The sequence below is a fragment of the Lolium rigidum genome, chromosome 2 (genome assembly GCF_022539505.1).
Source record: "Lolium rigidum isolate FL_2022 chromosome 2, APGP_CSIRO_Lrig_0.1, whole genome shotgun sequence".
NCBI lineage: Eukaryota > Viridiplantae > Streptophyta > Magnoliopsida > Poales > Poaceae > Lolium > Lolium rigidum.
This window is the reverse complement of record NC_061509.1, coordinates 18,729,032-18,801,120: the sequence shown is the minus strand read 5'-3', so window position 1 is coordinate 18,801,120 and position 72,089 is coordinate 18,729,032. Positions and strand designations below refer to the sequence as shown.

Sequence of the window (72,089 nt, the reverse complement as noted above, 5' to 3'; positions counted from 1 at the left end):
TCTCTATCGGGGACATCCGCCATGTTTGCAAACCTGTTTCCGAGATTATCCGGCAGCAACATGTCATCTGCGTACTTTATGTACTCCTGCATCCGAAGGATGGCGTACCACGCGTCCATCCCATTGTCGGGCGTCGATCGCCCGAGGCAGGGGAAGTTGGTTGTGTGGGTTAAGACGAAGCCTCCTCGGGATTTCCTCTCTACTTTGAGGGGGCCTGCCTTGTTGGCGAAGCCGGTGAGAGCATCATTGAGAAGGGCCCCGATGTGGGAGTAGTCTTTCTTGCGGTCCCTACCCGAGTCGAGATAGACCGCATGCGAGTGTTGCGGGTGCACGACGATGAGGGTGCGGAACTTGTCTCTGCGGAAAACACACGGATTAACCTTTGGAAATGCAAATGGAGATATAGGATAGAATGGTGATGGGGGACTAGCGAGTGATTACTTACTCGGGGAAGTAAGGGATGAGAATGGCGCCCTTCTTAATGTTCGCCAACATGAAATCCTCGACCTGCTTGGGTGGCAATCGCGCGATCCCCGGGGTTGCGGATGATGCTCTCCCGCATATAGAAGGGGTCCATGATCGCGATGGTCGGCGTCCCCTCCTTAACAATCTGGGAAGACATGCTAAGAGCAACTAGGCGAACCACACTAAAGTGGAGCGCTTGCATGCGATAGATGCTGAAGATGTCGTTGAACCGGATGAAGCACAAGTCCGCGGGGTACTTCTCGACGAAGTTCATGCCGCTTGGCACCTTCGCCACGAAGAGAGGGTAACCAGGATCTTTTGATTTGAGAAGAAGGTTCTCCACATGCAAGACGAGTCTCATGCAAGCTCCTCATATCCGGGGTGAGTTTCTTCACGACATGCTCCGGCAGCATCGGTTGACCCAAGTGATGCGAGAGGTCGCCAATTGTTTGGCAACTTGTCAAGGAGTGGGACCTTGTCCTTGGATTTGGCCGCCGCCGCCTTGTCTTGGGCGTCCTTCTTATTTGCCCTCTTCCTCTTCTTGGGTTGTAGTGCTGGACCATCCATCGCCGTAGTGGCCGTAGCACGGAGTGTGTTTGGGCTCAACATATTTTTGACGGCGGCGGTGGCGACCTCCTCGGGATTTTCCTCCTCATCGGCCGTTTCTTGAGAATCGAACGAGCTTCTTGGAGCACACATATTTGAAGCCCGGCGCATCCTCATGGACAACTTGTGAAGACATAGGAATATCCCATTGGAAGTTGTCACGTTCATATTCCTCGGCCTCCGGCGCAGCCGGCTGTTGTGGTGGGGCGCCGACCTCCGGCGCAGCTCGGCCGTTCCGGTGGGGCGATGACCACGGCGCCGCCGGCTGTCGTGGAGGGACGCCGACATGTGGCGCCGCAAGGTGCTTGTCTTTGCTTGCCGTCGACCCCGAGTAGGTGTTGATCCGAATTAGGGTCTTCGGCCATAGCAGTACCCAACCCTTCGGTGAGGCCGGATTCAACGGGCTATCGTCATCGGCACCATGCGGTTGATTAGGAGGAAACAAATCCTCATAGCCCGGTAACGCCCGATCCACTTCAACCCGGTAAACGTCATCCGCCATATCTCGTGTGTGCCACTTCTTATCCAGGGGCCGAATGATGGACCCCTCGCGACGTCTTTGAGTTCGTCGTTTACTCTCATCAAAAAGGTGCATGGCGTCGAGAGCGCCTGCGAGAACATGTGTATGGCGTTAGAGAGAGGGCAAGGATGACGAAACTAATATATTAACTTGATGTACACATTAGTTAATTACCGTGAGGGCGTTGAGCTCGGCTAATGTCGACGGGCCAGCACATGCGGCGGCGGGCGTGCAAGTGACGGAGGGGCTGCTACCCGGCATGGATGGTGAATCCCTAGCACCGGCCGACATTGCCGGCGGCCGGAGGAGTCTCCATTATAACATTGTCATTGCCGGCGGACGGCGGCACCATCGAGTTGCTGCCGTTGAAGCTAACCACTTGCATTTTCGGGGGGCCTTGTTTGCCACCCTCATACCACGCTTGCATAGCATTGAAATCTGCTTGGACTCCGGCGGCGACTTCAGCTTTGACTTCGTGTACGAGTGTAGCTTTGAGTTGCGGTACCAGTTGCGGTACCAAACCAGCTTGGACTTGGGCTAGGATTGACTCCGTCATTTCCTCCACCTCCCGCTGCTTCCTCTCATTACGCGCATTTTTATCGGCCGCAGACGACAAGCCATAGGGACCATGCTTGTAGCCTGTACCGGCGCCAGCCACACGGCCTCTATGCGGCCTTCTCGTCGGTGAATGCTCATTAACGATGTTTAGCGCCCGTACGAGAGGCTTGTCCCGGGCTACCCTGCCCGTCGACGCCTCGGGACGAGGAGCCTTCGTCACCTTCGGAGGCTTGAGAAAGTCTTTGTCTTTCTTCTTCCTGCGGAAGAAACGCGAACCATTTAGAAATGTTGCTACTATTATATGAACGATACTTGATCTAATAAAACCGGTAAATTGCTTACCAGTTTTTTCTCCAACGCCGGGACCTTCCGGTCGTTCGTGAACCAAATTATGTCGGTTACGACCTTCGGGTCCGTGACAAGTTCCCCGGTTAGTTTCTTCTTATGGTACCGGGACCCGATGAATCTTCTTTCAAGCGGGTCCTTGTACTTGAGCCAGGGGTTCTCAATGCCGGCATTTACATACGCCTCGTCCTCCTTCGCCCAATAGGGCTCCTTTCCCTCGTACCCACGGCTCCCAAGGTTGTGGTTGCCGATGTTAAGCTCCCGCATTTCCTTCCCCCACAACTTGCGATTCTTGGTTGCTTGTAGCTCTTCATTGGCCACAAAAGCATCAAAGTCCGCCCGGGTGACATGCGGAAAGGCGGAGTGGACCTCTTCGAAACCTTTGCCCTCAGCAATCAGCCTCCGCACCATGTACTTATAGCTGCTGAGGTGTTTGGTGAACTTCGGGAGGGCTTGTGAGTTCACAATGTTGTTGGTTTGATGACTGGAGGCGTAGTTGCCTAGGAACTTGTATCGTGCGTGCAACCTCGCAATGAGCCGGGCTCGCAAAGGCGCTTTGCTCTCAGCTCGGAGGTCCGTCTCGTTGAGATTGACGACCTCTCGGAGGATACATGCCGGTTGGTTGCCGTACCCCTTGGCAACATCCTTAGGCAACACCGGCAAACCACCGGCGGGGTCCACCTCTCGTGATCGTGTCTCCGCCGGTGCCGACCGTGTTTTGGCGCCTTGCCTTCCGCGGCCTCTTGGCTCCACTTGTCCCGGTGCCACTACTCCCGGCGGCGGCGCTAGGATCGTCGCCGCTTGTCTCGCCGCCACCCCCGGCGGCGCCGGTTGCCTCATCGCCGCTAGGCTCGTAGGTACTACCCCCGGCGGCGGCGCTTGCCTCGTTGCCGCTCGGCTCGTCGGCACTACCCCCGCCGGCATCCTCCATCTCATGGTCCTCGTCGCCGCCAACACCGGCGGCCTCGGCATCCTCCTCCGTCCTAAAGAAGTGCCTATTGTAGTGCTCCTCTAACTCTTCTTGAGACGACATGGTGGCTTGCACTAATAGAAGACGAAAAAGAGTTAGAATTCACGGAAAAATTCGGCATGACCTTTGCTAAAAATTGGTCATGCCGAGTGCTAGAATTGCCGGAACGGAAATGAATCGACATTCCGGCACTCAATAGCAACTCAATCCCCGTAACAGAAATGCAATTCACATATATGATACATTTTTCATTTTCATTTCTTTTCCAACCAGCATCGGAGAGTGAACATAGCAACAACATGTGTCATTTCTCATTTGTGAACACTTGACGACATCTACTCGAACAAATACTAATAAGCAGTTGGAAATTCTTGTTACATGGGAATATGTAGCACACCAGATGCTAGCAACATTTGCAACCAGAGACAACATTTCCATCTCAACCAGAAACAAACCAGAAGCATTTAGTATAATTAACAAATACAAAACTGCTAATTCATTTTCATTAGGCATTTCTGCTAAACCAGAACCGCAACCGGAGACTACTCGCCTTTTTCTTTAACAAATACAAAACTGCTAATTTCATTAACAAATACAAAACTCGCTAAACCGAACCGGAGACTACCGCCTTTTTCTTTATTTATTTCTCGTAGTTGCTACTATCATACCAAACATCTAAATACCGCAGAGTTTAGAAAATTAAACATAATGATTAGGCATTCCCTTATCGTCAACTCGCTAATTCATTTTCATTAGGCATTTCATTTTCATTTAATGAAATGAAAAACTAACATACTCGCCTAGTGCCTAGTTCTTCTCCAACAAACATTTCATTTTCTTTTTTCACCATGTATTCTAGTCTCGTACAAAAAGCTAATTCATTTCATTTTCATTTCACAATAACCATCAGTAATAGCACTACAGTAGCATCATTTCCAAGTGAGTCGGTGACAGAATTTCATCATGCTAGCCCCGGATTCAAACCAGAATTCAAACACTAAAATAAAAACCATAACCATTTTACATCAACACCATGCTACTCTCGGCTACATAATTAAAACAAGTGCCAAACAGAGCTTGTACCCACACTTATACAAAATACACTAGGTACCTTATCATTTTCATTTTGTTTTAAATGAACCGGATAAGGAACATAGCACCAATTTTCATTTTCTTTTAAATGAACCAGAGAAGCTCACATGTGTCATTTCTCATTTGTGGATTATCGAAAGCATTTGCTATCGCCAACTAGTGTTTAGGTAATACATAACGAGTAACTAGGTGTATTAGAAATACCGACTATGTTCTCTCGTATTAAGAATGAACCCATCTTTAGCATGAAGCAAACCAATGAATTTTATATATCAAATTCTCTAGGTACTGCAAGCATAAAAAACCCTACTCGCCTAGCTACCTAGGTACCGCAAGCATTTTTATTTTCATTTTTTTTTGCAAGAAATGATAATATGTTGTTGTTGCCCTCGTGGACTATTTTAAATGAACCAGTAGCATTTCCATTTCATTTACACTATAATAAAAAACCCCAACTCAATTTCTTTTTTCAACAGCACTTAGTATATAAAGCATTTTATTAAAGCATTTTATTTTTATTGCTAACATAATTTGACAGCAGCATGAGCATGAGCATGAGGTTTTTTCACGTAGCATTTCACCATAACCATCACCCTCCAACACATAACATTCCAATTCTCCAGCCTAAATGAACCATTTTAGCAAACCATTTTAGCAAACCGAGAGCAAAACCTAAATGAACTAAACCAATTTAGCTAGCAAAACCATTTTCATTTTCATTTAATGAAGAACTAACATACTGTCTAGTGTCTAGTTTTTATTTTCGTAGCATTTCAGTAGCATTTGCATTAGGCATTTTCGGTAGCATCCTACATCTCAATTTTTTCTTATCGCAACCAGAGAGCATAAACCTAAATGACCCTAAATCGACCGGAGCACATCAAGAACTATAAACTACTACAAGAACTAAGGATTTTTGGAGGCAAGAACTTCAATTTTTTCTTATCGCCACCGAGCACATCAAGCATTCTTGCATGAACTACCGCAAGCACTAAGGATTCGAATGCACATCAAGAACTACCGCAAGAATTCGGAGGCAGAGAGAGGGAAGGAAGAGGGGGATGGAGAGGGGAAGGGGGTTCTTACCAACGGTGATGGTGGCGTGCTCGCTCCTCTCCGTGATGGTGGCCGGCGCGCAAGGCCCTCCTCCTCCTCTCGGCGACGGTGGCGACGGCGGCCGGCGCGTGACGCCCTAGATCCCCCTCCTCTCCGCGGCCACGCCCTCGCTCCTACTTGCACGGAGGCTCCGGCGTGCGGCGAGGAATCTTGGTCCAGGGCTTCCGCGTGGTGGCGCTCGAGATCGATGGTGGCGGCGACGCTCGAGATCGACGGTGGCGGCGCGGTTCGTCTCGATCGACCGGGAATGGGGAGGGAGAAGAGAGGATCGCGCAGCGGTTAAGTCCCGTGTATAGCCGGGCTCACCTTATTGCCGGCGCACCACATGTTTGGTTCGCCGGGGACAACTATACCCCGGCGAACCAAACATGTGGTGCGCCGGCAATAAGGTGAGCCCAGCTATACCCGGGACTTGTCCCCCAACCTGGATGGCCATTTCTTTTTATTCTTTTCTTTATTTCTTTTCACTTTCTTTTTATTCTTTTATTTTTATTCTTTTCTTTATTTCTTTTTACTTTCTTTTATGTTTCTTTTCTTTTCCCACAAATCCTATACTATTTTACTTCCTTCTCTTTTCAAGATAATAACCAAGCAATATGAGTTTATGCATTACAAAAAATATGAGTTATATACATGCATGCATAAAATATTGACCAACACAATATTAATTAGTCATACATAAAATATTGGCCATGACCATATGAGTAGTTATGAATTACACAAAATATGAGTTATAGTTTGCAAATAAAGTTTTACATCATCGATTGAGAAGAGTGTTTCGCTTTCTTCTTGCTTTTCTTGCTCGTCGTTGAATAATTTAGCCCCGTGTCGTGACTTCTTCTTTTGAAGGGTCGACCCGACCTCGGTAGCGTGGTCCTCGCTTCTTCTTGTGGTGTATGTTGTGTCTTCATCCTCGGATTCTTCCATCATTGGGTCTCCGACTTGTCCTTCGAAGTCTTCCTCGTTGGCGACTCCATCCATTCCGACGATGGTCCTCTTGCCTCTCCTCACGATAACACGGCTAGGCCCGGATGGGTCGGTTATGAAGAAGCATTGGTGCACGTGTTCTCGCCGCACCCATGGCTCATTCTGCGCGGTGGCGTTCGTGGATTTGGATTTGTTGGCTTCGGGTAGAAACATGGTGGTGAAATACCGGTCTTCTTTTCTGACGCTCTTAGCCCATCTGATACGGAACATCGGCACTTTCTCCCCAGCGTAGCTAAGCTCCCGGATTTCCTCGATTCTTCCGTAGTATCTAGTCTTTACGTCACCCGTCCGAGAATCCATCGTTACCCCGAGTTCCGGTAAACACTCGTTCTTGTCTTTTTCTTCCGTGTAGAATGTGTACCCGTTGATATCGTACGCTTGGTAAGTCATGATGTTGGGCGCGGGGCCATGTGACAAGGCCAATACTAGTTTATCCTTGTCGAATCCATTGGTGGGGGATTAGCAACAATGTGGTCTTTGAACCAGCGCGCGAAAGAGGAGTTGTGCTCTCTCGTATATTTCTGCTTCCGTCATCATCGGCTTGCCATCGTTCTCTATCATGGTTTTGTGCTCTTTCAACCAAGGATCGATCAAGTCAATGTGTTGTAGCGCTACTAAGTTGGCCCTCGTCAAAGTCGGAACTCCGACCGGACATGTGCACGTGCAGTTCCTTCCTTCCATTTTTGTGGCCTACTCCCTCGAACCTACGGAGGTACTTGTTTTGAGGCAAACCAACAGGGTCCTCGATGTCTAGATAATTCGTGCGTAAAGAGATGCACTCTTCGGTGAGCCAGCCCCGTACGATGCTTCCATCTGGATGTGACCTGTTACGAACGTATCCTTTAATGACCCCATTCATTCTTTCAAACGGCATCATGTTGTGTAAGAATGCCGGCCCTAGACCGACGATATCATCCATTATATGGACCAACGGATGGACCATCACGTCAAAGAATGCAGGCGGGAAGTACATCTCCATCTCACATAGGATCACCACGATCTCTTCCTCGGAGCCTTGCGAGTTTCTTCACGCTTATCGACTTCCGAGTTATGACGTCGAAGAAGTTACAGAGCCCGATCAGCGTTGCACGGACATGGTCATCCATTATACCTCGGATTGCAACCGGAAGAATCTGCGTCATCATCACGTGACAGTCATGAGACTTCATGCCGCCGAAGTTTCGTTTCTTGGGGTCCATGTATCCGCTTATTACCCCGGAGTAACCGAAGGGCACTCGACTCCTACAAGGCAATTGAAAAATTGATCGACCTCGGCCGGACTAAAAGTGAAGCAGGAGGGGGACGAGTAATAGTCCGGCTGCTTAATCCTTTTGCGCTTCCGACCGCCGTCCGCCTCCTCCTCCGATCGTCCCTCTTGGGCCGGCGGGATCCGAAGCTCTTCCCCGATGCCCAAAACTTTCGGGTCCTCGTCTTGCTTTCGGCCCATCTTTGGTCCGGTCCGGCATGTTGAGAAGAGTGCCAAGCAAGCTCTCGCACACGTTCTTTGTAATATGCATGACATCAAGGCGAGTGAGGTGTATCGAGAATTTTCCAAGTACGGCAAGTCCCAAAACACGGACCTCCTTTTCCATACACCAATGAGCGGCGTCGTTTCCTTTTTCTTCTTCTTCTCTCCGGGCTTTTGACGAATCTTTCCCGGCGCGAGGCACTCCTTCCAACCTTTCGGTAATGTATCGATCTCTTCGCCGCTCTTCTTACGTGGAGGTCCTCGGGGTTCATTTGTACCATCGAACGGATCTCCACGCTTTCTCCACGGGTCGGTTTTCGTAGCCACCTTCGATGCCCCATGTAAACTGTTTTCGAAGAGCCATCCTTACCAAGCTGCAAAAACATCGTCTCTTCCATGCACCCGACACATGCCTTGTGTCCATGGCACACCCGGCACGAAATGTAACCGTATCCGAGGTAGTCCCGCACCGTCGTGATCAACGCGGCTCTCAAAGGGAAATATTCTTCCGCGACGGCGTCCCATGTATCTACCCCTTCCTCCGCCCACAACGTTTCAAGCTCCTCCTTTAATAGTTCGAGATACATGTTGATATCGTTTCCTGGCTGTGTCGGCCCTTGAATTAGCATACTCATCTCGTATGTACTTCCTCTTCATGCACAGCCGGGGCGGGAGGTTGTAGATCCATACAAACACGGGCCATGTGCTATGTGTGTTGCTCTCGGTTTCCGAACGGATTGAATCCGTCCGTGCTCGCACCCAACCCGATGTTTCGGGATCTGCCCCAAAACTTCCGAATTCATTGTCTAATGCTTTCCACCGGCTTGCATCCGAAGGGTGCGTCGGCACCGGGTGCTCAATCCGCTCTTTATCATTCAACACCGCCTCCTTTCTTTCTGCGTGCCGCCGCATGAGCTTTGCTTCCTTGCGGTCCGCGTAGAACCGTTGAAGCCGGGGGCGAGCGGGAAGTACCACACAACTTTCCGAGGAGCTTTCTTCTTCCCTTTCTTGTACCGTTCAGCTTCACACACGGGACATTTGGTCTTGTCCATGTGCTCCTTGCGATACATGATACGGTCGTTGATGCAGGCGTGATACTTTTCGTGGGGTAAGTCGAGAGGGCACGTGATTCTCTTGGCCTCGGCTAGACTACCAGGACACGTGTTCCCGGCAGGAAGGAGATCTTTCACGTATTCCAGGATGTCGTCGACGCTTGTGTCCGTCCATCCGTGTTTCACCTTCATCTGCAGCACATCGAGAGCTACTCTCAAGCGAGACTCCCCCAACCCGCGACCTGAGTCGTACAACGGAGTATTCGAGTCTATCTCGAGTTGCTCAAGCTTTGATTTCCGCTTGGCGCCTTTCGTCTTTTCGAGAAGCAGCATCTTGAAGATGAGGGTCCCGCACGACCGAAGCTAGCGGCACCTCTTCGTCGTCGTCAAGGTTATTGTCGTCGTCAAGGTTATTGTCGTCGTCAAGGTTATCGTCATGTGCGACAAACTCTTCATCGTCATCGCATCATGATGCCCTCCTTCTTGCCGGCCATTTTTACCAACCGCCGCCGTCGCCCCATTGACCTCCGCGCCATCATCACTCATCCATTGAGTGTGTCCATGCATGAAACCATTAGTGAGCAGGTGCCCCTGCAATTTGCCTGAATACGGGTCAAACCATTTCCCTCGTTTGCATCTCCGGCACGGACACAATACCTCCGTGCGGTTATTTTCATACATGTCGATGATCGCGTGTTTCGGATATCTCATCACGATGCTTTCACTCATCTCGATAACCATTATCGCCTGCATGGTAAGATTACATAATTCATTAGAACCATGCATCCGTCGGTAGTTTTCACGGAAAATTTCGGCATGACCTTCCTACACGGTAGGACATAGGAGCGCCGTAAATGTGCCGAAACGGAAACTTGAAGAATCAACATTTCGGCGCAACGTTGGCAACTCATTTTCAACGCCAACACACACACAAGCACAAGCACAACATATATATATGCCACACACGAGAGCTTTTCTTCAAATGTCCAACATACATTGATTACATTCCTTAATTTGTTCATTAATCACCTATTTGTTTGATATATTCGTCGATAAGATCGAGACGACGCGCCGCGACAATGGCGTATGGAAGCCGACTTTCTAGATCTAGATCTAGATTGAGCGGTCAATGCGGGATAGTAGATCTAGATCTACATAGGGGGATGTGGGAGATGCATGTAAGAAGGGAAGATTTGCTCAAAAAATATGATTTTGTTTGGTCAAATTGGTGAAATTGGGGATAGAAATGGACAAAAATGTGCTGGGTTGGGAGAAGGGTCGGGTTGTGTGGATGAGGAGTGAGTGTGTAGTGGCTTGTGAGTGCTGGTTGGTGGCTGTAATAAGTCCCGAGCTACCGCCGGCGCACCAGGGCTCGGGTGCGCCGGCGAGTGTATAGCCCATCCGGCTATATCTGCTCCGCACCGGGCCCATGAAGCATTGCCGGCGCACCGGACCAAGAGCGCGCCGGTAATAAAAAATTACCGCCGGCGCGCTCCTGGGCTGGTGCGCCGGCAATGCTTCGTGGGCCTGGCCGAGTTGGGGGGGATGTGTTGCCAGGAAATAGCGCCGGCGCGTCGTGTCAGCTGGTGCGCCGGCAGTGGGAAGGCATCGCCGGCGCGGCGGTTTCCTGGTGCGCCGGCAACAAGTTCCACCGGCGCATGCCTATGGTGGTGCGCCGGCACCACTTGCCTCCACCTATAGGCTTTTCCCTAGTAGTGGAGGTCTGGTGGATCTGGTGGCAGCCGATGCGGTGGTGGCTCCCGCCTCTCTCGTCATCGTGGTGGTGGCGGAGGAGTGATGGAGGCGCGCAACGTTTGTGTCTGCCCGCTGCGTCCGCAGCAGGGGAGTTTGCTGGCTTCTCGTCGGAGGATTCTCACGGCGCCGATGTCGCCGTATCTGATGGCCGAAGGGCGGCCCCTCCACCTTTGGAGGATTTGAACGGCGACTTTCTCTCCGTCTCTCATGGCCGTAGGGCGGCCCCTCCTTCCTGGGACGACGCTTGCTCGTCGTCTGCAGGTCTTCTTCAACCTCCAATCATCTAGCTGGAGGCTCAAAAGCATCGTCGGAGTTAGCTCCCGTCTCTATGCCCCAAGTGGTTTCGTCCCCGGCGGCGTGGAGATTGGCTCCGACGAGTTCGTCAGTGGTGGTTTTGGAGCTGTCCTCGATCGCGTTTTCTCGCGCCGGTCAAAGGACTTTAGTGCAAAAAGTTTGGGTCTGTTTGTAATTTCCTTTTTCTTCACGACCCTTTGTGTAATTGTACCTCCACCGTTGATAATGAAGCTCTAGGTCCTTCAGGACCTCTCCTGTTCAAAAAAAAAATTAGCTCGTAATACTCTAGAACTTCAAGGAGGCTGCTTGTGGCTCCTGAACTCTCCTGATATAGATCTTGTACCTCTTATGATTGTTCAATAAAGAGATCTATGTCCCCTAAAAAAAGCAGTATAATGCTTCTCTTGCTCAGCTACCTCGTTCACTAATCTGTCGCCGCTGGCACGTTTCGTCCTGCCGCTCCCGCGAGCGCAGGGCGGAACCCTAGTAACCCCATCCTCCAGCCCCTCCTCCCTCCTTCCCTCCCTCGCCGCAGCCAGAGGGCGTCACCGGGGCAAAGCCCCGTTGCGCCGGTGGCGGCGGGGCCTCTCTCTCCCCCTCGTGTGGTTGTGGTGGCGCGGGCTGGCACGGTCGGCGGGGGCGCCATGCTCAACGTTTGGCGTGGCGGCGCGGTGGTTCGCCCACGACGTGGTGAAGATGTAGCTCCGGCGGGTCTAGCGGCTGGCTGGCACGGCCCTGCGACAGCGTGGCCGTGGCCATGGGTGGCGGCAGCGGGCCTAGGTCTGGGCCGCATCTGGACTACATCGGGTCGGGCGGCCCCGATGCGTCTGGTCGACAAGCGGCGAGGGCGGTGGCTCGTCTTCCCCCGATGTCCTGTGGCGGGCATCGTGGTGGGTGCCTCGGCTTGGCGTCCTCAACTCCTCGGGAGGTGAGGCGGCGGCGGGCGGCGTCTACGGCGTGGAACTCCGGTTCACGTCGGTTTCTGAGGTAGTATCTGCCGTCCTTGGCTCTGGTGGGTTGGTCGGGGCCAGGGGAAACCCTAGGCCAGCTGGTAGCTATGGTCCCATCCACTCACCTTTTCCCCATCTCCCGGACGAAAGTCCAAAATCTCGCTGATTGGGCGGCGGCAATGCGTTGTTGCGCCGTGACCTTCTTGGAGGCGCCTCCTGGGGAGGTTTTGGAAGGGTGGCGGAGCTGAAGGTTGCAGTTTTTGGGTTGTGTCAGTCTTCGAGCAGCTGCGGTGATCTCTAGCCCGTATGCGTGTGTCAACGATAGTCTGCCCCGTCCTCTGCAGGTGCACCCGGCGGATTTCTCGTCTCTGGTGGGTGTCCAAGTGCTCGGCAGTGTGGCCGGTATGGTGTGATCTTCGTCAAGGTAGTCTTCTTCTAGGGCGGCGCTGGGCCGGAGCCCAACACCTCTTCAGCTCTCGGGTGAGCTTCTCTCATGTCCGATGGTTCGACGCCTTCGAGCCAGGCGAGAGGGCAGGGGCCCTCTTCGGTATGAGAACAGGTTGGTTCTCCCCTGGTTCAAGACTGCAATTATGCTCCTGGCAGTGCCTCGCCGTGCTTCTTGGCTGGTGTCCTTGGTGCCGAACGGCGGCCGTCTGCACTTCTGCAATCTTGTCCTCGCTCTTAGTGCAGTGTTATAATTTGTTCTGTGTATACCTTTGTATCTTTCTTGCCGTGGTGTGCGTGGTGCGGTGTACTATTGTAATCCCTGGACGGAGCTGGGCTTTCGAGCCTTCTGTTTTACTAATCTGTCGCTGAGTCCGTTTCTTCGACCACCTTTTTTTCTTATTCTCCGGTTACATCATTTTTCACATTGCATTATTGCTTTCGTTTCCTGTTCATATTATATATAAGGTGTATTGTGTTGCACAACTTGTATGGGCAATAATTTTAGAGATTTGATTACGTTTTCTTATCTTATGTGTAGTCCTGTACTAGATCATGTCATAGGGTTAATCCCGCCCAAATATGGTGTAATTTTTCCTCAATGTGTGTTCTTTAATATTTGTGCCAGAAACTATACGGCTTATATCTAGAAACGGAGGGAGTATGCATCCATGTTAAAAAAAATTGTTCATATCTTTCAAAATAGTTCTTAATTTTTGAAAAATGATCACATGGTAGAGAAAAAGATTCATGCTTTGAAAAATGTTGTTCATACATTCAAGAACAAAATTCACATGTTCAAAAAATAATAATTGTAACCTTGCGACATGCCCGAGTCTCAACAAATTTTTGGGTCCGCCTCTTGTCATAACCTACATCGATTCATGTACTACACTAGTTCAATCACATCAGTTCATGCCTCTGAAATCTATCAATTAGGAAGCGAGGAAATTGGCACGACAAACACGATCTCTTGCTAGCTTGTCCACACAACAGACAGCTACGCACACCTTGTGCATGCATGGGAACTACCCGTAAGAGTATAATAATACATCCAATGTTTTTCTCTTTCAAATGACTATACTTTATTTTTCTCGTGTTCTTTTTTACCAAAAGTTACTCCTAACATAGAAAAATTGTTGGTATAAAATTAGAACCGTGGTTTTCAATATGAATCCAACGATGTGATCAAGATCTCGTAGCTCAATTTTTTGATCAAAGTTCGTTTTAAAATACGTGTGTGTCTGCCTTATTCATCGAAACATAGGCTTATCTCCTCGCTCATAAAACAAATGAAATTATGCAGTCACTAATGCAAACACTTATTGCGATAGAGAAGTGAAATTTTCGCCTACTCCAGTTAATCCCCATTACCTGGTCGTTGCTGGATGATTAAGTCATCATATCATGAGTATAGAGGTGACACCTAGTTGCCCGGTGAAAGTAACCTAGGAGTAATGCTACACTTACGGGAAAAACCTACGAAAATAGCTTACGAGATGACGTGGAAGAGCAACGTGGAAGCAATCTAATTATCTCATTCAGAAATTAAGGAAACTGCTAGCGCAATCATCTGAGCACGGCGCCGGCGCGCGAAGGCGGCCCTCCCAAGGGGCAGTGCGAGCACCGGCTATGGAAGCACATCCACACGACGCTGCAGGCCATGCATGACAAGTTATCGCTCGAGTCTTCGCCGCACTCGACGAAGACGATAGCAGCGCCGGCGTTGCCGATGTCATGGGTGACGATGTACCGCCGAGCGCGGAGAACATTGCGCAGCCTGCTGGAGGGCTGGATACGCCCAAGGATCGACGTCGTTCACGACGGAGACGACGCCCTGGCAGCCGAAGTGCTGCTGGTCTCTTGGGAGGGCGCGAGTCTCAGCGAGCCACGGCGGCGGCGGCATGGCCGGTGCGGCCGCGGGACAGATGCTCGAGGGCTTGAACGAGATGATTAAGCTGGCCGACGCCGGTGCCCCTCCAGCGTTCTCCACTCGTGCTCCCGTTGTAGTATACGACTCGCCGTCGGCCTGTAGTCGGAGAGAGGAGGGGCGGAAACGCCGGAGATCTGGGGATGATTGCTCGTTAGAGAGGAAGCCAGGATCGTGGCTTCCACGTCGGAACCACGTCAGCCCGTAGATTTTTGCCCGTAAGAGATTTTTCGTAGGTGTAGCATTATTGGTAACCTAGGGCTAGGGGTATCTGTCGATCGGTCACTGATCCGCCTATCCACATCCTGGCCGTACAAGCAACCACGTGGGGCCTAGATTGAAGAATGATTCGGCAATCCACTTGGCACGTACCTCCATGCATGCACAGATGTGACACCCGCTCTCTCACTCTACTGCATGCATGGTCCGTCTCGTTGCTAGGACAGCGACCACGAAAGGAACCTTGACACGTTGCCTTGCCTCCCTTCCTCGTCAACATCTCGACGAGAAACAAAGCTTAGCAAAGCAACTGATCGACCGTAGGAGCTACACACTACAGTATCCCTACCATACTACAGAAATCTATAGCCAGCTCTGTCTATGTCTCGATGGTGGAGGTGGACCATAGATGAGATGAGCAGGCAAAGGCTCCTTCCATTTCCATGGCATACATGCAAGGGCAGGATGAAAACCCTGCCCTGTTGATGATGCATTCAACGTCTTGCATCAAATGATTATGTTCCTTTTGTGTTTGTTTGTTCATGCATGGACGAGCTGATAGATTCTTTCGTTCTCATTCCCCATTTGTTCAAAGTGCACAATATACTTCAAATTTATGTGCAACCACGTGCTTGGCTCTGGCTTCTATCACAGCTAAATTTTGTAGTGGCGTATGTTAGGTGACTAAATCTTCTTGTAGTAGCATATGCTAGTTTATATTGGGATTTTGTTTTTTATTTATCAAATTAATGATAATGTGATACTCTTTGAATCGCTAATCAGTTGTAGTGCTGTGGTTAATGACATGCCCTTTGCATTTCCCTTTGTTGGTTATTTGTTTTTCAGATCTTGTTGTGTCCCTTGTTCACAAATAGTTTTTTTTTTTGACGGTTAAAGGCAGGAGCTCTGCCAATTCATTATAGTAGGGGGAAATACTGTACAAGACAGATGAACTGTCTAAGAGTAGTACAAACTCACACAACAAGGCTACATCTTACAGGCTAACTCAAAGGAGTTTAAATCCTCCCGTATGAGTTGAACAACAACGCTAGAGATAATAGATGTATTCTCGAAAACACGCCTATTACGCTCCTTCCAAATGCTCCACGCGATATACACCGCAGCCGTCGCCTGAACCTTGGTCGTCTTGTCCCTGTTCAGCTTCCAGATCCTTCTCCACCAAGCGCGGATGGAGGTTGCCGAAGTACCAATTGCAGCAGCCAAAGGGTGATCACTTGAAAAGGCTTGCCAAACTTCCTTCGCGAAAGGGCAAAGGATGGAGAGGTGAACAGCCGACTCAGGAACCTGATCACACAGAGGACATAGGTCTTGTGCAGGCATGCCACGTCGATGCAGACGGTCAGCAGTCCAAAGTCTGTCTTGCAACAACAACCAGCAATGGAACTTGATTTTTGGTTCAGCTTTAACTTTCCAGACTTGGCTAAGGTGAGGAAGAGGGAGTCTAGTTTTGAATTGAAACTCGTAAGCCGATTTAGCCGAGTAGCAGCCGTCCTCAGTGAGTGACCAACTGATGGAATCAGGAGCATTAGAGAGCTCAACATTCTGAATCTTCTGCCATAATATGAAGAATTGGTCCATCTCCTCAACAGACGAAATTCTTTCTAAGCCTTTCATCCATTTGCTTCCTTCAAGCGCCACTTTAACCAACAAGTTTTTCCTTCTAGCCAATTGGAACAAAAGGGGGGCGATACATTGAGGTGCAGAACCATGCAACCATCTGTCACACCAGAAACTGCATTTACCACCATTTCCAAGCACAATTGTAGTGCAAGCAGAGAACATATGCTTATCAACGCGGTCGCAAGGCACTTCAGTGCCAGACCAAGGCCTCTCCGGTTCAGTCCATTGGAACCAGAGCCAACGCAGATAGTGATGGCTGACCTTCCAATATGTGGACATCGCATGAGTTAGTTAGGATATATATAGACGGAAAAAATGAACTTGTTTTGCTGGGCCATAACTTGTTGGATTCTATGTGGTTCATTTCATCATCTTCATTTGTCTTGTTTCCGAAGATCTGAAGATCATTATTGAACCATCCTGGATGCTTGAATGTTGAATCACGTTGACAGTTGTTGCCTTATTGGGGAGCTTGCACAACGGTATAGATTCCTTAAAAAAAATAGTACAGATTAATGGACATGTAGTATTCCTCCTCTAGCATGTAAGCTCACCTCAGATTAAAAAGAGAAGTGAACAACCGTGCTCTGAAGATTATACATAGGGGGTGTAGTAATTAACAACCGTGCTCGATCTAAAGATTGTCGGAAACCATACATGGAGCTACTTTGTGATCCCCACCTCATTACCCTGCCCTAATATTCTTTTTATTGTAACTTTTAGTTTTCGAACCATGCAGGAGAACTGCATGTGAGATATTGTTGAAAAAAGATGTCAAAGAGGACCAGAGTAAATCATGCTGGAATTTCCTTCGCGAAAACTTTTCAGTAGTATACGCAGAGCATATTCGCAAGGAAAAGAAAGTTGGTACTGTTGAAATGATTCTTTTTTTTGTCTTGTGTCTGTCCCGTCCCGTGAGGTTTGACCCTGGTACAGCACGTACAATGTAGGACAGTAGGAGTAGCTGCCTACGGCTACGGTAAGTTGGTGGACCGACAGGAATTCACCTTGTGGGATTCAGCGTTTTTGTTTTCCATCCCTTTTCATATCCTAAACAAGCATTTTCTTTCTGTTTGTTTATCGTGTTCCATCCCATCACAGACCAGCCTTGCTGAAAGATTGCTGGGAGGCTAGCTAGAGCCTCATCGATGTAGCATCTACTTTCGGAGAGCAATCTATGCACGGAAACTGCTAATATAATCTCTCCGTCTACTTTTGGATGCAATAAGGTCGGATAATGACTACTGAGTAGGGTTGGCTCTCGCGTCGCTCCCGCGAGCGACCGAGGGCCCCTGGCGGCGCCGCCCCTTCGCCCCCCTCCACACACACTCCCCCTCCCTCGTCGCCGCCTGAGGGCGTCGCCGGCGGGTCCCTCTTCTCCCTCGCTCGGTGGTGGCTAGGGCGCCGCGCTGTGCGGTGGGCGCGGCGGCGCGGTCCTTCGACGGCGGCGTGGAGACGGCGCGGACCTAGCGCGCCTGCGGCGGTGGCGGCTCTCGGGAGCGTCCTCGATGGTGGGCGGCGCGAATCCCGACCATGGCGGGCGGTGGAAGACGGGGTCGGCGCGGGTTGGGCCCGGCGCGGCGTGCAGCGGCGCTGCGCCCATCCAGCCCGACTCGGCGGGGAGCTTGGCGTGGTGGTGGTCTGCGGCATCTGGCCGCCTCGTTTTCGGGCCGAGGCAGGGGCCCTGGGCCCATTTCAAGCCCACTTTTGCCTCAGATCTGTGGCCGTCGGTAGCCATGGGGGCTGCATGTGGCAGATCTGGCCGGTGGCGCTCCCTCATCGGGTTTCGGGGCTTGGAGGCGGTGGCCGGCCTGCTCCTCGGTCGGCGTCCGACGCCCTCAAAGCGATGTGTCTTGTTTGTTCCCTCGGTTTCGCGGTGGCCAGGGTTGGGATCCCGGGGCGGCGACCCTGGAAGGTGGGAGTTATGTTGGTCGACGGGCGATCCAATGACTCTGGTGCTGGCCGGTGACCACGGCCGTGAGAGCGGCGTGGTGGTCGTCGAGTTGAGTGTTGCAGGGTGTAGATGGCGGTGATGTTGCCAAAGGGAAACCTTTGCCCCTCGGGCCACGGTGGCGGAATTCGCGGATGGCGTTCCCTTGTTGAAGGCGTCGTGAGGCTAATCTCCGTCCCTCTACTTCGTCCGGGTGAAAACCCAAGATCCTCGGATCGGGCGGTGACGGCACTCCGGTGTCGTGCTCTTCTTGAAGACACCGTCTTGGAGCCCACAGCGCGAGGCTCACCGATGGTCGTGATGGAGGTGATTCTTCGGCGATCATCACCAAGGCTTGCTCCGTTCCCTTCCCTTGTCGAGTTTCCTTGGCGCTGTTGTTCGGTTTGTGAGCAACATGGCTCGGTCCCCGGTGGTGGTCGGCTTCCGGTGGCGCTTCTGCGACGGAGGAGTGCTGTTGAGGCGCGCGTGAAAAATGGCTCGCTCTCGAGTGAGCTCTGGCCCGACACTGTAGAGTCTAGCTCTACTCCGAGTCCTCATAGGCGCTTTGGCTGAGCATGTTGGTCAGCTTCTTCGGTAGTTCGTGTGGGGGTGTGATGTCGTTCTGTAAGCTGGGTTCAGTTCAGCACTTTGTATCGTTCTCGCTGTTGGTGGCTTTGTTTATTTAAAGTTGGGCACTTAAGGTCGGATAATTTTTTGGTCTGCTAGCTATTTTCTCCTGTCAGGTGTCGTTTATTCATACAGTAGGTGTTTCTCTCATATGCGTTTTGTTCGATCCATCTGGTCACTTGTGCCCGGGAAGAATAACTGAAGCTAAATCTCTGCCGACCCCTGTTGCATAAACGCATGACACAAACTAAACTGGCGCCCAAGTCACAAACTGAACGGATCAGGCATCTAGACACAAACTAAACTGGCGCCCGTTCGGTCATCCATCATCCACGGTCTTCTGCTGCTCGATCTCGTCTGATTTTTGTTCCATCCACCTGTACGAGCTGCTATGATGAACTGATGATATTTGGGTGTGTTCAGAGAGATGGAACCCAGCATTTGGCATTTGGCAAGACCCCATGGACTTCCCTCCAAGCAGCTAGACACACACGCCCCTCGAAGGATTAAGGCTGCATCAACCTCGACACTGCTGATCTGCACCGTCTCCCATGAAAATGCTACACGCCTTAATTTGATCCTTTCCTTTTTCTCTCTGCGCTTCGTCCAACGATGAACACCACACCCCCATGGCCAGACCCTGCTCGCTCGCTCGGCCCGGAGAGACGCGTTTGTCTCTTCCGTTGAGAATCTCTAGGAGCCATGACACAAAGTATAATTCACCAATTCGCGGTACTAGTGGTGCCACAGTTGGCATGCATGCAGCTCCTCTCCCTCGTGCTCCTTCACTTCTTCGTCCCATCCCCATCATCCCCATGGGGGGAAGACAAGGCTTACACACACCTTCTCTCTTTATTTCCTTCTTTCTTGGGCTCGTTGCTTCCCATCTTATTCATTCATTTGCTCTCATGGCGATGAGCTATTAAGGTAGTACGTACTCGTACTCGTGCGTTTGATGCTTGGTGGATCTCGGTTGATTTGGTTGCGTGCCGGCGGATCGCGATCGGGGCCGAGTTCCCGAATCATGCGTCTTTTTCTCACCCGCGTCTCAGTAGCTGACAGTCTCCGGCTAATCAATCAACGGTCTCGCTTCCTTCTATATGCGTGAGTGTCTTCACCTAGCTAGTGGCAGCATGCAGCTAATGGTTGTACGGAGTGGTACTAATAGCTATGTTTTGACCCATAATGATGGCACTGTTTGGCAAAGCTCAAGAAAACAACGTGGTGGGATGGAGGGGAGAGTATCATCACAGGATCTGTCTAGAAAGAGGCGATGCATAGTTCAGCAGGCTACTTATTTATTTTGCCAGCCCCAGGTTCGTTACGATATGTTCACAGGCCGGGTCCACTGTTGAATTACAATAGCTTATTGGCATCGCAATGCTGGGAAATTGCTAAAAAGAAGTTTTTTTTTGGTAACACAAAAGGAAATGTTCGCCTTGTCTATTTTCACCGTTATTTTATTGCCAGCATGGCTGCCAAATACATTGCTTTGTTGCCGTCCTTATCTAGTACCCACGAGCGAGCCCGGCGTGGTCGGCCATAGCAGCAAGACCACCACCCTAGCTAGAGCGGGGTTCGAGCCCCTCACCTCCGTCGCTATTGAGGCGCCAGCCACCGGATCCGAGCGAGGAAGTGCGCCGCCGCCTATGCAAGGGGCCACCTTCCGGAGGAGAGACGCCTCACTGCTGCCGTCCCCAACCAGGCTTTGCCCGACGACGCTACTGGCCTATCACGTATACCAGGTCGTTCATGTGGTTTGAAATCCATTAAATTTGGAGTGGCGGCAATTGGCAATTTGGCACCTACATTGCCCAAAGCCCAGATCAACACATTATCCACCCATTATGGGACGCATAGAAGACCATAATATCCGGAGACACTTTAGTTTGCTTGCATGTTTATGTTGGCAAATTCTCTCGACAAAACACCCAGCTCCTTCACATACTCCGCTTAATACAAAGACGCTTTTTTGTTAGCTTAATACAAAAATGTGCACTCTGTTGCGGGTTCTCGAAAAAAAACTTAGCTTTTCCACGCAAGTTTATGTATGTAAATTCTCTTGAAAAAACACTCAGCTCCTTCACCTATTTGTTTGGGGGAATCGTCGGTCACAATTAAAAAGTCTATTCATTGCATTAAAGAGTTGGAGAAGTCACGTAATTTAGTATTCTTGAATAAGTTTATACATGCGGATGAGTTGGAGAAGACACTATTTTATTTATGGAACATGACTTAGAAAAATCCATAAATATGAAGTTAATTCTTTCTTTCTTTGAACAATTATCCGGTTTAAAGATAAACTATCATAAGAGCGAAATTTATTGCTTTGGTAAGGCTAAGGAGGTAGAGCATGATTATCGAACAATATTTGGTTGTGAGGTAGGGTCTTTACCTTTTAAATATCTCGGCATACCCATCCATTATCGGAGGTTGCTGAATAAAGAATGGAAGCCTGTTGAGGATCGCTTCGAGAGGAAGCTGGCGTCATGGTTAGGAAAGATGCTTTCCTATGGTGACCGCCTTGTCCTGATTAATTCTGTTCTAACTAGCCTTCCGATGTTCCTTTTATCTTTTTTTGAGATACCCAAAGGGGTAAGGAAAAGATTGGATTTCTATAGGTCTCGCTTTTTCTGGCAAAGTGATGACATAAAAAAGAAATATAGATTAACTAAATGGAACATTATTTGTAGACCGAAAGATCAAGGGGGTCTTGGTATTGAGGTACTCGACATAAAGAATAGATGTTTACTTAGCAAATGGTTATTTAAACTTCTTTCCGAAAAAGGCGTGTGGCAGGAGCTGCTGCAAAAAAAGTACCTGCGAGGTAAAACGCTCTCACAAGTGCAAGCCAAACCCGCCGACTCTCCTTTTTGGAAGGGGATTATGGGGGTGAAAGATGAATTCTTTCATCGAGGATCATTTATCGTAGGAGATGGTAACGAGTACTCGATTTTGGGAAGATGTTTGGCTAGGTGATACTCCTCTTTCGAACAATATCCATCTCTATATAATATTACTCGATCTAAGAATGTCTTAGTATCAAACGTTATGTCTTATGCACCTCTGAATATAGGATTTGCTCGTGCACTCACACATGATAAATGGGAGACTTGGATTGTTTTAGTCCGTAGACTTATGGATGTATCTCTTAGTAATGAACCGGATAAATTCAAATGGCACTTAACCACTTCTGGGATTTTTTCGGTAAAGTCCATGTATGCCGATTTCTTGAATGGGCATACGGTTTCCTGAAAAAATATATTTGGAGGATAAATGTACCACTGAAGATTAAGATTTTCATGTGGTTCTTGTATAAGAAGGTGCTATTAACCAAGGATAACCTTGCAAAAAGACGGTGGAATGGGTGTACGGATTGTGTTTTTTGTGGATCTAAAGAAACAATTGATCATTTGTTTATTTCCTGTTCGTTCTCTCGTCTTGTTTGGAGGGTGGTTCATTTCACTTTTAATATTTCTCCCCCGCCAATATTACTAACCTGTTTGGCAATTGGTTAAATGGGATTGGTAAAAAAACTAAGGCGCTCATTCGAGTAGGGGTTTGTGCTTTAGTTTGGGCTATCTGGAATTGCCGTAATGATGTTGTTTTTAACAGGGTTGCAAAAACAAACTTCTTACAGGTTATCCACAGGGCTGCTTCATCAATTCACATGTGGTCCTACCTTCTTCCCACGGAGCAGCGGGAACCTTTGGATACTGGATGCAATCGGCCGATGGCGGTTGTACGGGCTATCTTCAGCCGGGGTGGTTGGCTGCATACTAAACGTATCCATGATGCATAAGCGAGCCATGTTTTTCTTATTTCGTTGGCTGATCTTTGTATCAACCCTTTGTGATCCATGAGTTGTAAACATTGATATTTGATACTCGTGTTGCTATTAATAAGTGAAAAGCCGTGTGCATCGTTTCGATGCAGAGGCTGGGGCTATGCTCTCATTTCGAAAAAAAAACCTATTTACTTTGAAATGCAAAGTGGAGAGTGTGGTGCTTGGCCATCGCCTCATCGGAACACACCTCAAAGAGTGTAGACTTTTGAAAGATTTTTTTTTACAATAGGTAACCGTATATGTTTATGAAATGTCTATATTGTCGAAACTTTTTTCTCACAAGACTTGCATGCACAAGAGGACTAGTCACGTGCCATGTATTTAGTGGGAGTCAAATACAATTGGGCACTTGCACCCGTGGCGGAAAAAAGTGTCAACTATTCAGAGTTCACGGGCGCGACGTGCCTCCAGCGTCCAGGACCGGGGTGCTGGGCCGTGATAGCCGGTAAGGCCGGTACACAAAACCTTTAAAATCATACAGATCAATCAAACATGGTCCATGCATGCATGAATGCGTTTTCTGCGCTAGTATGCTGCATACACGGGGATGGGACAAATAGTCACAAGATGAAGAGACCATCTTGTTTTCTTGTCCATGAAATTTATTTGAGTTGGAGTTTTTGAACGAATAATGAGCCTTCGATGACGCTAGCATCGCATCACGTTGAACACAGAATTAAGATTCAATTACTACTGAATAATTAATCTGTCTTTTCTACCGGCTGTTACATGCAAGAATGGATGTTCAATCCATCGTGGTTCTCACGCATACATGTCGTCCACATGTCATCGCATCATCAGGCACGATGCTCTAGTTTCCAAAGGAAACTGTTATTGTGATCAGATCAGATCGGATATCCACCGGCAGCACTCTGGACAAGGAGAAAAGCAGAGGATAGCGAAGAGAGCAGAGGAAGGAAGGGTCGGCATTAAGAAGGGAGAAGGCCATTTCAACTCCGGCCGAAGACCACATAGAGGTGCTACACCAAGTGGTTTGTCCCTAGCGGCAACATCACTGCTCCGGTTGTTGTGTTCGTGTTCGTGTTGTGCTAGAGAAGGTTCCCAAAGAACTCGACCGTGGTTTCTTTTCTTCTTCTCGGGGTCCTTTTTGTAAATGTGGAGATCCTGTTTGTAACTTTCTCTTATCTTTGGACCTTTCTGCAATGTTTAATCCCACTGCTATAATATAAGAACTCTCGGTCCTTCGAGACCCAACACTTGGTAAAAAGAACATCGACCACAACATCAATGCTGCCCCCCTCGCGACAACATCTTCTTTCCTTTCCCGTGACTATGTACATCATGTTGTCGAGAAACAAAGCAAAGCATGTGTCTGTCTTGCTAATCTTGTAACTTTTTTTTAGATAAAAGGGAGTCATTCCCCGATTTCATTAAGGGAACCAGAAGCTACAGAATATCATCCCACACCTCACAACACAACACAGGCAAATACTTAGGCAGATTACAGACCAGGTCTTTTTAAACTGAAAACCTAGTTCTTGACATCAGAAGAGAGAAAAAGGGAGGAGAAAATGCAGATACAAACTGGAATAGATCAAAGACAGAAAAGGGGGGGGGAGAGAAACCATTGCTGCCAATCCCTCACACCCTCCCTATTAAGGATGGCAATGGCCAGGGTATGGGCAGGGAGAGGAATACCATACCCATACCCGTATAGTACAAACTTCTACCCACACCCGTACCCATCGGTATAAAACTTTACCCATATCCATACCCGACGGGTACCCGTACCCATTGGGTACCCGATGGGTAGTTTAAATTGTACACAAGTCAATCATAATTTTACATTTATCGATAACAATTTTGGTAAAAAAATTAATTATCTCAACTCAAAAAATAGGTAGTTGAGTACATAACAATTAACATAATATAAAAATCACATTCTCATATTCTAACTCATAAGTTAACAGAAGTAGATGTGTCACGTAAGAATCTAACAATAAACGGGCAGGGTATAGGTATACCCGCGGGTACGAGGCTATACCCGTACCCTGCCCATGACTTAACGGGCAGGGTATGGGTACTACCCATGGGCATAAAAGTCTACCCATACCCTGCCCATGCGGGTAAGTTACCCGCGGGTACCCGTACCCGTGGGTAAAATTGCCATCCTTACTCCGTATCTGTGACCAAACCACTCCTGCTTTTTTTGCATCAGAATGCAACTTTCTCTTTCTTTTTTCCTTCCTTTTTTATTCCCTACATCATCATCCTTGGTGTCCAGGAGATCCAACTTCTTCTTGACCCGAACACTTCAATTGCTACCCTTTCTAGCACCTTTGCACAGAATTCCAGCCTACTCCTAGCGTCCTCCTTCACCTGCAACAAATTCCAACAGTTAATATAGTAAAAAAATTTCAGAATGACAACATAAGGTTCATCAGGCCATTTTTCTCAAAATATACCAAATTTCTTGTTTCCCAAATGCTCCAGATTACAGCTGCAATCCCTATAGCAAGAATTTCTTTTTTCTTCCCCCCAAAACCTTTCAACTAGTTGGAAATGCAATGATCAGCAGAATCAAATTGAAATTTCAAACCAAAAGTACAACTGACCACATTCCAGATGTATCTAGCCAGGGGGCATTTGAAGAAAAGAGGACTGATAGTTTCATTACATCCACAGAAAAGATATTTTTTCTCACATTTGCCTCCCCTGTGCAACAACACATCTCTTGTCAGTATGCTTTTCTTTAGCATCAACCACAAGAAGGTCTTAATTCTAAGGGGTTTCTTAACCTTCCACATGAATTTATAAGGAACTACATCATTGCATTGCATTGCATTGATAGGTACAGAGATTTAACTGAAAACTGCCCTGTGTTAGTCAATTTCTAAACCAACTTGTCAGGTTCATTATTCAGTGTAACCCTCTCTAACAGTTTTTTTAAATCAAGCCATTGTTCTCTAAGCCCCCCCACCACCATTGCCCTCCTAAATCTAAGCATTTCCACTCCTACATCAAAAACTTCTTTGACTGTCACATTCTTGTTCATAGATACCAAAAACAATCTTGGGAAGGCCTTGGCCAAACAGGAAGAACATGTCCATTGGTCCTCCCAAAAGCTTGTTTTTGCTCCATCTCCAATTTGGATTTTGCAATGTTGCCAAAAGGATTTTTTGACCTCCATTAAACCCTGCCAGAAATGCGAGTCGCCACTTTTGGTAACTGCCTGGCAAAGAGTTTGTTTTTGGAGGTACTTTTTCCTAAGGATTTTTTTGCCAGATTCCATCCTCATTAAAAATCTTCCATATCCACTTAGCTAATAGGGCAATATTAATTTTCTCCAAGTCTAGGACCCCTAAACCACCTTGGTCTTTTGGCATACACACTGTCTGCCAGTTTACCAGTGATATTTCTTCTTTTCCTCAGTTTCATCCCACAAGAAATTGTTTCTAACTCTGTCCATTTTCTCCTTCACACCTACTAGTATCCTATAGAAGGAGAACATATATAGAGGGACACTAGTCAGAGATGAGTTGATCAGGGTAACTCTTCCTCCTATTACCAACATTTTTCCCTTGCCAAGGCCCTAGTTTATTCCTCCTTTCTTTTTTTTCCTTCAGTAGAGTCCCAATAAAAGTTCTTCAACCTTCTTTTCTTTATTGGTACTCCCAAATATTTTATTGGGAGTAAATTAGATTTACAGGTGAAGATTCTTTCAAAATCTTCCTCCCTATCTGAAGCTAACCTTGTAACTAGAATGTTTTATAATTAACAATGAAAAAAATCGACACTTTTTTATAAGAGATTGCAAGCTAAATGGACTTTTCGCTCTTTTTTTCTATACGGTGGGCATGTGAGAGGTGATGTTTCTCCCTCACTTGATGGTGAGCCATGGGAGAGGTCTCTTTTTCTTTCTCTTGAATGTGGGCCATGGAAGAAGTGAGGTTAGACAAGAGAAGGTGCCAATGCTCATTCATGCATGAAAGCTCTGCCGTGTGTAAACACACGTCCATGCATCCGATATCTATCCTGCCTCAAATCATTCCGCTTCTTTGTTTTCTGTTTTAAATTGCTCAAGCATGAAAGCAAAATCATGTCCGTTGCTGCTAGCTAGATTCAGTCGTGTGTTCCAATTGCTCATCCGCGTGTGAATTGCACGATGTGTACAATTGAGAACCGACACTGGCGACACGCAAATGTGCGCGCATTACCGGCCGTTTATTTGTTAATTGGTTTAGCCGATCCACAGTGTTTGACTCCTATTTCAACACATTTATAAGTGTGTCAGCTGACGAGATCTTGCTTTTGTCACATACCGGTCGGTTATATGTTCACTGGCCTCCTGAATATACATATATACCTATTTTTCATGATTAACAGATGCTCCTTGCATTGTTAATTAGAATCAGTACCATGATTGCTCCCTGAGCATAGCAGCTGACACATTCCTTTTTCGCCTTTTGTCTTTTCTTACGTGTGATTATTGTTCCTTTATTTTGTTTTCCAGATTTGCTTTGTCCTTCATATATGGAGAGTGATGGCTGACCTTCTGATATCTCCCTTGGGCTTGCTACGTCGACGTTCCATGCATAAGTTAGTTAGGATGTTAGATGAAAAAAGTGTTCATGTTGAGTGTTGCTTCGAACGGGTCCGGGATAACCGTCATGGTTGTTGAGTGTTGAATTTTGATTGCTTAATTAGTTTTGCTGCTGAGTCTTTGAGGAACGATCATGCATTCAGGCATAAACGTACACATCTATGTTTGTCTTTGTCACCACCAGTCTTAGGCCTAATCATGCATGCACACTTATTAACTTTTACTCATGCTTGCAGTCACCCCACTTTTAAACAGCTACCAGCAGCACGGTCTAAGATGTCAACGAGTGTGCTTTGTTTGAACAATAGGTCGTCATAAGAAAGCTGCGAAATAAAATAGCAGTATGAATTCCAATTTCTACTAAGTGCATCAGGAATTCAGGATCGCTAGTAAAACCATCGATCAGCCGTAGAGAATCCCGCTCTCCATTTGATCGGCATACAAAGTACACGGTAAGTCGGAGTATAATACTCCCTCTAATCTAAATCAATTGACGCAACTGTATTCATATATATCTCGTATAAGTGTGCTTCTCAGCTTTGTCAATCTATTTGGGTTGGATGAATTGCTACCTTTGTCCATATCCATAAGTAGATGTGTTAGATTTGTAAATACTCATACATATAAATCTTAATAAATCTAAAACATATATTTAAGGAATAATACTACTCCCTCTCCCCGTCTCATGAAACATGTCCGACCGACGGATGGAGTAGATTACTAGTGCATGCATGCCCTACACCTACAAGATGGATCAGACTGTGGGCGTCATCAGGGTAATCACCACCATTCATGAATCATTACACCCACGTACTTAATTTTGCTAATTTAGTCGTTAGCAACATCCCCTTGTCGGCTAAGACTAACCACAATGGAAGTATCATACTATAGGTAGTATCATGGATTGCATGCATGCAAAAAGCTGATGTGGCGCTGCAATTAATGATGAAAGAGAGGATAGTAGTATCATAGCTAGATACCGTATCATAGCACGTAAAACAAGAAAATTTCATGTCAAATAAATCTTGTACACAATTTTGCATTGAGATTCTACAAGTTAATAAATACAATGAGAATATGGTACTACTATATGATACCATGCATTGTAGAGGTAGTATCATACACTAGTATCATATGCATGATACCGGTATATGATACTACCCCAGGAGCTTTCCACACCATATCCAACGCACAACAATACCATATCTTGTAGAGAGAAATTAAGATGCAGATTAGCTGCGACTATTTTGTAATTACTATTTCGGAACGAACCCTATCCATAGCCAAGATGACCTTCTCACAGAACTCAGCGGTTCCAGGGCACATGAATGCTAGATTAATGTTTTCTCTGCTAGGCAAGGATAGGGTCACAGCTAGTATAGCAAAGCAAAGAGGCGTCCGCTGAATGATGATGGCGCAGACGACCCTGTCTCGCTGCCTATATCCGTCAGCAGTTGCCGAAAGGACAGAAGAACGTGCCATTCATTTGACAATCACCCTCTCTCTTTGTACCACAAGTAGCATCTCCTCGACTCTGAATCAAATCTCAACCCTTCCCCTCAACATAGGACCTCGATTCATCATTAGGCCTAGCTAGCTCATGGTAGCTCGCGCCAAATCTCGATGGACGAATTAAACTAAATTTGTTAAATAATGCTACGATCAAACTATAACTAGTACCAAATTAAGCAATCAAAAGTATATAGTCAAAATGTTGCGTTGATCCCTGTCCCGGAGACGAGTTTGCGGAAGACGGCTGCGGCGATTGCTAGAGCGGGCACATGCGGTGTGCGTTGAGGGTCAGCACAAACGGTTTGTGCTCCCTCTTCTTTGTTGGACGGCTCGGTGAGGCATATGGATTTAGATGATGTGCCTAGGTATGAGCTCAGGGCACACATCCCCGATCATGGCCACCACTATCATCAAGCTTGTAGATGTAGCGATATGTGTCGCCAAGAAGGTTTATTAAATAATATAATTAAAAAGGGATGTGAGCATCATTTTAATCCAGAGGCCGGTGTTTCGACCTCCTTTTCAAAAAAATAAAAACGGTGAATATTTTGACATGATGAAATTTCTTGTCTTCTCCATGATTGCAAAGTTTCTATGGGGAAAATTAACACAAAAGGTCACCAAATTTGTATTTCTACACATACCACAATATTTATCCTTTTTCCATGATTTTTTTTTAAAATTATTTTACATCAAGAACATTACTTTTGACACCAGAGGCAGTTCTGACCACCCACTAGTCTAGTTAGGTGTGCACGGCGTGGAAATTTGTAAACCCCAGCTGTTTCGCGGCTTAAAAAAGAAGCTATAAATAAAAGGAGAGAAAAAGGAAAGGAAATGATGGTTCGTGCACTACTAGAAAAAGGCCTAGCCGTAGAGTGCTAGCAGTGACGCACCACTTTACTGATGCACCTCCATTGGTAGGCAAGATAGCAGTGACACACCGGTCCAGTAGTGCGCCACTGTTAAAGATCTGTCATGGTCCACCCCTTACCAGTGGCACACCCCTTACTAGTCAACCACTATAAAAGATATAGATATAAAATTTCAAAAAAAACTTTCGAGATGCCCATGTATTATGTCATCTATTATTAATGAGAATTAACAAACATGAATTTCAACTTTTTTTTGCAAAATCGCGGTCATGTTTCGAAAAAACAAGATTTCTAGGACCTCCGATGAAAATAATTTTTATATGAAAATGTATCTACACAAAATTTCCTATCCAATTTCAACGCCCTTCGGGTGTTTATGCAATTTTTAGATTCTCAAAAATCGAAAATGAAACAAGACTTTTTTCAGGTTTTAGATTTCGGGCAGAAATTTCAGAAAAGGAAAAAAAGTAGCATGGCGGATCCATGCCTTGGTACGCCACTGCTAAGCTCCCCGCCCACGAAATTTAAAATGCCTTGGCTGGCCACTTACCCCCTCCTACTCCCTACTCCCTCCTCCTTCACACATTCTATTCTCCTTCTCATCTCCTCTCCCCCTCCCCTCCTCCTTTCCTTTCGTTCCTTCTACTCCTCCATCCACTACTCCATCCACACCTCCTTACTCCTCTCCAACGACCCTCCGGCCTCCCTCCTCCTCTCCAGCAAAGTACGACGACCCTCCGGCCTCCCTCCCCCATCCTCCCTCCGGCCTCCATTACCCTCCTCCTCTCTATGAACCCTCCTCTCCTCCATCCTCCATCCTCACCTCACCTCACCTCTCCTCCCTTCTCTCATCCATCCTCACTGGCGGCTAGGCTATCAATGAGATGGCTAGGCTATCAATGAGATGAACACAGGACAAATAATTCGAGCAACAAAAACGAGAAAAAAATCGAGCAAAAAAATTCAAGAAAAAATGTGCCAAATTCAGATCCAGATTCAGAAATTTCAAATTTTAGCAGTGGCACACCTTTTTTTATCCAGTGGTGCACCTCCCGCTTTTAGCAGTGGTGCACTACGGAGCTAGTAGTGGCGCACTACTTGGTGCGCCACTACTAAGCCAGATAGCAATGGCGCACCACTGGTGCGCCACTGCTAAAAGTTAGCAGTGGCGCACCCGGTAGGCAATATATGTGCGCCACTGATTAGCTATTTTCTAGTAGTGGTGGCTATAGGCTAGGTGTGTCGGTCGTCGTAGTGTGGCACGACTTCAGTCCCGACCCGACAGAACAAAAAGCAAGCCTTGCAGCAGTTCTGCACTGGACTGCAACACGGCCAGCCCGATGACAGTCGCTGACCACGGTCAATGCCAAAAAGTATCTGCAATGGTCGCATGTCTAGAACAATGGCGATGACCAATGCCCCCACCCCAAAAAAAAATTCAAACACACAAGAATGAATAGAAATTCAAAGTCACGACCAATACATCGAGACACCAAATCGCCATCAAAGTCTCATTACCAAAACAATGTAGGCTTTATCGCCAACATAGATGAAATGAAAGGTGTTGTCACCTCCATCACCTCTGGTTCCTCCATATCGGTGGTCCTCCCTCACCGGCGCAAGGTAGGCGAGTCGCTGGAGGAGTTGTTAAGGTCAAGGCAGAGGCCCTCTCATCGCGGCGCCGTGATAGGCGAGAAGGCAACATTGGGATTCGTGTGTGCCTTGCTCTCACCTATCTTGTGGGAGTTGAGCCACATCTGCTAGAGCGTCGGCAGGTCGTACCCCTCATTGTAGTACGCCGGTGAGGACGGAGAGGCCCTCCACGAAAATCCAGCAGTGGTGCTACCATGCGTGTCTCCGATGCCAGTGTAGTAACCACGTCTGCCTTCAGATTGACTGAGGTTGAGGGTGACCTACGCCGCCGCTAAGGTCACCTCCACCGCGGCCTGGTGGACTTCCCCGTTTTTGCGATGCCTCTTGCGATCCGCTGTCACTATTTTGCAACGGTTGTGCTCGGCCTCCAAAGCTTCCTTGAACATGTTGCTTCACCTTCAACGGTTGCTAGCGTGGCTGCATCTATGTCATCTTCTTCTTGGGAGGCATGCCGGTACCGGCGTGGGAAGAGGGTGTACTCTGTGATAATTCTTGGTTAACGATGCCTTGAACTCGGCTCGGTTCCGTGTTAATATATAGGCCAACATCGGCGAGATTTACAGAGTTGTTGTTACAACAGATAGAGAGAGGGAAAACCGCACATCATCTTTATCTACAGATGCTTGGCGTGAACATGAAGATAGAAACAACTTAGCTAACTAACTATTCTATCTCTAACACCCCTCCTCGATCACAACCTTTCCTAAGGTTGAGATTGTATTTAAAAGCTTCAAACTGCCGTGTTGGTAGAGCCTTTGTGAATCCATCTGCCACCTGGTCTTGAGAAGGGATAAATCTGATCTCGAGCAATTTCTTTGCTACTCTTTCCCTTACAAAATGAAAATCTATTTCTATATGTTTTGTTCTTGCATGAAAAACAGGATTGGCTGAGAGGTATGTTGCTCCCATGTTGTCACACCATAAACATGAAATTTTCTTTCTATGAACACCAAGTTCCTTCAATAATGATTCTAACCAAATAACCTCTGCGATGAGCATTTGCTAATGCTTTGTATTCAGCCTCGGTGCTTGACCTTGAGACTCGTTGCCTCGTTTTCTAGCACTCCAAGAAATTAGATTAGGTCCAAAAAATACCGCAAATCCTCCCGTTGATCTTCTATCATCAACACAGCTCGCCCAATCGAGCATCCGAGAAGGCACTTACTAATGTAGAGAAGGATCTCTTAAAACTTAACCCAAGACTTACGAGTACCTTTGATATACCCGAGTATTCTTTTCACCGCAGATCCAATGCACGATGGTAGGCGAATGTAAATACTGGCATACCTTATTTACTGAAAAGGCAATATCTGGTCGTGTAAGAGTTAAGTATTGAAGAGCACCAACAATGCTCCTATATCTTGTACTATCATCTGGACCAAGTGGATCTCCCTCCATAGCTGATAATTTTTCGGAGGAAGACAAGGGCGTTGGTGCTATTTTCGAATCCTTCATACCAACTCTAGTCAACAAATCCATAGCATATTTTTCTTGGGTTAGAGTTATACCATCTCTTAATTTCTTAACTTCAATTCCCAAAAAATAATGCAGATCACCTAAGTCCTTAAGTGCAAAAGCCTTCCTCAAATCTTGAAGTAATGCGAGAAATGGCTCGGGTTGATGAACTGGTGACAATTATATCATCAACATATACTAGCACAAAAATGGTGATACCCGACTTGTTGTAAATAAACAATGAAGTATCAGCTTTGGATGGTGAAAAATCAAGTTCTTGGAGTTTTGAGCTCGGCTTTGCAAACCATGCTCTAGGTGCTTGCTTGAGTCCATATAGAGATTTATCCAATTTGCACACATGATAAGGTGCATGTGGATCTTCATAACCAGGTGGCTGTCTCATATATACTTCTTCTTCCAGAACACCATGGAGAAACGCGTTCTTCACATCTAGTTGCCTTAAGCTCCAACCTTTTGAAACTGAAACAGCTAGAACAAGTCTTATAGTAGCAGCTTTAACAACTGGACTAAAAGTGTCCTCATAATCTATGCCATAGCGTTGTTTAAAACCTTTTGCTACTAGTCTAGCTTTATACCTATCAATGGTTCCATCAGCTTTTCTTTTAATTCTATATACCCATTTACAATCTATTAAATTTATGCCCTTTTTGTATGGAACTAAGTGCCAAGTTTTATTTTCAACTAATGCTTTGTACTCATCATTCATAGCATGTTTCCAATCAGGATTTTCTAATGCCATTTGCAAGGTTTCAGGTTCATTAGAAAAAGTGGAAAGACCATACCGAACCGTCCCATCGGTGTAGGTTTTTGGTCTTCTGTTTCCTGTTGTGGATCTGGTGCGGTGCACAGTACCACGAGATGAGCCTCGACGCGAGAGGATCCCGGAGCTGTGGCTGTCCCCCGGCGTTGTCGAGGATCCGCGTCGCATGAGGATTTCCCGCGCGCGGGAGCCGCTTCGCTTGGCCCACTCGGCCCGGCAGTTCTCCACCCGGTCGGGAGCCCACGAGCAGATGCGGCGGCGAGGAGGCCCACGCGCCGTCGCCGGGTCGGCCTCGTTTCACCGGACGTGGCGGCAGGAGAGCTGCCTCGCCCTTTCGGACGCGGAGGAGCCGGGCGATGTGGCGTCCATTCGTTGGCTGCTGCCGGGCCCGCGAGCATCTTCTCGACGCGCGACCGGATGGCGACGCAGAACCGGATCCCGAGGGCGATCCTTCCAGGATCTCGGGCGTATCCGCATTGAATTCCGCGCCGGGCATGTCGTCTAGCGGCACATCCGGAGCATCTCCGTTTGGCTGATTTTGACCACCGTTTTGTATGAGATTTTCTTCTCCATCTAGCTCCCGCACCTGGGGAACATTATGAGGCAAAATAACGAGTAGGAGCATTAGGTGTTAGATCAATGCATTGTTCCTCCCCTTGATCTAATTCCGATGGATTTTGGAGGGAGGAAGGAAGGAGAAGAATTTCTCGCGGAGGAGAGCACCAGACATTGGGATGAAGCTTGGCAAAGGGAAATACTGTTTCATCAAAGACAACGTCTCGTGACACATAGACACGGCCAGTGGACACATCAAGGCATTTGACACCTTTGTGCATATGACTGTAGCCAAGAAAGACGCATTGTTTGGAACGGAATGCTAACTTTCGCTTGTTGTATGGTCGAAGGTTGGGCCAACAGGCACAACCAAAAACACGTAGAGATGAAAAATCAGGAGATTCATGGAGGAGACGTGTCATAGGTATTTCATTGTCAATGACCGACGATGGAAGCATGTTGATTAAGTATGTGGCGGTCAAAAAGGCTTCATCCCAGAATTTTAATGGCATGGATGCGTTTGCAAGCAGTGTTAAGCCCACCTCGACAATGTGGCGATGCTTGCGTTCTGCTGACCCATTTTGTTGATGGGCATGAGGGCAAGACACATGATGGGATATACCCATTTTTGTGAAAAAGGGGTGTAGTTTTTCATATTCACCTCCCCAATCTGTTTGGATGGCAATGATTTTACTATCAAATTTTCGTTCAACAAGAGTTTGAAAATTCTGAAAAACTTGAAAGACTTCAGATTTTTTCTTGATGAGATAGATCCATGAAAATTTACTAAAGTCATCAATGAAGCTTACATAGTATGAAAAATGACCAACAGAGGTGGGAGCAGGTCCCCAAACATCTGAGAACACTAACTCTAGTGGCTTAGTGGACATACTAGTAGATCTTGTATAGGGAAGTTGATGACTTTTTGCTCTTTGACATGAATCACACACAAACTCACACCTAGATTCTTTTGAATGGGGAAGCTCAAATTTCCTAAGAATTCGATGAACGATTTTGAAGGAAGGATGACCTAATCGATCGTGCCACCGTGTAGCTGAAGGCTTGGTGGCGCTAAGAACTTGTTTATTTCTTGATGATGATGATGACACCAACGGATAGAGGCCTCTGTAGCATCTACCTTTAAGAAGTACCTTCTTCGTTTCCAGATCCTTCACATAAAAGTACCAAGGGTGAAATTCAACATAGACATTATTATCTAATGTTAGGCGATGAATGGAAACAAGATTTTTGTAGCACTTGGAACATGGAGGACATTTCGAAGGTGAAGTTGTTTGGATGGGGAGTTAACAAATGCATGACCAACATGACTAATGTCCATACCTGTCCCATTGGCCGCATGGATCTTCTCACGGCCATTGTACTTCTCTTTCATGGTGAGCTTTTCGAGCTCACCGGTGATGTGATCTGTGGCCCCGGTGTCAGAGTACCAGCTTGGTATCCACACCGTAGGAGGCGGCGTTTGCACCTCTTTCTTCTTCCTCCTCTTCATCTTCGCAGTATCGGTGCCAGCACCTGTATGCAGGGTGGCCCGATTTGCCACAGATCTGGCAGACGACGTCGCGGTCCTTGCCGCTGCCTTTGTTGCCGCCGCCACGACGACCGCCTCCACGGCCGCCTTGTTGATGTCCCTGGCCATGCCCTTGAGCATAGCCACGACCGCCGCCACGGCCGCCGCGATAGTTTCCACGGCTGCCACGCCGTCCGCCACGTCCGCGTGCGCAGAGTTGGCGAGAGGACTTCGGATCATTGTCGACGCCGCTGAGGAGGAGATTCATGTGGTTGTCGTAGGAGCTGATCTGCGCGTAGAGCTCGGCGACGGTGATCTTGTGATCGGGGTTTGCCCCGATGGCGGCGAAGAGGGGATTGTACGGGTCGTCAAGCCCGGCGAGGAGGTACTCCACCACCTCGTCTTCTTCCATGGGGCGGCCTGCTGCTGCAAGCTCATCGGTGATCGCCTTCACCGCGGCGAAGTATTACGCCGTAGTTTTGCCCTCCTTCTTGGTGTTGGCGAGCTGCACCCGCAGGTTGGCGATGCGGGTGCGGGACTTGGCGGCGAACATGGACTTGATCGCCAGCCAGACCGCCGATGCTGTCCTCATGCCAATGCAGGAGACGAGGATCTCCTTGGACAGCCGATGCCGGCAGGTAATGAAGGACCCGCCGATCGCTTTGAACCCGGTTCTCATAATCTGGATTGCTCACCTCGGTGCGTTTGCCGTCGATGGTGTCGAAGGTCGTTTCGACGGCGCCTTGTTTGTCCCATCGAGGAAACCCATCGGGCGGGCACCTCCGATGGCGGGGAGGACCTGCGTCTCCCATAGCAGGAAGTTCTCCCTTGTCGGCCTTCTCCGACGTGCCCTGCGTCGGTAGCGGGCTGCTCATGCCGAAGGTGGAGGAGGAGGAGCTCATCGTGTTTCTAGATGTGTTTTTGGAAGACTAGCTCTGATACCATGTGATAATTCTTGGTTAACGATGCCTTGAACTCGGCTCGGTTCCGTGTTAATATATAGGCCAACATCGGCGAGATTTACAGAGTTGTTGTTACAACAGATAGAGAGAGGGAAAACCGCACAGCATCTTTATCTACAGATGCTTGGCGTGAACATGAAGATAGAAACAACTTAGCTAACTAACTATTCTATCTCTAACATACTCTAGGTGCGAACTGGAGCTGCCGGTGTGAACTCGAGCGGGGAGGGGAGAGAGAATGGAGTCTTGAAAGGAATTGTGGAATAATTGCAAGGTTTTGAGCCGTGTCGGTGCTAGGCCTATCCCACCGCCAAAACCCAACATGGTGCGGATCGCCGGCGCGTCCGTCCCGCACGGGAGAAGTGCCAACTATTCGGATTTCACAAGCTAATTATTGGCCGCACCGTGGGAACCTATGGAGACCCCAATACTGGGGCCGACGGTGGAGATGATCTGAGAATGGCCGGTGGAGTAGGAAGGGTGAAGAGTATAAGTGTAGATCGTCTTGCTGTCTTGGATTGGATGTGTATAAATGTGAAGAGTAGGATCGATGTGATTTATCATTCTCTCCGGTGCAAAGGGTGGAAGGAAAGGAGGAAGCAAATTAAGCATCTCATTCGGCCTCCCCAACCCCACCAACACCTTGGCTGCTTGGCACCACCTTGCTGCCGTGCCCCCGGCCTCCTTCTCCGTTCTTACCTTTATCTCATCCCGGCTCCAAGCATCGATCTCCCCTTCCCCTTCCTCGCTTTGATCCCCTCCTCAGGTTCGCAGATAGATTGGCAGATACAAACATTGTCTGTTTCTTCATGGTTGGTTGATCGAGTGAGTGAGAGAGAGGAAGCATCTATCTTGTGACGCAAAGCTCCACATCTTTCCAAGCACCGCCAACGCCACCACACCACTGTTTCTTCTTAGTTTGTTGCGCCACCACGCTCCTCCGCCCCCTGCATTGCCACCTTCCTATCCACCTTCTGTAGCGTGAAGCGTGCAAATCCAGAAGCAGATACAGAGCAGAGCGCAGCTAGTCTGCAATCTGCGTTGCAAGAACTGCAGAGAGCTAGAGACTGCTTTTTTTTCGCGGAGGCGCTTGCTTGCTTGCCGGCCCCGACTAACGGCGGAGTGAGGATGCCGTTCATGGCGGGGGGCTCCTCAACGCGATCGTTGCAGCCGACGGCGGCGGGGGCGGACACCACGGACCTGCACTTCTGGCTGCAGTGGCGGGTGGCGGTGTGCGGGCTCTGGGTGCTCTGCTGCGTCGTGGCAGCGGCTTACCTCATCTGGCGCCACGAGGGCCCCGGCGCGCACCGCCGCCCGGACGACGCCGGGAGCGACGGGAAGGAGCGGAGGAGGAGGCGGCCGGACGGGGTTATGTACGACGATGAGGCGTGGCGGCCGTGCCTCCGGGACATCCACCCGGCATGGCTCCTCGCGTACAGGCTCGGCTCCTTCATCGCCCTCTTCAGCCTCCTCATCGTCATCGTCATCTCCGACGGCGGCAGCATCTTCTACTACTACACGCAGTAAGCTCACTCCCACTGCTTGCTTCTTTTACAACTTTCTTTTTTTCCAAACATTTTGCTTCTGTTCTGAGGGGGAAAAAATGGCTTCCACTAGTACGATTTAGTGGATGCAAAGTTGGATTGTTGTTTTGAGCCTTTCAACGGAAGGGAAAAAAAATGCATTGTTCCAACTTGATTACATCTCTGATGATGTGGATTAACTGGATTTTGTAACCAGCAATGTGGTGTGCTCACGAACTTTGCCTTTCCTCTCTCCTCTTGAAAATTTCAAATTTTATTTCAGGGAATAAAGTGAGAGATTTCTCATGATTACATCAACTACACTGATCTTTGACATGTTCTCTGAAGAAACTAAGAACATTGAGAATGTCCTGAAAATTTCTTTACCACATTCATATTGATCTACTGTGCACAACCGATTGCTAGCAGCAGTTCGCTACCTAGCTTCGACAGCAAGCGACTCCTCACCGCATTTTCAGTACTGCCTTTTTGTGTACACAAATGCATTTTGAAGATGGTTTTATTGATGATGCAGTACTTTGATTTGATAATGTGGAAAAGGACCTCATAGTGGTACATGTTTTGTCAAGAACATTAAAGAGACAATATTTTCGTGCAGTACAACGTCACAAGTAAACATAGGCAGGATAGTGTTGTGGGAATACCTGTTCCATTGATGATTTCTCATGTCAGATTGCTTTAACAGACCCACTTTGATACTGTTTTTTTATTTAGAGGCAAATCTCTAGTTGCTTTTCTTTTCTAAAGGAAAAGAAATGTGGTGTAACTGGTTGGTAGCATCAAAGTTATCTATGCGAAGATATGATACTTGGCTTGTTGGTGTTTGTGACTGCTCTCAGTAGCAGCATTTGTCCCCAGCATGTGCTAATTGGTTGTTCAACTGTCAATCATGCAGGTGGACCTTCATTCTGGTGACGATTTACTTCGGGGTAAGCGAAATAATTTGTCTCTTCAATGAATTAATTATAAACAATGATATTCATGTTGATGATATCTACGTCCACGCAATCCTTATATTAAAACGCTATGTTTTTCTCTCTGCATTTTTCAGCTTGCCACGGCGCTGTCGATCTACGGATGCAGTAAATTCGTCAACTGCAACGCCGTCGTGGCAGCGACAGACACTGAGCTGGGGCCTTACTCTGCCCACGGTGCCATCACTAAACCGACCGCCGATGAAGAAGACGACGGCACGAGAAAGATCGCTGGATTCTGGGGGTACTTGCTCCAGATCATCTACCAGGTACAGAGGCATTCCATACCACCATAAACTATGAAATATTGGCCACTTGGAGATTTTCCAGATTTCCTATATGAGAGGGACATCTGGACTGCCATCACATCTGCATTGCATTGCACTGCATGGAGGACGTGGTCTCACTTTGCTTTTCAGGCGCAATTATTAGTGCTCCTATGTGGTTAGCATCATGCACCAGAAACTAAAGTATGTTTATAATGTGCTCTGGTGAATTGGATTCTATTCCCAAGGATCAGATATGACCACATAGCATCTTTGTCTGCAAGATCCTACTAGATGAGCCACTGCGGTTGTTGGTCCAGCCCAAATGCCCAATATCATAGTTCTTTGCACCTGAAGGGCTTGATCAACTTTATCCCATATCTCAAGTATAGGGGTGGCCCTTATAGAAGTAGCATCAGGAATAAAGAAAAACTAATTATTTTTTTGTTGATCTGCTAGGCATACTGTATCAGGACTAGAAACATATCATATTTCCACAACATAATAACCTAATAGATACAACTTCCGGTGATGCTCTGATAGTATTGGGCTCACAATCATTTTTGAGTTATTTTCTAGGACTGTCAGTTAAGAAATAGAGTTTAGTCCACTTTTTAATGTATCTGAAGTTGGCATTCTTTGTGAATCTCCTTTATTGGATCCTGCATAACTTTGGTTTTCATCTGTACCTATTTTCAAAAAATGAAAGCCATGTTTTGACAATCTAGCAGCTTATGCAAGAGAATTATTCTTAATATAGAACCGTTTCACCAAACTTGCATTTTGACGTCTCTATAACTGTGGACAGACCAATGCAGGAGCTGTGATGCTTACGGATTGTGTCTTTTGGTTCATCATTTTCCCCTTCCTAACCGTCAAAGATTACAGTGTGAATTTTGTGAGTATGCTTGCTATATTCCTTCTTTCATAGCCATCATCTAATTGACATGGCTAACTTGATCCTTGTCTTACAGTTACTAATAGGAATGCACTCGGTCAACGCTGTTTTCTTGCTCGGCGAAGCGTCCCTGAATAGCATGGTAAGTGGATGAACTGGATTATGCATGCAAGTTCATGCATGGTATTTACAGTTGTACTCATCACAATTCCTTACAATTCACACGATTTTTACAGCGCTTCCCATGGTTCCGGATCGTGTATTTCTTCCTCTGGACCGCACTTTACGTTGTTTTCCAGTGGATTGTCCATGCATCAACTCCAATCTGGTAACATTTTCAGCATCCATTCCCTTTCTGGAGCACAATAACTATTTGCACAATATTCTTCTATTCACTGAACACTTCTTATCTTAATTTATTTGCAGGTGGCCCTACCCCTTCCTCGACCTCTCAGCTAATCTAGCGCCTTTGTGGTAATTTCTCCCTACCACTTTAGTACTCTACACTATGAACATAAAATCTTTCTGTATTTCGTGTACATTTTTATTAATTGAAATTACTGTAGTCACAAGCTGAACCAAGTTTTTTCCTGACCTATTGTGCAGGTACTTTGCTGTTGCGTTTATGCAATTGCCGTGCTACGTGATCTTCAGGCTGTTGATGAACCTTAAACACAGCCTTCTCTCCAAACATTTCCCAGAATGCAGTAGTAAGAGAGTAGCATCATCGGATGAGCAACCATGCCGTATTACTGCCCCGGTCGTCCATTAAGAACAGTTTATACAGAAAGGCAATACAAATTGGCAAGAAGAAGCAACCAAATAAGGGTGGCTCTTCAGGGTGCCAAATCAATTGGAGCGTCTTTTAGTTGGTAATATTTTTTATCGTTTCTCAAGTAATTATAACCACCTAGCTAGGATACTTTCAATAAAAAATGAAAAATAACTAATATATTACATTATGATTCATGAAGGTACACACCAAAAGAGGAAACCAACTTCACCAAGATAAGATGAATGATCTTGTGTAGCTGTGTTTGTGATGTACAACTTCAAACTAAAAGAAAGACACATGAGAAGGGGTGCCAAGGCTGCGCTTGAGTTCTAGGATACTGATCCGGATGATGAATTGATCACAGATTATAACGATCCAGTATTCCAGGGCTTCTTCGAAACCAAGATTGGCTGCACTCCCTCGGTAGGATTACTTGAAGGGAAGCATGTGTTTCTGCAGTAGAAAATATTGACGAACGTAGGTGATAAAATAACATGGAAAAAGGATACCTTGTAAGGCAAGTACCAAAAATAGCACGAGAACGACAGCTTTACATTTTCAGAGACCATATATCATATATATCATGGCTTGTGATAGAGTTTTGAGAATTTAAACCCTTCTTGCTTGTTTCCATTGATTTAATGATCTTTTGCCCATTTCTGGAAAATAACTTAAAATTGTATTATGACTGTGATAGGATGCTAAGGAAAATCACTAAAAATCATTTTTAGATACCCAACTATGAAAGTATGGAGAGTACATAATGGGTGTTCAAAGATTCAAAATGTATGTATGAAAATATGTCTCGCAATTTCAACCATATTTTGAAACAAATCAATGAAAAATTGAAGAAATTAAAAAAATGCAATTCTACTGCATGGGGTCCTTTTACACGTACTAATTGACATAAAAATATCGAACTTGAATTAGAACAATCTAAAAAACAAGTGTTCTCAAAATGGGCTAAAGGAAGTTTCCAACATTTCATTAGAAAAACATGATTTCACATTTTTCAAGTCCTAAAAATGGATTTATTTTTCAAGCAGGTGCAAAGATTATGATGCAAAATGGTACTACTTGAATTACACCACGCAAAGTAGACCATATTGGATGGCCAATGCCCAAATATACCATTTTTCCCTTTCCGGCAACTTTGCCCCATTTAAGAGTGATTTGGCATATTTTCCAAAAGTAATTCAAATTTAAACTACATGTGTGCTCTAATTTGGTCCTAAACATCAACAAAACTCGTTTTAATTTACCCAAATAAGATTGTATGCAATATCCACAAAGAAAGTTGGAAGTTTAACTTGTTATGAATGACCATGTGAGCAGTTTTGAATCATTTTGAAAAAACAAAGAAAATAAAGAAATTTTTGAAAAACGCAATCCTTCCCTGTGGAATATGACTACCTCCGTTCTATGAAAAGGGTGTGCCTGCTATATACTCAATCCCCTTTGTGTATCTGTTTATGACTCAGTGCGGGGATATGACTACTTGTTCTGTTTTTTTGAACCGGATGTGAATGGATCACAGGAGAATTTGCTGCGTGAGATTCAGTGTTTCTGTTTTTCGCAAAAAAAAAAATAAAAAAATCAGTGTTTCTGTTTCCTTTCCTTTGCATTCCATCGGAAACAACTTTAACATGTGTATCGGTGTGTATCTTTCAGTTTGTTTTTTGTGTTCCATCCCAGACCAGCCTTGGTGAAAGTGTGTTGGGACTTGGGACGCTAGCTAGAGATGCAGCTAGGTAGCAACTGCTTTTGGAAAGCAACCTATGATGAGTACGTATCGATCAGGTATTGTTGCCAGCCATATCTAGAGAGAGATAAAAAGAGCGAGAGATGCATGCACCGAAATTGCCACCGTACCTCGCCTGCTTTTGGATGCAAGATCCTTGCTTGATGCAAAGGCCGATGACGAAATTTTGGGCGAAAGACGCGGACTCGTCAGCTGCTTCCTCTCCCTCTTGCCAGGAGGCCGATGACGAAATATTTACAAGTATTTGGCTTGCCTATCGTGGTGCTGCACAATGTCCATTTTGTTTGATCCATCTGGCCTCATGGACGCCCGTTCGAGAAGCTAGTCGCTAACCCCATCTGCTTGAAGGATTAAGGCTGCATCAACCTCGATGCTGCTGATTATCAGCACCGTCTCCCATGCAAATGCTATGCGCCTTCAAAGTTCAATCCCTCGTCCCGGAGAGACGCATTTGTCTCATCTTCCGCGGAGAATCTCTAGGGAGCCAGGACACCAATGGTAATGGAGTAGTGCTTGCAACTGTAGTAGTGGTGCCACAGTTGCCATGCATGCAGCTCTCCCTCGTGCTCCTTCAATTCGTCCCTCCATCGGGACAGGAGATAGTGGTGACACAGACAGACAACCTTTATTTCTTCTTTCTCGGGCTCGCCGCTCCCCCCTCTTATTCATTCATTCATGGTGATGGCAGGTGATCGTGTATGTCCGTGCGTGTGATCCATGGCGAATCCGCGCATTTGGTTGGCCGCTATAGTACATCATGCGTGCCGGCGGGTGAGATCGAGCCGAATCATGCGCCTTTTTCATCCCCGTCTCAGTGTCCGGTTAATTTATCTGTAATCCACTAATTCTCACTTCCTTCTATGCGTTCGTCTTTACCTAGTGGCAGCATGCAGCTAGCGAGGGGTACTTTACGCACGGAGTTGTACGATTAACAGATGTTTTTACCCATAATCATCGCACTGTTTTGCAAAGCTCGTGAAAACAGAAGCTTGGGATTGAGAGGGTAGTATCATCGCAGATCTACCGAGAAAGAAGATGACATGCATTCTTTAGAAGGCATATTAATCATATAAAACAGAGGCTAGGACGGCCGATACAACGTCACAACTCCACTCCACAGTACATCACTAAGTGGCAAACAACACACTCTCTACACACTTCATGATAAACGACTCTCCTAGTCCAACATTCCATCACGAATACACAGGCACTGCACCAAGAAGGAGGCCACACCCATCGCCCCCCGCTCCCCTCGGTCGCCTCCTCCAGGCGACAGGGGAGCCCAACCCTTGCTCCCCGCCGCCGCCACCTTAGCCCCCCGCCCCGCTCCCTCGTCGTCTCCCGAGGCCGCCGGCGGCTAAGCCGTCCGCCGCCGATGAAGGGGGCGGCGAGGCCCTATGCCTCTCGGGATCTCGCGCGCTCGTCTCGGAGGGAAGACGTCGTGCCGGGCCCCGGAGGCCGCCGCCGCCGCCCGCCCTCCTGCGCCCCTCGCCGGCCTCGCTGCGGCCTCCCTCGCCGGCCGACGGCCCGACCTTGGCGCAGTCCGGCCGGGGAGGGACCCGCAGCCCGGGGTCCGCCGCGGTCGGGCCCGATCCGGGCTTCGGCGGGCCTCGCGTCCAAGGCGACGACGGTTGATGGCCCGGGCTCCCGGCGGCTCGGCGCTCGGCGGCCGGATCCGCTACCTCTCGCGGCAGTCCGCCGGGTTGCGCTTCTCGGGCGTTTGGTGCGTGTTTGGTGGACGGCGACAAGATCCCTTGCTCGGCCGGCTACGCCATCGCTAGGGCTGCGTTGCGCATGCCAACAACATCGACACTCCGTGTGAAAGCCTCGCACCAATTGGTGCCGATGTCGGCGGTGCCTCCGGGTACCATTTTTCCCCGTTGAGGGCTTCATCGGGGAGCTTGGTCTCCCGTCGTCGCGAGTTGTTGCGTTCTCCGGTGAAAACCTCTCGCTCCTCGGAGCGGGCGGCGGCGACACTGCGTGCCGTTACCTTCTTGAAGGCGCCGCTTTTGGAGTCTCGTGCTCCTCGTGGTGTGGTAGATGCGTGGCAGTGTGCATGGTTGCCTTGTCGTCGAGGATGGTGGATGCGCGGGCGGCGGCCCCGGACGGTTGACGTGCGCGAGGCGGCGGCCTCGGATGGTCTTGCAGCGGTGACTCCATGGGGTGTTGTCATGGTCTTGCAAGGCTTGGGTGGCGTGTTGGTGCTACGTGGGTAGCGAGCTCATCGGCCCGGCCTACACGACGGGGCGGTCGGTGTGGCTGGCATGTCGGGGCGGCGGCCCCGGATCTTTTGGCGCGGCGTTCGTGGTCTGTGTGTGGTCGCCTTGGTAGTTTGGGCTACAAGGCGTCCATGTCGTGCGGCATTGCGGCTCGGCTCGCCTCCGAGCAGGGGACGCCGGAGCAGCGGCTCCGGGTTTGGTGGTGTGTGTTTGGTCGTCGGCGGTCTGGTATCGTGTGGGCGATGAGGCTCCGGTGTTTGTGCGGTTTTCGGCCGGTTTCCCTTATAAACTCGGCCGCTCTGTATGGTTTTTGGGCCCGGTTTCCCTTATTAACTGAGCCAAATCTTCCTCTATCAATACATCGTGCAGCTCACCTGCCGAATTCTCAAAAAACATTCCATCACGAATGGCGAGAAGAGGAGCACATGGCTTTAGAACCGCGTCACAAACAAAGCGAAAACAACACCATTGGTTGACCTCGACTTCAAGGCAACCCAGGCCATCGTACCTCTCCTCATGCGCCTAGAGGAGTCGGCGAGAAGAAGGCAGGGTCTTGACAGACTTGGGGAAGACACCGAACGGTGTGTTTGCCACATCATACATTGCGCCCCGGATGCGCAAGCAAAGGGCCACGGCCACCACCTGCAGCACATCACTACTCCCAGACTACAAATGCCACATCGGTCCCTCCGATGGCCTAGACGACATCTTGAAGAAGATAACGACACCTTGGCGCCGACACCGCCGCCACCTGGTCCAGTGAACCGGACTAAGGGTTTCCCCCGACATCTGAGGAGAAGGAAGGTATGGTGAAGGCCATGACCACGCCTTAAGCAAGGTAACGACGCCTGCAGGCATCGTCGTGGTCAACATCGGGCACCGCCGAGCAGGATTTACGCCCGACCACACACCGCAACCCCGATGCAGCCAGAGCAGGTAGGGGTGAGGATGAAAGCCACCGGCTTTAGCCACCACCACCCGGAGGAGGGTAATATCAAAGATTGCGAGGGTCGTGCCCACCACCGGCAACAACACGCAATAGCCGCTGACCAGATCAAGGACTCAATCCGACATCCGACGACGGGGCCTCAGCCAACTAGCCCGCAGCCGCGACACCACCATGGTGCCCGGCAGCAGCATCAGCTAGTGTCACCACGCCATTGCAGTAACCGTGTCTGCCTCGCAGCCCCGCCATGGCCCATGGCCCTCGACGGACCCTAAGCTGTTGGCGCCACCGGCCAACCCGTCGGAGGGGACGCACCACTCGTCGCCACCGAGGCACCGAGCTCGCTGGGAAGATCTGCGGCACCACGCCGCTGCCGAATCGCCAGAGAAGAATATCGCCGCCACCCGGAGGAAAGGTCCCCGCCGTCATCACCACCATGGCTTAGCCCGGCGGGTCCTCCAGCAGCGACGAGAGGGGGAGGGGGTAGAGGGGAGAGGAGCGCTTTGCTAGTTTCGTATATAAGTAATATACTAGTTTCAAGTAGCTCTCGGTACTAGTTCATTATTAAGCCCTGAAATGTAATTCAATTTTTTTGCGGGGAAATGTAATTTAATTGAATTGATGCAATCGGCAATTTCACATGACAAGCATATCCTAGCTTTTCTCACACTAGCTAGTACCACATATATGAACAGTTAAACAAATATGTCCACTGTTTTCACTTTCACTTTGATTTTCCGTGCATGTGATCCAGACAGGCAGATGGACATGGACTGATGGACCTATCGAGGAAAAAATACGTCAAAACATCTACGGAGTTCATGTATGCATGGCTGGCAGTCTTGCACCTGCGACGGCGAAGTGGCGACTATTCGAAGTGCAAGATTCAGTTCAGCTCAAATCTGCTCAAGGCGGGTCCACCAATAGGCGGAAGTTTCTCTAGTGGCGATCACGGAGGCGATCGTGTTGAGGGCTAGGTTTTCCTCCTTGCGGGTGGTGGTTTCCGGCGGCGGGCTCGATCTTGACGGCAAGATCCTTCCCGCGCGGTGGTGTGTGCTCTCCCGAGTGCGCAGGCACGGAGGGTTCTAGGTTTTTGAGGAGCGCATGGCTTCTCGTCCTCAGGGTTCGGCGGGCGGCGGCGGTTCTTCCAGAACTCCGTCGCGATCACCAGCCAAGAGGGGAGGTGATGATCTGGCTGCTGGTCTTTCGGCGAAACTTGGCGATCTCCTCCTGACGGACAAGGAGGCGACGGGATTGGTTATCAAGCGTACGGATGCGGCCCAGATCCCACGACCCCGCTGGGCGGTTGTGGGGAAGGTTTGCTCTCCTCGTCGATTGGTGATTGGAGCTCTGGAGAAGGCCATGCAGAGGGCGTGGGGTCTGCATCGTTCAGCGCAGTTCCGCGACATTGGGGATAATAGGTTTGTGGTAAGGTTTTCATCAGAAGGAGACTGGCGACATGTGATGAAGAACGGTCCTTGGCAATTCAATTTCAATGCGGTTCTCCTGAGAGATTATGCTGGTTCGGAGAGGCCATCGGACATGGTGTTTGATCAGATGGAAGTCTGGGTCAGGGTGCTGAATTTACCCATGGATATGATGAATCGATTCTTTGGGGAGTTGATTGGGAATTGGGTTGGAAAGTTCATTTCGGTGGAGGTTGATGAAGAAGGGTTAGCGTGGGGCAAGGAGTTAAGGATCCGTGTTGCAGTTCGGGTGGATCAGCCTCTGCTTCGTGGAGTTAGCATTAAGGAATCGGAAGACGCAGTGGAAGGGACTTGGTTCGATATCAAGTATGAAAGAATCCCGCATTTTTGTTTTGATTGCGGGTGTCTGGTGCATCCAGATGAGGTTTGCCAAGCTGAGAAGGAGGAGCTAAAACAGCAGTGGGGAGAATGGCTACGGGCCTCTCCAAGGAGAAACCAGAGACCGGCAATTCCTCCTAGGCCGGCGGTATCATCCAGCAGCTATGGCAGTCGATCTTATGATTCAGATGTGCGGGAGCGTGGAGTGGCCACGGTTCGAGACATACCACCTCGGCGCAGTCTGGTGTCTGAGTTTTCTGCCTCGAGTTCATCGCGCACTGGCGCCTATGAACCGAGGAGTAGGGGTATGGCGGTGGAGCGAGATGGTCCTAGCCCGGAGTTAAGCCACGGGGCGAGGGCGGGGGATCAGCAAGATGGCAGGGCCAAGATGGTGTATGAACCAAAGAAGAACCAAAAGGGCACATTTGTGAGAAGGCCGAGGAAGCTGCAGGATGGTATAATTCCCGCTAACCTTGAGCAGCTGGGTACGAGGAAGCGTGGCCCAAAACAGGTTTGGGTACCGGTGCCGGTTCAGGTTATCGGTGAAGGCTGTTCTGAGTCGGCGGGGAAGAGGCTGCGCACTGCTTCTGTTTTTGATCGTATTGAAGAGCAGCCATCTGGGGAACTTGGCAGGAGGTCGACTTCGGTCTTTGACAGAATTGATGAGCAATCGGCGGACCCTGCACGGCAGGGCCGCCGAGAACAATGAATCTCCTCGCCCTAAACTGTCGCGGTGCAGGGTTGGCTGCGACAGTAGGAGAGCTAAGGGATCTGTGTAGATCCTACAACCCGGAGGTGGTGTTTTTATGTGAAACGAAGCAGAAAGCGGGCTATATGAATAAGATCAAGTGGAGCTTGGGCTTTGCGAATGGTATCACGGTGGACTGTCAGGGCAGAAGTGGAGGAATGGTTTTGTGGTGGAAGCATGGGGTATAGGTGTCGGTGAGACCATGGTGCCAATATTATGTTGATGCGGTGATTCAGACCAACGGCAAGAAGTGGAGGTTTAGCGGAATATATGGCGAGCCCCGGACAGAACTGAGGAGCAAGACCTGGGAGGCACTGCGGTATCTTCGATCACAGGACGATATACCGTGGCTGTGTGCTGGCGATTTCAATGAGATCTTGTCTCAACACGAGCAGCAAGGTGGGAACCCAAGGAGTGTTGCTAACATGGGGGCGTTTGGAGACTGTCTGAATGATTGCAACCTCAATGACCTGGGGTACACAGGCTATGATTTCACATGGAATAATAGGAGGGAAGGAGTGGATAATGTCCAGGTGCGTTTGGATAGAGGAACGGCGACTGCGTCTTTTCTCGGTTTGTTTCCATTGACGGCTGTTGAACACATTGCAACGGAGGAGTCAGATCATATGGCGCTTTTGATAAGGATCCGTGATGAACCTCCAGTGCGGGGCAACTACGCTCCAAGGGGCTTCCAGTTTGAGGAGATGTGGCTTAAGCATGAGGGATATGATGACATGGTGGTGAAAGCTTGGCAAAACAGAAATACAGGGGTCCGGAGTCTTGCTAACCTGTGGGCACAGCTCCGAGATGTGTCTGCTGACATCAAACGCTGGGGTTTTGAGACCTTTGGGTCTGTTCGAGCTGAAATCAAGAGACTACGCTCCAAATTGGAAGACGCTAGGACAGCTGCTAGGGTCGACGGGATTTCCCAGGAGGTGAAGGACATTGAGCAGCAGCTACATGCGATATATGAGAAAGAGGAGGTCATGTACCGACAGCGGTCAAGACAAGAATGGCTACGGGCTGGAGATAAAAATACGAAATTTTTTCAGAACAGGGCGTCTCACCGGAGACGCAAAAACACGATAAGGGGGCTGCGGTGCCCGGATGGTTCGTGGTGCAATACGAATGATGGTATGAGCAGCCTGGCTCATGAGTTCTACCGAAAACTGTACACATCAGAGGGGTCTTCAGGAGGCCAGGAGGTGCTTGATTTGATACAGGAGATGGTCACTGAAGAGATGAATTTAGCGTTGACGGCAACGCTGAGTGATAAGGAAATAGAGGAGGCCTTATTTCAGATGGGGCCGACCAAGGCCCCGGGTCCTGATGGGCTGCCGGCCTTATTTTATCAACGCCACTGGGCGTTTCTTAAGGATCATGTCTGTAAGGCGGTGAGAGATTTCTTGGCAGGAGGGGAGTGTCCGACTGACTTCAATGACACAATTATTGTGCTTATTCCCAAGGTCAATTCCCCTGAGCTACTAAGTCAGTTTCGACCGATTAGCTTGTGTAATGTGTTGTACAAGATTGCGTCCAAGGCAGTGGCAAATCGGCTGAAGAAAATCCTCCCAATCCTTATCTCGGAAGAACAAAGCGCGTTTGTACCGGGGAGGCTCATTACTGACAATGTCTATGTGGCGTACGAGTGTGTCCATGCCATTAGATCGAGGAAGAGGAAGCAGCCACTTTGTGCGGTGAAATTGGACATGATGAAAGCTTATGATAGGGTGGAATGGATTTTTTTGGAGAGGATGATGATCAAGATGGGGTTTTCGAGATTATGGGTGGATATGGTTATGAGGTGTGTGAAGAGTGTCAGGTTTGCGGTCAAACTCAATGGAGGCATATCTGACTGTTTTTGTCCATCAAGGGGCCTTAGGCAGGGGGATCCACTTTCCCCCTACCTCTTTCTGTTTTGTGTGGAGGGTTTTTCTGCTCTTCTTAAACAAGCCCAATCTGAGAGGGAGCTCGCGGGGGTGAACTTTGGGGCGGGCGGTCCTACTATTACTCATCTCCTATTCGCAGATGACAGTATTGTGTTTCTAGAAGCTAGCAATGGGAACTTGGAGGCCCTTAAAAATGTCCTGCATAGGTATGAGGAGTGTTCTGGCCAGAAGGTGAATCTACAAAAATCTGCAATCTATTTTGGAAAGGGTTGCAATGAGACAGCTCATGCAACCTTGAAGCAGGTGATCAACATAGATTGTGAGGCTCTGTCTGAGAGGTATCTAGGGCTGCCAACGGTGGTAGGTCGAGATCGAAATGGCGCTTTCAAGTATTTAACAGAGAGCTCCAGAGGGAAAGTAAAAGGGTGGAAGGGGCAAGGCTTATCAAAAAAATGCAAGGAAATCTTAGTCAAATCGGTTCTGCAATCTGTCCCAAATTATCCCATGGGTTGCTTCCAGTTAACTAAGGGCCAGTGTGGGCAATTAACATCAATTGCATCTAGGTTCTGGTGGGGTGCAGCGGATAGACAGCGGAAGGTGCACTGGATTGCTTGGGAGCGCATGTGCAAAACGAAGAGAGCTGGGGGTATGGGGTTTAGAGACTACACGGACTTTAACCAAGCGCTGCTGGCGAAGCAAGCGTGGCGGTTGATCACCCGGCCGACTTCACTGTGTGCTCGGGTGTTGCAAGCTAGGTATTTCAAGAGCCATGATTTTATGTCAGCCCTTTGTCCCAAGCGGGCTTCCTTTACTTGGCGCAGCATCATGCATGGCCGAGCTCTGTTGAAGGAGGGGTTGATTTGGCGGATAGGCAATGGAGTTAAGGTGAATATCTGGGAGCAGAATTGGATCCCACGTTCATCTCTGCAGCGTCCGTTTGGGCATAGACCAGGCGTGGAGGTGTCAAAGGTCAGTGATTTGCTGTTGCCAGGAGGAGGGAGTTGGGATGTAAACAGGCTGAGAGAGACGTTCTTTGAGGGAGATGTTGAGGACATTTTAAAGATACCCGTAGGTCGTGCTGGAACTGATGATTATTTAGCATGGAACTACACCAAAAACGGGGTCTTTACGGTCAAATCGGCGTATCATCTCAAGCAGCGTCTGAACCAGCTGGCGAGGGGGGGAACAGGCACGTCACTCAGGTGTGATGCGCATCGTGGCTGGCTGGCACTGTGGGCGGCAAACGTACCAGGCAAAGTCCATGTCCATTGCTGGCGTCTAGCAAAAAATGGCCTAGCCGTGGGAGACGAGCTGAGGAGAAGACATATCAAGCAAGGGGTACGGTGTGTGGCTTGCAACAGAGACGAAACTATTCTGCATCGGTTCTGGGAATGCCCTCACTCTATTCAGTTATGGGAGTGCCTCAGGTCAAGGACTTCGTTTCCCTTTCTATCGCCGCCGCGGGTACTTCGCTCACAATCCGAATTTCAGACTTGGTTCCTGGACTGGCTGGGTGGGGTGGATGATAAGGAGTTGGCTTTTGGGATGATGGCGATGTACCAATTATGGCTAGCGCGGAACGAGGCTCGCGAGGTACCAATGATCGAGGATCCGGAGGAGGTGGCCAAATGATACGTCTCCGACGTATCGATAATTTCTTATGTTCTATGCCATATTATTGATGATACCTACATGTTTTATGCACACTTTATGTCATATTCGTGCATTTTCTGGAACTAACCTATTAACAAGATGCCGAAGTGCCGGTTCTCGTTTTCTCGCTGTTTTTGGTTTCGAAATCCTAGTAACGAAATATTCTCGGAATTGGACGAAACGAAGACCCAGGGGCCTATTTTGCCACGAACCTTCCAGAAGACCGAAGAGCATACGAAGTGGGGCCACGAGGTGGCGACACCACATGGCGGCGCGGCCAAGGGGGGGCCCGCGCCACCCTATGGTGTGGGCCCCTCGTCAGGCCCCCGACTCGCCCTTCCGCCTACTTAAAGCCTCCGTCGCGAAACCCCCGAGGCGAAAAACCACGATACGGAAAACCTTACCGAGACGCCGCCGCCGCCGATCCCATCTCGGGGGATCCTCGGAGATCTCCTCCGGCACCCCGCCGGAGAGGGGATTCATCTCCCGGAGGACTCTACACCGCCATGGTCGCCTCCGGAGTGATGAGTGAGTAGTTCACCCCCGGACTATGGGTCCATAGCGGTAGCTAGATGGTTGTCTTCTCCTCATTGTGCTTCATTGTTGGATCTTGTGAGCTGCCTAACATGATCAAGATCATCTATCCGTAATACTCTATGTTGTGTTTGTCGGGATCCGATGGATAGAGAATACCATGTTATGTTAATTATCAAGTTATTACATATGTGTTGTTTATGATCTTGCATGCTCTCCGTTACTAGTAGAGGCTCTGGCCAAGTTTTTGCTTTTAACTCCAAGAGGGAGTATTTATGCTCGATAGTGGGTTCATGCCCGCATTGACACCCGGGACAAGTGACGAAAAGTTCTAAGGTTGTGTTGTGCTCGTTGCCACTAGGGATAAAACATTGGCGCTATGTCCGAGGATGTAGTTGTTGATTACATTACGCACCATACTTAATGCAATTGTCTGTTGCTTTGCAACTTAATACCGGAAGGGGTTCGGACGATAACCCGAAGGTGGACTTTTTAGGCATAGATGCAGCTTGGATGGCGGTCTATGTACTTTGTCGTAATGCCCAATTAAATCTCACTATACTTATCATGCCATGTATGTGCATTGTTATGCCCTCTCTATTTGTCAATTGCCCGACCGTAATTTGTTCACCCAACATGCTTTTATCTTATGGGAGAGACACCTCTAGTGAACTGTGGACCCCGGTCCATTCTTTTAATACCGAAATACAAATCTGCTGCAATACTTGTTTTACTGTTTTCTCTGCAAACAATCATCTTCCACACAATACGGTTAACCCTTTGTTACAGCAAGCCGGTGAGATTGACAACCTCACTGTTTCGTTGGGGCAAAGTACTTTGGTTGTGTTGTGCAGGTTCCACATTGGCGCCGGAATCTCTGGTGTTGCGCCGCACTACATCCCGCCGCCATCAACCTTCAACGTGCTTCTTGACTCCTACTGGTTCGATTAAACCTTGGTTTCTTATCGAGGGAAACTTGCCGCTGTGCGCATCACACCTTCCTCTTGGGGTTCCCAACGGACGTGTCAACTACACGCATCAAGCAAATTTCCGGCGCCGTTGCCGGGAGATCAAGACACGCCGCAAGGGGAGTCTCCACTTCTCAATCTCTTTACTTTGTTTTTGTCTTGCTTTATTTTATTTACTACTTTGTTTGCTGCACTTATATCAAAACACAAAAAAATTAGTTGCTAGTTTTACTTTATTTACTCGTCTTGCACTCTATATCAAAAACACAAAAAAATTAGTTTACTTGCATTTACTTTATCTAGTTTGCTTTATTTACTACTACTAAAATGGCCAACCCTGAAAATACTAAGTTGTGTGACTTCACTAGCACAAATAATAATGATTTCTTATGCACACCTATTGCTCCACCTGCTACTACAGCAGAATTCTTTGAAATTAAACCTGCTTTACTTAATCTTGTCATGAGAGAGCAATTTTCTCGGTGTTAGTTCCGATGATGCTGCTGCCCATCTCAATAATTTTGTTGAACTATGTGAAATGCAAAAATATAAAGATGTAGATGGTGACATTATAAAATTAAAATTGTTCCCTTTCTCATTAAGAGGAAGAGCTAAAGATTGGTTGCTATCTCTGCCTAAGAATAGTATTGATTCATGGACTAAATGCAAGGATGCTTTTATTGGTAGATATTATCCCGCTGCTAAAATTATATCTTTGAGGAGTAGCATAATGAATTTTAAACAATTGGATAATGAACATGTTGCTCAAGCTTGGGAAAGAATGAAATCTATGGTTAAAAATTGCCCAACCCATGGACTGACTACTTGGATGATCATCCAAACCTTCTATGCAGGACTAAATTTTTCTTCGCGGAATTTATTGGATTCAGCTGCTGGAGGTACCTTTATGTCCATCACTCTTGGTGAAGCAACAAAGCTCCTTGATAATATGATGGTTAATTACTCTGAATGGCACACGGAAAGAGCTCCACAAGGTAAGAAGGTAAATTCTGTTGAAGAATCCTCTTCCTTGAATGATAAGGTTGATGCTATTATGTCTATGCTTGCGAATGATAGGACTAATGTTGATCCTAATAATGTTCCATTAGCTTCATTGGTTGCCCATGAAGAACATGTTGATGTAAACTTCATTAAAAATAATAATTTTAACAACAATGCTTATCGGAACAATTCTAGTAATAACTATAGGCCATATCCTTATAATAATGGTAACGGTTATGCTAATTATTATGGGAATTCTTACAACAGTAATAGGAATACACCCCCTGGACTTGAAGCCATGCTTAAAGAATTTATTAGTACACAAACTGTTTTTAACAAATCTGTTGAGGAAAAGCTCAATAAAATTGATATTCTTGTTTCTAGAGTTGATAGTCTTGCCTCTGATGTTGATCTTTTGAAATCGAAAGTTATGCCTAATAGAGATATTGAAAATAAAATTGTTACTACAGCAAATGCCATCCAAGTTAGAATTAATGAGAATATAAGATTAATGGCTGAACTGCGTGCTAGCTAGGTGGGATAGAGAAGAAAATGAAAAACTAGCTAAAGAGAAAAATGTAGCTAAAGTTTGGACTATTACCACCACTAGCAATGCTAATGATTCACATGTTGCTGCACCTCCTACTATCAATGGTAAAATAATTGGTGTTGGTAATGTTTCTACTCCCGATGGCAAAGCGCGCAAAATTACCCGAAACCGCTAAAACTGCTGAAACCGCTTGTGATAAAACTGCTGAAATTTTTTCCAACCTTGGGGATGATAATCCCATTGCTTTAGATTGTAATGATTTAGATTTTGATGATTGCCACATCTCTGAATTTATAAAGTTCTTGCAAAAACTTGCTAAAAGTCCCAATGCTAGCGCTGTAAACTTGGCTTTCACAAAACATATTACAAATGCTCTCATAAAAGCTAGAGAAGAGAAACTAAAACTTGAAACTTCTATTCCTAGAAAGCTAGAGGATGGTTGGGAGCCCATCATTAAAATGAGAGTCAAAGATTTTGATTGTAATGCTTTATGTGATCTTGGTGCAAGTATTTCGTTATGCCTAAGAAAGTCTATGATATGCTTGACTTGCCACCATTGAAAAATTGTTATTTGGATGTTAATCTCGCTGATAATGCTAAAAAGAAACCTTTGGGGAAGGTTGATAATGTTCATATTATGGTTAACAATAACCTTGTCCCCGTTGATTTTGTTGTCTTGGATATTGAATGCAATGCATCTTGCCCCATTATATTGGGAAGACCTTTTCTTCGAACCGTTGTCGCTACTATTGATATGAAGGAAGGTAATATTAAATATCAATTTCCTCTCAAGAAAGGTATGGAACACTTACCTAGAAAGAGAATGAAGGTACCTTATGATTCTATTATTAGAACAAATTATGATGTTGATGCTTCATCTCTTGATGTTACTTGAGATACACTTTCTCGCGCCTAGCTGAAAGGCGTTAAAGAAAAGCGCTTATGGGAGACAACCCATGTTTTTACTACAGTATTTTTGTTTTATATTTGTGTCTTGGAAGTTGTTTACTACTGTAGCAACCTCTCCTTATCTTAGTTTTATGTTTTGTTGTGCCAAGTAAAGTCTTTGATAGTAAAGTAAGTACTAGATTTGGATTACTGCGCAGTTCCAGATTTCTTTGATGTCACGAATCTGGGTCTACCTCCCTGTAGGAAGCTCAGAAAATTAAGCCAATTTACGAGCATGATCCTCAGATATGTACGCAACTTTCATTCAATTTGAGCATTTTCGTTTGAGCAAGTCTGGTGGCCTAATAAAATCCATCTTTACGGACTGTTCTGTTTTGACAGATTCTGTCTTTTATTTCGCATTGCCTCTTTTGCTATGTTGGATGAATTTCTTTGATCCACTAATATCCAGTAGCTTTATGCAATGTCCAGAAGTGTTAAGAATGATTGTGTCACCTCTGAACATGTGAATTTTTATTATGCACTAACCCTCTAATGAGTTGTTTCGAGTTTGGTGTGGAGGAAGTTTTCAAGGATCAAGAGAGGAGTATGATGCAATATGATCAAGGAGAGTGAAAGCTCTAAGCTTGGGGATGCCCCGGTGGTTCACCCCTGCATATTATAAGAAGACTCAAGCGTCTAAGCTTGGGGATGCCCAAGGCATCCCCTTCTTCATCGACAACATTATCAGGTTCCTCCCCAGAAACTATATTTTTATTCCGTCACATCTTATGTACTTTGCTTGGAGCGTCGGTTTGTTTTTGTTTTTTGTTTTGTTTGAATAAAATGGATCCTAGCATTCACTTTGTGGGAGAGAGACACGCTCCGCTGTAGCATATGTACAAATATGTCCTTAGGCTCTACTCATAGTATTCATGGCGAAGTTTCTTCTTCGTTAAATTGTTATATGGTTGGAATTGGAAAATACTACATGTAGTAACTCTAAAATGTCTTGGATAATTTGATACTTGGCAATTGTTGTGCTCATGTTTAAGCTCTTGCATCATATACTTTGCACCCATTAATGAAGAAACACTTAGAGCTTGTTAATTTGGTTTGCATATTTGGTTTCTCTAGAGTCTAGATAATATCTAGTATTGAGTTTTGAACAACAAGGAAGACGGTATGGAGTCTTATAATGTTTACAATATGTCTTTTATGTGAGTTTTGCTGTACCGTTCATCCTTGTGTTTGTTTCAAATAACCTTGCTAGCCTAAACCTTGTATCGAGAGGGAATACTTCTCATGCATCCAAAATACTTGAGCCAACCACTATGCCATTTGTGTCCACCATACCTACCTACTACATGGTATTTATCCGCCATTCCAAAGTAAATTGCTTGAGTGCTACCTTTAAAATTCCATCATTCACCTTTGCAATATATAGCTCATGGGACAAATATCTTAAAAACTATTGTGGTATTGAATATGTACCTATGCACTTTATCTCTTATTAAGTTGCTTGTTGTGCGATAACCATGTTTCTGGGGACGCCATCAACTATTCTTTGTTGGATATCATGTGAGTTGCTATGCATGTCCGTCTTGTCTGAAGTAAGAGAGATCTACCACCTTTATGGTTGGAGCATGCATATTGTTAGAGAAGAACTTTGGGCCGCTAACTAAAGCCATGATTCATGGTGGAAGTTTCGGTTCGGACATATATCCTCAATCTCATATGAGAATAATAATTGTTGCCACATGCTTATGCATTAAAGAGGAGTCCATTATCTCGTTGTCCATGTTGTCCCGGTATGGATGTCTAAGTTGAGAATAATCAAAAGCGAGAAATCCAAAATGCGAGCTTTCTCCTTAGACCTTTGTACAGGCGGCATGGAGGTACCCCATTGTGACACTTGGTTAAAACATGTGCATTGTAAAGATCCGGTAGTCCAAGTTAATTAGGACAAGGTGCGGGCACTATTATTATACTATGCATGAGACTTGCAACTTGTAAGATATAATTTACATAACTCATATGCTTTATTACTACCGTTGAAAAAATTGTTTCATGTTTTCAAAATAAAAGCTCTAGCACAAATATAGCAATCGATGCTTTCTTCTTTGAAGGACCATTCTTTTACTTTTATGTTGAGTCAGTTCACCTATTTCTCTCCACCTCAAGAAGCAAACACTTGTGTGAACTGTGCATTGATTCTTACATACTTGCATATTGTACTTGTTATATTACTCTATGTTGACAATTATCCATGAGATATACATGTTACAAGTTGAAAGCAACCGCTGAAACTTAATCTTCCTTTGTGTTGCTTCAATACCTTTACTTTGATTTATTGCTTTATGAGTTAACTCTTATGCAAGACTTATTGACGCTTGTCTTGAAGTACTATTCATGAAAAGTCTTTACTTTATGATTCACTTGTTTACTCATGTCATTACCATTGTTTTGATCGCTGCATCCACTACATATGTTTACAAATAGTATGATCAAGGTTATGATGGCATATCACTTCGAAATTATCTTTGTTATCGTTTTACCTCGCTCGGGACGAGCCAGAACTAAGCTTGGGGATGCTTGATACGTCTCCGACGTATCGATAATTTCTTATGTTCTATACCATATTATTGATGATACCTACATGTTTTATGCACACTTTATGTCATATTCGTGCATTTTCTGGAACTAACCTATTAACAAGATGCCGAAGTGCCGGTTCTCGTTTTCTGCTGTTTTTGGTTTCGAAATCCTAGTAACGAAATATTCTCGGAATTGGACGAAACGAAGACCCGGGGGCCTATTTTGCCACGAACCTTCCGGAAGACCGAAGAGCATACGAAGTGGGGCCACGAGGTGGCGACACCACATGGCGGCGCGGCCAAGGGGGCCCGCGCCGCCCTATGGTGTGGGCCCCTCGTCGGGCCCCGACTCCGCCCTTCCGCCTACTTAAAGCCTCCATCGCGAAACCCCCGAGGCGAAAAACCACGATACGGAAAACCTTACCGAGACGCCGCCGCCGCCGATCCCATCTCGGGGGATCCCGGAGATCTCCTCCGGTACCTCGCCGGGAGAGGGGATTCATCTCCCGGAGGACTCTACACCGCCATGGTCGCCTCCGGAGTGATGAGTGAGTAGTTCACCCCTGGACTATGGGTCCATAGCGAGTAGCTAGATGGTTGTCTTCTCCTCATTGTGCTTCATTGTTGGATCTTGTGAGCTGCCTAACATGATCAAGATCATCTATCTGTAATACTCTATGTTGTGTTTTTCGGGATCCGATGGATAGAGAATACCATGTTATGTTAATTATCAAGTTATTACATATGTGTTGTTTATGATCTTGCATGCTCTCCGTTACTAGTAGAGGCTCGGCCAAGTTTTTGCTTTTAACTCCAAGAGGGAGTATTTATGCTCGATAGTGGGTTCATGCTCGCATTGACACCCGGGACGAGTGACGAAAGTTCTAAGGTTGTGTTGTGCTTGTTGCCACTAGGGATAAAACATTGGCGCTATGTCCGAGGATGTAGTCTGTTGATTACATTACGCACCATACTTAATGCAATTGTCTATTGCTTTGCAACTTAATACTCGGAAGGGGTTCGGACGATAACCTCGAAGGTGGACTTTTTAGGCATAGATGCGGTTGGATGGCGGTCTATGTACTTTGTCGTAATGCCCAATTAAATCTCACTATACTTATCATGCCATGTATGTGCATTGTTATGCCCTCTCTATTTGTCAATTGCCCGACTCGTAATTTGTTCACCCAACATGCTTTTATCTTATGGGAGAGACACCTCTAGTGAACCGTGGACCCTGGTCCATTCTTTTAATACTCGAAATACAAATCTGCTCGCAATACTTGTTTTACTTGTTTTCTCTGCAAACAATCATCTTCCACACAATACGGTTAACCCTTTGTTACGACAAGCCGGTGAGATTGACAACCTCACTCGTTTCGTTGGGGCAAAGTACTTTGGTTGTGTTGTGCAGGTTCCACATTGGCGCCGGAATCTCCGGTGTTGCGCCGCACTACATCCCGCCGCCATCAACCTTCAACGTGCTTCTTGACTCCTACTGGTTCGATTAAACCTTGGTTTCTTACTGAGGGAAACTTGCCGCTGTGCGCATCACACCTTCCTCTTGGGGTTCCCAACGGACGTGTCAACTACACGCATCACCAAACGTACTGTGCGGTTGGTCGAGGAGTGGCAAGCAGTCCAGGCTACACCTTCGGTAGCTAGGCAGCAGGTTGTGGAGCACTGGCTTCCGCCGGCGGCTGGATGGTACAAGTGCAATGCGGATGGAGCTTTTTCTCAGGGAGATGGTCATGGAGGTGGGGGTGTGGTCATTCGTGATCACCAAGGCGCTTTCCTTGCGGGGGAGAGTCTTTTTTTCCCTCTTGTGTCTGATCCCGAACGAGCAGAGCTGCTGGCATGCCACCGAGCGGTGCAGTTGGCGCGGGAAAAGGGAATTCGAAAAATTCAGTTGGAATCGGATTGCCAAGGAGCTGTTTCGAAATTGAAAAATACTGAGATGGATCGCTCGGTCCATGGACCATTGGTGGAGGATATCAAGAAGCTTCTGGAAGAGTTTGAAGAAGCTTCGGTCCGCATAAATTAGCTAAATTAGGCTGCCTGAATAATGTAAACTCTGCCTGGAATGTTGTTCCCCCAGGTTTTCTTGTAACCATGCTGGACAGTGATGCTAGTGATTAATGAAATGCAGCCTTTTGATCTCAAAAAAAAAAACTATTCGAAGTGCACGGGTGCGACGTCGCGTCCGTCCGGCGTCCCGGGCCGGGTGTTGGCCCGGTGACGCCAAACTGTCAAGTTGCAACAATGATGCAGATCTGTCGATCAAACGTGGTCCAGCATCCATGAATGCGTTTTGGCGCTGCTTATGATGCATCCATGTGTCGTCTTTGACTCTCCAGGCAGCCAACCAAGGGTCACAAAACATTTATACACATGGAAGATGCTTGATTCGATTTTTAAAACATGCAGCGGCTAATATTTGCAAGATATATATGTTGAATATAAATATGTTGCATAATCTTTTTTCCGCTAGTTCGAACTTTTGAAAAACCTGACTAGTGCATCAATTTTATATGGTATCAGAGTCAAGAAGTCTCAAGTTCGATACATTGCTCACGCATGATTAAAAAGAAAATAAAAAAATTCTACGGCATGTACACCAAACCCATGATAAGGACATTTTAAATAATTGTCTAGTGCATTAATCCTATAATATACAGACGTACTATATGGTTAAAGTCGTTATGATTTCACACAATGAGGCAATTATGACGCCAACATTGCATCATGCCGGAATAGTAATTATGTGTTCATTAATTATTTTCCTAAACATGTTTACCCGATTCAAACTTGAGACGCTGCCGATCTGGCATATTTTTCTTGATTTTGATTGTGGGTGTGATTGGTAGGCCACACCACCTCCAAACATGCCTCATGTATCCTGTTGATATGGGATTCTACCACTCTTCAAGAAAAAAAACAGCTATCATATGAACAATTCGCTTCAAAGAACAGACTGCGGAATGCGGATGAGTTGTCAATCCCATACACTCTAGCCTGAGGAACAGCATCGATAGGGCATTTGTTGCACTGCAAATAGATTCTAAACCTTCAACTAGAAACTATTCCACACTTTCTCCACTCAAGTCTAGCTCATTCTTGCATGTTGCATCCTTCACAACTGAAGTTTTGGGTGGGGTCTCAATTACCATTTTCGAGATGAGGAAAATGTTAATCCTAATGATGTTGATGCTCGCCATGGTGTTGAGCACACCAACACGGAAGCTTGGACGGACAAGAAAAATGAGTGGGCTCCGCTAATGTGGACACGTAGAAATGAAGTGCACTGCTGAAGATTGACCATCCCTTTTTCAAAAAAAAAAAAAGATTGATCATCCCTTGATCTCCATAGTTTATCATTACAAACCAAGGGATGGCTGAAGATCTACATCCATGCCCTCCCCCTCCCGGACTTGCCCCAGGATCTCCAAATTTGTCCGAGGCAACAAATCCCACCATATACAGTCACACATAGTATTGGAGATAAGAGAATATGTTATTAGTGGCTGCTTTCGTCAAAAGATAGGGATAACAAAACATATATGTCTACAGTCAAATAAAAGTGAAACCATATGAAAAAGCCATATTAGAAAGTAAATAACCCAGTAAAAGCATATTCTCGTGCTTGCGGGTACAATTCTGAACATATGTTTTTTTTTACTATTTCTATGTTTTTCATCCATTTACTATGAGTCAGAGATGAATTGAATATTTTCTAGGAACAGTAAATTGCATTGGCGTTTTTCTAAAGAACAGTTTTACAACCATTTAACTTAAGTCATTAAATGGATAAGAAATCATGGATTATTTGGTCTTGCACAAACGTTATGAAGTTTGAATAAGTACGAACTTGTGAATGTTGACAAAATTAAGTCAATTAAGTTGGAACAGATGGAGTACAAAATATTGATATCTAAAATACCAAAATACACACAATATTAAAGTATATTTTACAATGGTTTTAGCCATTTTATATTATAGCTGCTGCCTAATTAAATTTTATAAATATTTTTTCGAGGGTACGCCAATGGCGTACCAAATCTTTATAGAAGGTAGCAAAGAGTCATATACAAGAATACCAGCCTCATCTGCAAACCGATATGCCGGAACGCCAACACACGCCTAAGCCTACTCTCGCGGCATGATCTCACTCCCTCCTAGCCTCGCCATCCTCCAAAGCTTGAACTCATCCTTGATCCTCTCCACCAACTGATGAACGGTAAGATGCAGCTGTTGGTTGTTGAACGCCCGCACATTCCTTTGCTTCCATAGAGACCAAGCAATAAGGAGAGCGAGCGTATCGAAACCCCGCCTATCCTTGGCGCCATCAGCTCCCTTGCGCTCGTCCACCAATCCTCCAACTTGCTCTCCGTCGTTGGCTCCATAATGTTGAGACCGGCCGCAATCAAACACTCAAACCATGTCTGCCTCGCGTATGGGCATTGCACAAGTATGTGCTCCACCGTATCCTCCTCTTGCAAGCACGTGAAGCACGCCGATGTTTGGTCTTGCAACCCGTGCCGGTGTCTCCGATCAGATGTCCATAGCCGATGCTTCAGTGCAAGCCAGCCAAATATCTTGCACTTGAGAGGGGCATATGATCTCCATATCGGCTTGTACATAGCGAACTCGCTCGTGTGTCCCCTGCCAAAGCATCTTATAGGTACTCTTAGGCAAATTTTATAAATATTATTTTGACCAAACATAAAGCGAACCTTTATTTAGATAGGCCTGGTTATTTAATTTACCGGTCAATGTATATATACGTACAGGTGGGCCCAGATCGATGGAGGAATGATTCGGCCGACTACCACTTGGCACGTAATCCCATGCATGCACAGTTTACTCCTGCCTGCGTGGCCCGTCTCTGTTTGTAGAACGACAGCGACGCTCTCCCATTTACCTTGCTTTCCTCGTGACCTTCTGCCGAGCGTTGTCTCTCTGTTGGTGGTGGGCTCGCCATGAAAGCTCTGCCGTGTACGCCGATGCATCCAGTATCAATCCTTCATCCAATGATTCTTCTTCTTTGTTTTATTTTTGGTTAAATTGGTACATCGATCTAATGCGTGCAGGATCGCCTCCGATCGGATTGTTTCTACTCCCTCCTTTCCATTAAACTAGTTTTAGATTCTCCAAATTTGAAAACTTTCGAGGGACGGAAATGAGTACTAGATTCGATCAAAGTGTCCCACTAATATTCATGTTGTACTAGTACTAAAAACCAGCTAGTTCATCGACCGAGAACCGACACTCGAGCTTAACGCACGTTTATTTGTTAATAACTAGTGTAACCAATCCACATGTTTGACTCGTGTTACAACTACTTTATTAGGTCTTAGTATGCAGACCGAAGAGATCCGTTTTTGGTCATCACTAACCACCCCAACTCATTTCGTGCTACCAATCCTTTCCCAGCGATTACAATACTAACTGATGATCGCCCTGCATTGTTAATCAGTATTAGTACTATGATTGCTGTCCCAGCAGAGCAGCTGACACTGCGATTTGCCTTTCTCTCTCTTTTTCTGAGAGGTTACTATTCCTTTTTATTTTTCAGATTTTGCTTTGTCCTTTGTATATGGAGAGTGATGGCTGACCTTCTTGATGTCCCTTTTGGCTACGTCTACGTTACTTCCATTAGTTAGTTATATAGGATGTTGGAAGGAAAAATGGTCAGGTTTCCCTAAGCTATGGATTTTGCACCCACTTGTAAATTGGTAGTCCTACTACGGTATAAGATGTCAACGAGTATATGTGGCTAGTGTGTAGTTTGAACAAGAACGGCATAACAAAAGAGCAAAAGGAAAGTGTATATATTATCCCCTTTCACTTTTCTACTAGCATAGCATACATCGTAGTGTCGCCTCATCGTGTACGCTTTAATCAGCAACGTTGCATCGGGATCGTAGCCACCGGTCAACAATAGATGATCCAGGCCCACGCAGATTTAATCAATCAATAAACAAAAGTGGTGACTAATTCTCAGCCGATTAAGAATTAACTTAATTCCAATTCAAGTGATGTCATCGAATAATTTTATGCTATATGGATATTTTTTGTTGTGTGAATACTTTTGTACTTTGTGAACTACTTTTTTTTTGGCAGAACTCACTTGGGCTTTAAAAATCATGGTTACAGCCCGATAAGTGCAATCTTATTTACAATTCGACTTGTAACTGAAAAATTCCAATAACAATCTGACTTGCAACTGAAAAATCTCAGTTACGATTCTACTTGCAACTCGTAGGATATACAAATCACGATAAAGATATGTCAGCTTTGGACTTGATCGAGAACTAAGTTAGGTGCGAATTAGCAATTCTGATACTCCCTCTGATCCATAATAATTGTCGCTAAGTCGCATATATCTAAACATATTTTAGTTTGTTTATTATCAAATAAACTCATTTTAGCGTTAAGTATCAAGGATCGGAGGGGGGTGCACATGTTACCAGCTTAGAACTAACACTATTTCAAGAGAAAGCTGCTGATTAGTTTTGATTAATTAATTAGTTAACCAAGAACCGCACCGTAGAACCTAGCCTAGCCGTAGCCACGGTGACACAACCAACACACCCAAGTTCTCAGACTGCTCATAGTGGGAGTAACTAAGGTAGTAACATAGAACTACATGCGTTACTACCTAGGCATTTTGATGACATGGCTTGACATAGAGTAACTAGCTATGTTACCATAACATCATACTTTTCAATGTACAATAAATCTATAAGGTAATTAATAGACTCATACATGATACTACATCTAAGTTACTATGCACTATGAAGGTTGTAACATAAACTAGTGTCATATGCATGACACTACCTTATGTTACTCCCCACTATGACTAGTGTCATAGTGGGGAGTAACATACAGTAGTGTTATTCATATGACACTACTCTATGTTCCTACCTTCATAAGACTACCCACAATGGAAGTATCATAAGTAGTATCATGCATTCCATGCATGCAAAATACTGATGTGGCAGTGCAATTAAGGATGAGAGAAGGGGTACTATAGTATCATAGGTAGATACTGTATCATAGCACGTACTACTAGAAAAATTAATGTCAAGTAAATCTTGTACATATATTTGCATTGAGATTCTACAAATAATTAATATATGAAAACTATGATAGTACTATATGATACTATGCATTGTGAAAATAGTAACATGTAAGTATTATCATACGCATGATACTTCTATATGATACTATGCATTGTGACTAGGTGCGCCTGCATGCAGGATCAATGTCTTCTTCCGTTGGCTAGGCTGTGAAATCATGATGATGCCACAGACGACGACCCCCTATGTCCTTTGTCGTTTTCTCGCTGCGTATCGGTCAGTAGTGGACGAAGGGATGACACGCCATTGATTGGGCAATCACGCCCCTCCTCCTGCTCACAAATTATAGCTGCTCACCTTCTATTTCCCTCTCCGAGCACGATTATGAATCAAATCTCAATCTATCCTTTCTGTCTCTGCGATATTAAAAAAGTAGTAGGACCTTCGATTCAACGTCATCATCATTAGGGTTAGATTTTTCCGGAATGGATTAGGGTTAGCTGATAGGCAGATTAAACAAACTTTGCCAAATAATGCTATGATCATGCTATAAATAGTAGCTGCTGCCCGTTTCCGAGTTTTTTTTTGTAGCTGCTGCCTAGCTCAGCTGGAAGGATGAGGACAGAGACGACTAATAAACACATCATCTTATCTTATCCAGGGTCAAGAGTGAGCATGTTCCAAACCTTGAATGGCAAGGTATGTATGTTGCTAGGAAGCTCAGAAAACATGTTGAACAAACCACCCTTCACCGAAGATTCTTCACAAAAAAACACACTTCTGTCTAGAGAAAGGACTAGGAGGTAGGCAGCACTCTTTTGAGAGATCTCAAAGACCTTAATTTTGTGATTCTTAATTTGGAACACAACGCGTATTAAGTCACCTAGTCGCAGATGGAGTATCCCTTTACATTGAAAAGCTAAATAATTGGAGTGATTGAGCACAAGATATGATCAAGCGAGATTCTTTCGATTTATATAGCTTTACCATTCCTATTCTCGCATAAGCATAATACAAGCAAAGTTTTATATATAGTCAGAATGGTGTATTAGAGGCCGTGAAAAGTCAAACACAACTTACACATCACAACATGCAGAGTATTTCTCTGCCGATTTAGCATCACATTTGATCGCAAAAGCATGAGTTAAAGAATAATTTCCTCACCATAATGGGATTCAGCGGCCCAACATGAACAGTAGAATTTTTAAAAATGTTTTGTTTTTTAAATATGAAAATTTGAAATTATAAATGCTCTGAGCTACAAAAACAAAAAGTATGGATCAGAGTATAGTAAATAGTGAAAAATACGAAACTCTGATATTTGTCGTAGTTTCTCAGTTTTGTGTAACATAAATTTAAAGAACTTATTGCTATATTTTAAATGTTTTTAGGATAAATTATTGGCTAGTAAAAAACACACTTTTTGAAACATGTAGATACGAATTTCAAAAAAAAAGACCACTGGTTCTCGGAAGCCCATGAGAGTTTTTAGCAAATATTGTTCCTACTTGTACGAACAAAAAGCATGGCCAAAGCTCTCGGTAGGGACAGGAAGGACGGCTGACCTACATGTTTTTTCTATATAATTTGAGTGGTTATACATTAAAAACGGACTCCGTATGAGGCAATTATGCTTGTTTTACTGAAAACTGCGCAAAACCAACTTTCGAACCAAAAACAGAGACTATGTCTAGTTTAGTCGGAAACCAAATATTCTCTTTCCAATATCTAATTCTCAATATAACAGAACTCGACTCTAAGCAATGTCCTAGGTGGTGTATGTAAGGGAGCCTCAGATTATTTTTAACAGCTCATGAGGCGTGGTGAAACCAATTTGCTATAAGATTAATAATATCTTATTGGTATATTTATTTTTGTTTCTAGTTGTACTTAAATATGTTTTGTTTTTTATTGTACTAAGTAATTATGTTAATTAGAATATTATATATCACGTGACTATTTTAGTGATTGTGTAGAGTTCGCTCTACCTTAAATTATTTTTGTCCTTCATCGTAAGAAAAACACCATGGTCCATCTTAGTTCTTAGAGACAAGCTACGGTCCATGCATGTAACCCATGTTAGCAAAAGAAGGATTACCTAACGAGAATCGTTCTACGTACCCAATCATCCTGTTGAATATAAATACACTGCCTAGTCTCTTTTCATCAGTTTGGACTTTTAATTTAATTGGCTAGTGCAGCAATCTTTTATGGTATCTTTTGGTTCAATTGGATAGTGCAGCAATCTTTGACACCCCACCGTCTTAGTTTGAAACGCCGCCTGTTTGAGCGCCTAAAGAAAAAGCAGTGATAGAAACAAAAGAAACCACCACGGTCCAGGTCCATGGCTAGTACTCCAGTATAGGCTAGCTGTGTCGGTCGGCTTTGCGTGACTCACCGCCAAAGACTTCTGACCCCGACCCGACTGCGACCAAAAGCGACGGCACTGCGAGAGTCTGCAGCACGGCCAGCCCGATCAAAGTGGCTGCTGACCCCGGTCAATGGCAAAAGCATCTGCAACGCCTGTCCACGGCAATGGCGATGGTATCGGCCACCTTCACACGGAAGCCAGCTCCTCCTCCATCTTGGAAATAAGCAATTATTCATCCATTTAACCCGTGTTAAGAAAAAAAGAGGCTATTTAGCGAGGATCGTGGCACAGTGGGTTCAGCTATGGGCTCTTCTTTCGCCGGAGAGAAGCCATAGTTTCTGGATGTACATGACTCCAGACGGTCGCTTAGGATATCTTGTGTCAGGCTGGCTGACGTCATACTAGGAGCCTACAGTGATGTGTAGTGATACTATGTTTTTTTTGTTTCGCTGGTTGATTCTTGTATCAACTGTAGGTGATGATTGAGTTGTAAAATCAAATATTTGAGATTTTTTAATAAAAGGCCGTGTGCATCATCATGATGCAGAAGCTGGGGTTTTAAATCCCCATTTCGAAAAAAAATTTAGCGAGAATCGTTCTACATATCCAGTCACCCACTAATCCGGACTAGGCCATGAACTTATTGCATAAGAATGGTGAGAGGGGATTCCATTTCTAAGTCCTTTAGCACTTCAAAAATATGGTCTCATCTCACTACTAATTTTGGCAGAAAATGTTACATTATGTATAATCTTATTCACCCGGTTACAAGGTATTACATCCGTTCCAAAATATAAACCTTAGCTTTCTAAAAAAGATTATATTTCAAAACAGAGCTAGTATAATAAAAAAAATCAACTTTGAAAAACTTAAGCAAGGAATATAATCCCACTTAACTTTATCATTCGTGTTTTCTAAATCTAACTTTAGCATAATGCTTCTTCACATGAGTGTGATAATTAAGTTCATGCGGGGACATTATGCCATCAGTAATGTTTCTTTCTTATAAAAACATTTTGTTGTATGATGAATAATTTGGGAGCATCAAGATGTCCAACACAATGTTTTGGCAATCAACTTGTAGATACAACTAAGCAAACGAACGGGTCTGAATTATTGGATGTTATATCCATCATTAAACTAAGGTCTAATAGCCAAAAACAGAAGCATGGTACGTGTAGTATCTAACAATTACAGGGTTATGATTTTCTATGCAAATAACAACCTGTCAGTATTTACATGCTCCCGCTACTCTGCACCAAAATTCTATTAAGCGCATCATGACATATGTCAGGCATGCAGCTGGTATTTGTCTAACATTTATGAGTCGATCATCCGGGGATTTTTTGTTGTCTTCTTTTTTCTTGGGCCAAAGTCATTTCTTCAAGTGTAAAGAAGCAAACACCTATTTATAGGTCCAGCACTGAAGCAAGGTACAAATCTTTGGCAACACCCAGAGCTAAAATATGGATGCAGTCCTTGCTTCAAGAACTTCAAGTTAAGATGACCCAACCAACATACCTATAGTGTGATAATTTGGGAGCAGCATATTTGGCCGCTAATTCAGTTTTTCATGCACACTCAAACATATCGTTATCCACTTTAATTTTGTTAGGAAAGGAGTTCTTAGCAAGCAACTGGAAATTCACTTTGTTCTTTCAAAGGATCAAGTTAATGGTTTCACAAAACCACTTGCTACGCGTAACTTTGAGGAATTCAAACAAAACCTTAACTAGGCCAAGTTGTGGTTAAGGGAAGTTGTTAGAAGTAGGACCCCTTTCTATAGGAATACCTCATGTATTAGACTTGTAATCCCACATTACTTGTACAAGCAAGTGCATCCCTATAAATACATATCAAAGGGCTCTGGATATCCATCCAAGTAAAACCCCAAAACGTCAATTTTGACAACTACCCAAAGTTTTCCAATTTCACTCTACGTTGGAGTAAGTAACACACAAGTTGATGAACTGTGAACGCAGAATAGCAAGTGGTGATGCATTTATATAGGAGTAACAGCATGTGTATGCTGAGGAAAGACTCTGACATTCATAGATGGATAGATATAAGCTTGCATCGTGTCCACTTTTCAAGGTCTCATTTCTGATCCATAAGCTTATATATAGGCATTGAACCGTGCACCGATTACATTAGTCACACTTGTAAAATGATGACCAATTAGCTGATCTACAAAAGAAGCTACTACTGCAACTACTACTAATTAATTGACCAATATCTCCATTTCATCAACCAATCAACCAAGCTGTATGTACACAATCCCAATATTTTTCTTTCGGTTGCAGTTACTGCAAAAACTCTTCTTACGAATCTATGACCCCCTCATTTTACTTACACCAAATTATTCCGGTATAAACGCACGCGCATGCTCTGTTTTCCTTTCATTTTGGAGATGCATGCACCAGCGTAAGAAATTAAGCGCAAGGGACTCTACTCCTCGCCACCATTATTTGGTTGCTTCTCCATGACAAATTCGTGTTGCCTTTCTGTATAAGTTGTTTGTAATGGAGGGCCGGAGGAATAAGATGCCATATGCTTGTTCATCCCATGATGCTAGTCTCTTACTACTGTGCTGCCTGAGAAATGCTTAGAGAGAAGGTTGTGTTTCAGGTTCATCACCAGTCTGAAGATCACGTAGCACGGTAATTGCATGAATGCTACCGCAAAGTACCTGCACAACAAGTTCAGAGGAGAAAACTTGGTTAAGCCTGTGGTCACAGGAAATTAAATTAATAAAATGTACGTGAAACCTTTTGATCGAGGATTTTTTTTGCTATTGTTTAGTGGTAATGAGAAATTACCACAAAGGTGCCAGATTAGCTGAGAGGTCGAGAAATGGGTAGGGCCACCTGTAAATATTCAAACAAGTGTTCAGTGAAAGGAAGAATATGTGCAAGTAGTTATCTCTCTAGCAAGGGATGGAAGCTGAAAATATTACCAGATTGGGGTTGATGCATGGACAATCCACTGGAATACGACATAAAGTGCAGTCCATAGGAAGAAATATGCAATCCGGAACCATGGGAAGCGCTGTAAAAAATTTGTGAATTGGAAGGAAATGTCGTGAGTAAAGCTGTAAAAACCATGTATCAACTTTCTTGGGTGATGAGGTTCATCCATTTACCAGGCTATTTAGGGACGCTTCGCCGAGCAGGAAAACAGCGTTGACCGAGTGCATTCCTATCAGTAACTGTCAGAAGAGGATCAAGTCAGCAAACTGATTACTGTCAATTAAACGATAGGCATGGAAGTAGTGAAATTAACAAGCATACTCACAAAATTCATGCTGTAATCTTTGACAGTAAGGAATGGGAAAATGATGAACCAAAACACACAATCTGTAAGCATCACAGCTCCTGCGTTTGTCTGTCATCAGATATAGAGATGTCAGAATACAAGTTTGGTGAAACCGTAGTGAATTGATAACAATTGTCTTGCATAAGCTGCTTGATTATTAAAAAAATCTTTCCTTTTTTAGAAAATAGAGACAGCTGAAAACCAATAAAAACTTGATTAAACTCTTTTTCTGAAACTGAAATACGGTGCTCCTGCCCAGTCCTAGAAAATAACTGAAAATTTGTTTGTGAAGACCAATACTATCGGAGATTCACGGGAAGCTGTAGCTATGAGGTTTACTATGGAAATATGTACTGATCCCAATCTATGTTTATCTTAGCCTAGGAAGTTATCCAGTCATAACTCTGATACAGTTAGACCTATCAAATCAACTGATTAAAAAAAAGAAACAATTTGTCTTTATTCCTGATGCTACTTCTAGAAAGGCCAACTCTACGCTTGAGATATGGGGTAAGGGTGATCAAGCCCTTCAGGTGCAAGGAACTATGAGATTGGGCAATTGTGCTGGACCAACAACCATGGTGGCTCTTATGTAGGATCTG

General features: G+C 46.1%; 2 protein-coding genes across 2 annotated transcripts in view; one reads left to right on the top strand and one right to left on the bottom strand.

Annotated features, from left to right (window-relative positions):
- The first annotated feature begins 37,838 nt into the window (after positions 1–37,838).
- On the top strand, positions 37,839–41,537 carry LOC124689289. The gene is made up of 9 exons (XM_047222844.1): positions 37,839–38,224; positions 39,141–39,174; positions 39,297–39,488; positions 40,294–40,383; positions 40,460–40,525; positions 40,620–40,711; positions 40,810–40,857; positions 40,990–41,255; positions 41,358–41,537. The coding sequence occupies exons 1-8, from the start codon at positions 37,839–37,841 to the stop codon at positions 41,153–41,155; spliced, it is 1,074 nt and encodes a 357-aa protein (XP_047078800.1). The 3' UTR covers positions 41,156–41,255; positions 41,358–41,537.
- A 28,882-nt stretch (positions 41,538–70,419) lies between these two features.
- LOC124686043 overlaps positions 70,420–72,089 on the bottom strand; it is a 3,843-nt gene continuing 2,173 nt past the window's right edge. Inside the window, exons 4-8 of the mRNA XM_047220050.1 lie at positions 71,467–71,556; positions 71,315–71,380; positions 71,129–71,220; positions 70,992–71,039; positions 70,420–70,861 (exon numbers count right to left, since the gene is read on the bottom strand). Coding sequence (XP_047076006.1) covers positions 70,744–70,861; positions 70,992–71,039; positions 71,129–71,220; positions 71,315–71,380; positions 71,467–71,556 — 414 coding nt within the window. The 3' untranslated portion in view covers positions 70,420–70,743. The remainder of the gene's footprint in view (positions 70,862–70,991; positions 71,040–71,128; positions 71,221–71,314; positions 71,381–71,466; positions 71,557–72,089) is intronic.

Bases quoted from the DNA above. Each gene is read 5' to 3' on its own strand.
- LOC124689289 (XM_047222844.1), top strand. From the start codon at position 37,839: ATGGCGGGGGGCTCCTCAACGCGATCGTTGCAGCCGACGGCGGCGGGG. The intron at 39,489-40,293 runs GTACAGAGGCAT...AACTGTGGACAG, and splicing joins TGCTCCAGATCATCTACCAG to ACCAATGCAGGAGCTGTGAT. The intron at 40,712-40,809 runs GTAACATTTTCA...ATTTATTTGCAG, and splicing joins CATGCATCAACTCCAATCTG to GTGGCCCTACCCCTTCCTCG.